The following is a 56,510-nucleotide window of genomic DNA, read 5'->3' as shown; positions in this document are numbered from 1 at the left end:
AAAATGGAGATAAGTCCTGTGTCACCAATGCACTGTGAAATTCACATGGGAGAATGTGTGTGGTACATTTGAAGGAGTGTGCTTACAAAGATTTCAACAAATGGTACTTACATTAGTTAACTATTTCTGTATCACCCAATTGCATATTACTGATATTAAGGATCAACTTTTTCTTTTTTTCTTTTGCAGTACTGGGATTTGAACTCAGAGCCTCCTGATTGCTAGGCTGTATAGTTAGCTATTTCTGTGTAACAAAGTGGCTTAGTGGAGTTGGCTCTGGCTCAGGGTCTCTTATGAAGCTGCTGTCAAACTGTCCACAGAGACTACAGTCATGCCAAAGTTTTTTTGGGGTTGGAGAATTGGCTTCCAAGCTCATTCACGTGATTGTTGGCAAGCTTTAGTTGCTAATTGGATGGAAGCTTCTTTCCTTGCCTTGTGGCTTCTTCATAGGCTATACACAGCATAGTGAAGTAAGTTAGTAATTACTTTCCCAGAGTGAAAGGTCCAGGAAAGAAGGGCCCCAAGACAGGAGCCAGATTCATTTATAACCCAATCTCAGAGGTGATGTTGTCGTGTGTGCTGTTGGTTGCACAGAGTACCCTAGTGTGATAGGAGAGGAAACTACAAAAGGGTTTCAATACCAGGAGGCAGGAACCTTTGGAGGTCATCTCCAAGGCTGCCTATTGCAATAATCATTTCTTTAATCTAGCTAGAATTCAGGTTCTTTGCCTCAACCCTAGAGCATCTCATTGAGAATTACTGCAGTAGACATCAAAAGCCAGATCATGTTCAATAATCTGAAGACAGAGGTGAATTATCCAGCTGACAACAGGGTGTCAGCAAATCAGGGAAACAAGGAGACTTGGGAAAATACTTTATGTTTGGCATTTAAAAATATCAAAATACTTGTTCTGGGTGCCAGTGGCTCACGCCTGTAATCCTAGTTACTCAGGAGACAGGTATCAAGAGGATCACGGTCTGAGGTCAGCCTGGACAAATAGTTGGTGAGACCCCATCTCCAGATAAGCAGAACAAAATGGACTGGAGTGTGCGACTCAAGTGATAGAGCACCCAGTTCTATATTTATCATGGGAATCTCAGAAATTTCTTGGCGGTAATGGGGTTTGAACTCAGGGACTTGCACTTGCAAGGTAGGTGCTCTACCACTTGAGCCACACCCCCAGCCCTTTTTTGCTTTAGGTATTTTTCTGAATACCTTGCTTTTATGCCTGGATCAGCTTAGACCACAATCCTCCTATTTATGCTTCCTGAACAGCTAGATGACAGGCAAGCACCACCATACCCAGCTTTTTTTACCGGCTGAGATGGGGTCTCTCAGAACTTTTTTATTGCTGGATCTAGCCTGGAACCTCGATCCTCCTGATCTCTACCTCCCAAGTAACTAGAATTACAGGACTGAGCCACAGCCAGCTTGAACTTCTATTTTTTTTTAAACAGACTTTACTTTTTATAGCACTTTTAGGTACTCAACAAAACTGAGTGAAAGATTCATTCTGTACCTTTTTATTCTTTAGTTACATATGTGATGGAAGGTGGGATCAGTGTTTTTTCATTGGTTAGGGCCTTGTCTGTAGCCCATACTTTGAGAGCTATTGTTCTTATCGCAAATTCTATGTACTGGACCAAACGTCTTTCTGTTTCCCCAACTTAGCACCTGCCCCACTTCTAGTTCCTTCTGCCTTTCTCTTCTTGCTATTGTTACTCTTCTGAGCCCCTCCTTTCAGTGGGATCAACAAGGCTAATGGGTAACCTGGCCACAAGCTATCTGTGAAGCTAAAAAAATTAGCAGTACATAAGACTATGTTAAAAGAAGTAAAGCACTCAAATAAAGAGAGGCATTGGGCTCTCACATTATGCTGGCTTCTCTTGTCCAGTTTACCTGAATGTCATCTTCACATTCCCTAGGGGCCAGTGGGTGAGGCTCATCCCAACAGTTTTCTAAGTACAGAGGTTGTGAGCACTTCCCCAGCTCACCCCAGGGGAGGTCAGACTAAGTAACTCAAGAACCAAAGATTTCTCCATGTATTCTGGACAAACCTGTCCAGGTCCTATTACCTCAAGACTCACTCTATTGTTCAGAGGCCCAGATGCATTTCTACTTTCTTATCCCACCTTTGAACACATTTCCTTCTACCTCTTAGTCTGATTTTGACTTTCTTTGTTTTGTCAAACTTTTTAGTTAAAATTCCTAAAGGCAATATTTGCATGTGGTTAAAAGAAAATTAGCAAGTAAAACTGCCTCCTTTGTATGCACATATGAATAATAAAACAATAAAAAAAAACTGTCTCCTTCCCCAAGGTATCTTGGATAACCTTTGAGAAATGTGCCATGAATTTACATATGTGTATACCTCTCTCTCTCTCTCTCTCTCTCTCTCTCTCTCTCACACACACACACACACACACACACACACACACACACACACACACCCTGGTACTGGTGTACTGGTAGGCACCTTGCTTTTTTAAGCTACCAAGATAACTTAGAATTCATTCCTCATCAATATATAATATAGATGTGTCAACTTAGAATAAAGTCTACCTAATCAAAAAACAAGAAAAGTACATTTGTTCGGGGCTTATTAGGATTGCAATCCTGGAAAACACAGATTCAAGCAATCTTGAAGGTGCTGAGGTTTTACAAAATGGTGACTGTATTTATGGCCTTAAACTACAAAGGGGTAGGTCAGGAATTATGATTAGTTCTGGCAAAAATTGAGCCATGTTTTTTTTTTTACCATTTACAAATCTTCCATATACATTCTCATTTCACCCTCACGACAAACCTGTAAGGTAGGCAGCACAGATATTCTCACTTAACAGATAAAGAAAGCGAATCTTAGCGTAGTTAACTGGTGTGCCCAAGGTTCTAGAGTTAATAACTAATTTGTATAAGTATCAGTCGTTGGCCTAAAATTTCAGCACCCAACCTCAATTCATTCTTGCCCTACCTACATCACAAGGATAATGAATGAAGGTAAAATGGGCTCAAGACTAGAAAAAATACTTTGAGGGAAAAAAAGCGCTATAAAATTATATCCATAAACTATAACTCTCCATGATACATAATTCATTCTCCCTCCTATCCTAGCTGTGCATGAACCTAGAATATTATATTATCTCCGTTCTGTGCTCAACTAAACAGTTAAATAAGATAGAGTAACAGTATGATCCTATTTAAAGTTACATAAATTACAATTTGGGTACCAACATTATTACCATTATTACACAAATTGAAAACCAACACAGAAAAGCTACTGTGTAACTAGGACCCATTACATCATACAGCAAAGAAAGGTAGCATTATCGGACAGGCATGATTGCATAGAAGGAAAATGTGATGTGTCAGAGTTAAAACTGGCACGCACAGTTACCTAAGGCAAAGTGGTAGCAAAGAAGAGTTATTTGTTCCTCAGTATATAAACAAGAGCAGAAGATTCATGGGAACCCATGCAAAAGCATCTTTTATGGGGGGGGATGTGGAACTGGGGTTTGAACTCAGAGCTTCACACTGTTCTGGTCACTTGGAGATGGAGGTTTCTTGAATTACCTGCCCAAGCTGGCCTCAAACCATGATTCTCCTGGTCTCAGCCTCCTAAGTAGCTAGGATTACAGGCACAGGCCACTGCAAAACCATTTTAAATCACACAGATCTCTGAGCTGCTGACGGAATATAAACACACTCTTCATTGAGAAGCATGATCGCACCTATGCTCTCTTATCCTGAACTAAACCAAGGAATAGCTCCATTCTAAAATTGCTGAGCTAAAATATAACCAGTACCATCATTCCTAATCAGGCTAATAAACAAAATGTCTTTTAAAGTAATGAATTGGGTGACTATTTAAGATTTTCTTCAGGATTTACTTTGGACTCTCCTGCTTTAAGACCAAAGAAAGTTATATTGAGTTTTTACTGGTGATTCTAAGTACATGGTGTTTATAACAGTTAAAGTGTGATAAGTGAATTTAACATATTAAAAGAGTTTTATAGCACCTGTTCAGAAAATATTATATACTATACAAACTATTCAAGTCATTTTTCAGTATCTTTTCAATTAAGAAGAATCCTATTCAGCAGGCTTCTCTTCCTAATGTAGTTCATACTGAGTACGCTTTGCTTTCAGTTTTTTATTTTCTTTTACAGTAGCTTCATATTTTTCTTTCATTTCTGCCAATTCTAGGCGAAGCAGCTCTATTTCTGGATTTTCCGGGGTAACAGCTCCTAAGTGATGCTTTAAAAAAAAAAAATCCAGAGCACTATTAAGTTTTTCTGGTTCTTCATATCAGGCTACCAAATCTTGGTCAGAGTGTCCAGCACCCCTGGCTTCTCCAAGTACCTCTGGAACTGCTTGCGCTTCGAGTTGGCAGCATTGCAATGGGCCGTAGTGACAGTGACAGCGGCGTCAGGAGACTGGGCTGAGCCATCTTGTAAGAAAAGGATTGGGTGTAATCTATTGTACAGAAGGTCAGTAGAGGTAAATAATGCTTCAGGAAACTGCAGATTTGGACCAGTCCAAGTGTTAGCTGGAATCTGGGAGTTTCTGAGATCTGATTAACAACAGCCTCCTGACTGTGTTAAGTGCTGTGAAACAATGCTGCTCCATTTGGATTGATTTTTTTTTCCTGGACAGATCTACCTTCCTTAGATGATTGCATAGTATTCCATTATCTGAATATGTCATTGTTTATTTGGTGGATTTTTTGGCTGTTCACTTTGTTTTTGCATAGTACACACAACAATGAACATTGATATGTCTCCACATACAAGGGAGAGCAAAACTCTTTGATAAATCTCTGGTAGTTAAGTCATTGATTATAGGCTACATCCATTTCTCTTTTTTTTTTTCTTTGCAGTACTGGGGCTTGAACTCAGGGCCTTCACATCAAGCCACTACACCAGCCCTTTTTGTGATGGGTTTTTTCCAGATAGGCTCTTGCAAACTATTTGCCCAGTCTGGCTTTGAACCGTGATCCTACTGATCTCTGCCTCCTGAGCAGCTAGGATTACAGGCATGATTCACCAGTGGCCGGCTTACATTTCTCATTCTGATATCAATCCAAAGATGAGGCACCACCATCCACTCACACGGTTCTTTCTCACACTTTTCATAACACTGAGTATTACTAGTTGTTTCTGATGTTTTAATTTTTGCCAATCTGAGAAAACATAATTCATTTATTTTAGGCTTATTAGATGAATGAGTGAGACTAAGCATCTTTTCATTCTTTCATGTTTATTAGTCATGTGCAAGCTGTTCTTCTGTGAGCTCCCTGTCCCTGTCTTTTGTGCTGGGGCTCAAATCCATGACCTTGCAAGTGCTTTACCACTAAGCTACATCCTCAGCCCTGTCCCTATCTTTTACTAGCTCAATTTGAGATTCTACATGAAGATCTGGAGGACTTACAGATGTCTGCTCTTTTCTCTCCACCGCCTGTCCTCTGTTCTGCTCAGTCCTCTACTGCCGCCTAGTGACAGGGATTGGATTTCCCACAGGCCCTCTAACTGCCTCCCCCTCCTTGGGCTAAACTTGTTACTATAATTATGTAAGAGATGCTCAAACTGCTTTTGCTGAAAAGCACTGACTCTTCCTCGGGTCCCATGGATTAACTGAAAACAGGAGAAGCTGGGCATCTCTGTCTCCATTTTGTATCTGCCTTTGCTCTAAGCCATTCTCTTTGTAGTTACTTTGCAATCACCTTGGATTCCATAAAGGACAGAACTGATAACATCTTTATGACAATGGACTGGAGCTGCCACCTTTCCAGTGAAGACAATTATCCAGAGCCAGAATAATCCTCTCAAACAGGAACAGATTACTCCCTCCAGATGATAACTTCCCAGAACTGGACCAGACCACCAGACCAGCAGACCGACCACCTGCCTGACCAGTATTATGAGACCAGCCCATAGTGAACAGGCTCATGACAGCGTGCACACAAGCACAGCAATTCCATTCAACGCATGAAGGAGGATCCAGAGCCACAAGTTCAGTTCATACATTTATTGAGGGAATTGTTACACAAGTAACGGCTCACTGAAGGGGGAAAGGGTCCTCAGTGTCACCGACCAAAAACAGGTTCTTGTGCAAGCAAGGAGGATGGCTTTCTCGTGAAAGTGAGGAAGGAAGATCATGGGCAGCATTCTCCCAGGAGGGCTTGGGTCCACAGTAAGGCTGTCAGATGGTCCCTTGATTGCTTGAGTGTGGAGGATGCAAAGAACTACCTGAAGTACCTCTGGGAGTCCAGCTGGTCAGCATTTATAGTATCAACCAGGAATATGCCCCCTGGGTGTGGTCTGTCCTGCGGCAGAATGGATTGGTTACATCCTTGGGTGTGTATGATTGTTCCCAGTTTGGATGGGTGCGTGCTCAGGCTCTTGCTTTGTGTGCCGGCACATCATGACGTTATCACATCTTGACATGAGTGAGTCCATCTTGTCCATGTTCATATCACAATCAGACCACAGCAGGGACTGGGACTGTTTAACTATGCATACCTTTGTCCCCTGCCCCTAGTTCTTTTGTCTGTTTAAACCTATAGCTCATGCCTGTACCCCAGAGATGGCTGAAGATGAGCTGAGTGCTTGCTCTGTCTCCTCCCAGGCAAACCTCCTTTCTCTGCCTTCACCATTCCCCTTTATTCGATGTTTAGGGATAGGTGGCCGAAACTGGCATGTGGAATCTCAAGAGTTTGGACCTTGGGTCAAAACTCCGGTTTCAACTATGTTCTTTGTTCCTTGGCTGCTGAGATTGACAAATCACATTGCACATCTTGTTAAACTTGAATATCAGATAAACTGTTGACTTTTTAGTTGAGTCATACTTAGAGTTAAAAATATTCATCATAGCCAGGTGTGATGGTGCATAACTGTAATCCCAGCACTTGGGATGCTATGGCAAGAGGGTTGAGTTTGAGGCCAGTCTGAGTGACATATCAAGAGACTCTCAAAAACCAAGGTCTGGGGGTGTACCTCAGTGGTAGAGCAATTGCTTACCTATGCACAAGGCCCTGGGTTAGATCCCTAACAATAGAAAAAGAGAAAGAGAGAGAGAGATCCATTGTTTGTCTGAAACCCAGGTTTAAGTAAGTGTCCTGTGTTGCCGACTGGTGTTGAGAGTTCTTGCCTTCATGAAAGAATAGGCTCCCAAGGCAGCAAGGAAAAGCTGCCCCTAGAGACGGGCAGGGAGCCTGGAAAATCGGTAGCTCCCTGTTGTTTACATAGAGGGGTTTTTCATTTGGTCCTTTTTGTTGGGGAGGGGAGTCAGGAGTCAGGGGTGAGTGGTCTTTTAACATATCTCTGCAGGAACATATACACAGTCCTGCGAAAGCCTCCTGGTTATCAACCTTGCGGCATTTTGAGGCATCCTTAGGGGGCCATGACTTATGAAACCACATGTCCCTTTACAGGATGTAGGCTCACAGTGCTCTCTTGGGGGATGGGGGCACTGGCTCATTTTTGTCTTCTAATCCCTCAGACCCAATACCTGCAACTCTTTTCCAAGGTTTGTCACTAAATTCCGGTTTTCACCCTCACCATCCCCAACCTTTATACTCAGCAAGTTCCAAGATAATGCATCCATCCCAATGATTTCCAAAATGGCAGCTTTAGGAGATACATGAATCACTGTGGTCAAGACCTTGGTCTGACTGGTGGAGTGGCTCAAGTTGTAGAATGCCTGACCAGCAAGCTCAAGGCCCTGAGTTCAAACTCTAGTACCAATAAGAAATTTAAAAGCTGGCACCGGTGGCTCATTCCTGTAATCCTAGCTACTCAGGAGGCCGAGGTCAGGAGGATCACAGTTTGAAGCCAGCCTAGACAAATAGTTTGTGAGACTCTACCTCAGAAGACCCAGACATTTCACAAAGGAAAACATACGTATGGCTAACAGATGAAAAACTGCTCATCACCACTACTCATCAGGAAAATTCAAATCAAAACCACAATGAGATACACCTTACCAAAGTAAGAATAGTTACTATCAAAAAGACAGAACAGGGACTTGTGGGTATAGCTCAGTGGTAGAGCACTTACCTAATGTGTGAGTGAGGCAGGCTAGAATTAGGGAAAGTTTGGGACTGACACCCCTCCCTGACAGCTTTAAGAACTCCATTGTAATTACAATAAGTTAGAAAGAATGGAAACTTCCTTCCCTCAAGGGTTGGGCACCTGAGAATTAACATAAGTGTATGTGCCAGTTCATCCAGCTCCTCCCTCTGGCTCAAAAGTCTAGGGAGCCAGGTAATGACACACCCAGCTCCTATTCCCCTCCCCACTCATTGATTATTGGATAGAAATCATCTGGTTCCTCCCTTCCCATAGGTTATGATAGGTTTTTATTATTATTATTATTCATTTATTCACATGTGCGTACATTGTTTGGGTCATTTCTCCCCCCTGCCCCTCTTATGATAGGTTTTTAAAGCACTGAAGAGGAGAAGCACGCTCTCTTGCCTTCCAGATTCCACCTTGGCCGTTCCATGCTCCCCTTTATATTTCCCTTCCCTAAATTTTAATAAACTCCATTTACACCCATGTGTCCTGTGATGGATTCTTCCTTGAAGGACCCAAAGAATTTGGAAGTCTTATGAAACAGAGCTAAATAACCTCTTGCAATTGCTTTAAGTGGGGTGGGGAGGAGGCTAACGGGGAGAGATGATGGAGCAATATAAATAATGTACAATATAAGTCTAATTAGAATTATCACTCCAAATCCCCCCTGTAGAATGAATATTTCCTAATAAAAAATTTATAAAAAAAAAAAAAAAGAATTTGGAAGTCTTCTAATCACAGACTTTACCAGCACCATTAAAATGAGGACCTGGGTTTGGTCCCTAACATTGCAAATGAAAGAATTTTTATATTCCCAACACAAAGGAGCAATAAATGTTTGAGTTGATGGATTTGGTCAGCGCATTGTATACATATACCAAATTAGCCACACTGTAACCCATAAATATGTGAGATTTTTTTTTGTGATACTGAGGCAGAACATATCAGGGAAACTGAGGCATGAGAAACAGCAGCCAGAAATTTACAAATAAGTATTTATACTAATGAAGAACTTGATTAAAAACATAGATACTGCTTTTTTCTGCTTTAAACCTTACACTCCCTCAAAAATTGCAAAATTTATTAAAAACAGAAAAAGGAGTTGGGTGCCAGTGGCTCACACCTGTAATCCTAGCTACTCAGGAGTCAGACATCAGGAGGATCTCAGTTCAAGCAAGCCTAGGCAAATAGTTCATAAGACCCTATCTCAAAAAACTCACAATAACGGGCTGGTGGAGTGGCTCAAGGTGTAGGCCCTGAGTTCAAGCTCCAGTACCGGAATAAAACAAAACAAAACAAAAAAACAGTGCCACAAAAAAAGAAAGGAAAAAGAGCAGCTCTCTCTCTCTCTCTGACCTTGTCCACTTGCCCCAAAATAATTAGTGTGCACTGAGAACTGAGCGAGTGTATCTTAAAGAAAGATACTTATCCTGGAAAAACACCTGGGCACAAAATAAAAGCCAAAAACCCTCTGGGCACAAAAAGTGTCCATAAAGAAAAGTACTTATCACAGGGATGGATACCTGTCCTGAAGGGAGCATCTGACAGGACCCAAGTTTTGTTTAAAGGGATGTTCAAACATCTATGTCATCATGACCCAAACTTAGTAATAATTGGGCCCAATTGATAAGACAGTGTAGCAGCAAAAGCAACGTATTATATTGGGTGTCAGAACAAAGGCAAGCAAGCACTTTTCCTAAGATAAATTCAAACAAACCCTCAACCCACTTTTTCACTTTAGAATACCCCTGATGTTAGAGCACTCATTGCACCTGTTATCAGATGTGCTGACACCACGTCCGGATTGTATACTATATTTCCATCTTTTCTTTCTTTGCCTTGCTTTGCTAATGAACTTCATCTCTACCGCAAAGTGTCCTAAAATTCTTTTTTTGTGCCAACATGAAGAACTCAATACACAAAAGCCAGGCAAAAGCCTCCTCCCTTCTGAAGACCTCCTCCTTTAGTGTCACCAGTTCTGGTAGCTGTCCTCGGGATTGAACCTGGGACTTTGCACATGAAAGGCAAGCACTCTACCACTTGAGCCGCACCTCCAGCCCATTATGCACATTTTAAAAATTCCCTTCCAATAGGGAATTACTCAAAGGGAATTCTTAGTTTCTGCTAGTATCATTCCAACACTTCCTAATTTACTCGTTTCTTTTTACTGTAGCTAGTCAGAATTTAATCATTTTATTGCATTTGTTTTTACAGTTAACTTCTATTTATGTCAAGTGACACTGAATTCTCAGATTTTTTAAAGATAGATTTAATCTTTAAAACCAAGAATTAAAAGAAAAATAAGTAACTATATAGTACTGATGCATGGATGACACGCGCAGGAAGTCCGTCCTTCAGTCCTTCAGTACAGATAAATGATAAACAGGAATGGCAAAATCCATAAAGTGGTTTCTGAAATGATTCAAGTTTGGGAAATACTACCCAGGGAATCAATACAGATCTGAACTATGCTGAAGCAGTCTGAAGTAATGCGCTATTTTCAAGGAGAATCTTCCTAACTCAAAAAGCCCTGGGAGCAGGAGGAAGAGGTCTGTAAACAGTGGTGGGGATGGGCAGATGAGAGATGTGGGAAAAGACAAGGGCATAACCAGAGCTGGTGGCTTTGTAAGAGGCACTCAAATTGCTTTTGCTGAAAAGCACTGACTCCTTCTTGGGCCCATGAATTAACTAATAGCAGGAGAAAAGCATGGCATCTGTCATCCATTTTTGTATCTGTCTTTGTCTAAGCCATTCTCTCTGCAGTCACTTTGCAATCATTTTGTATTCTAGGAAAGACAGATGATAACATCTTCAGTACAAGGGACAGAAAGTACCACCACAGTAAACCTTCCTTAGTTTGGACCACCTGACAGTTGACAATAAATCCAGAAAACAACTTCGGAACCTCTCCCAGAACCTTTAGACTGAGATAATGGTCAATCAGAACACACCTGTGACTGGAACTGTTTATGCATTTCTTTGTCCTCTGCCCCCAGTTCTTTTGTCTTCTAAAACCTATTGCTCATGTCTCTACCCCTAGGATGGCTGAAGATGAACTGAGTGCTTACTCTGCCTCTTCCCAAGGCATGTCCTTTCTCTACCTTCACCATGCCCCTTTATTTGGCGTTTAGGGGCAGGTGGCCAGACCTAACACATGAAATCTCAGGAGTTTGGGTCTTGGACCCAAAACTCCAGTTTCAGTTTCAGAACACAGTACCAGGAACAAAGAAGGAAGCACAGGCAGGTTTTGACACAGAAGGGACTGTAGATGTAGCTTAGTGATAGAACACTTGTGCAATGCCCTAAGTTCCAGCACCAGCAAAACACACACACACAGAGAAATGCACGGAGTTTTCAGTGGTTAAAACAGGAAACTTGCATCCCCAGAGGTGACTGAGCACAGGCACCAGTTGATCATGTCAAGGTGTCTCAGAGTTTAACCCCAAAAGTTGGTTTAAACCAACTTTTAACCAAAGTTGGTTAAAAGTTCCAAAGGTTCCTCTTTCCAGGCTGGAAAGATTTTTCCCTTAAAGTCAACTCAGGTATATAATTGAATTTCCATCAAGAGGTACTAAGTGGGCATAACTTTATGGTTTAGACTTTTTTTCTTTGCTTTTTCTTCCTTAAAAAAAATTGCATGACTTTATTATAGTCTGGTGATGATAAATGAAGCTTAAAAACTCCTTTCAGGGCTGGAGATGTAGCTCAGTAGTCAAGTATTCATCTAGCAAGTATGAGGCCCTGGAGTCTATTTCTGTTAGGAAAAACGCCGCTCACAAAGAAAGCTCATGAGGAAAAGTCTCACGTTCATACAGCAAAGTTTAATCGCAGGCCCAAACTGCTAGGCTGGCCAGGGAAAAGATGGCGCAGCAGCGATTCTGGGCCAGGCGTGGCTTTTATAGAAGTGGGAGGTTAAAGAAGTTAGCGCATGTGTGGTAGTCTCTGGTAGGGGTGGGGTTGTCTTAGAGTGTGGGAATTTCTGCTAAGGGTGGGGCTGGCCTTGGAAGTTTCTCAAGTGACATCTGAGGATAAAATGGCCACCGATTTATAAATGGCAACATTATCGTACTATCGATTTCCAGCACCACAAACACAAAAAAACCTTCTTTCATGTATATATATAGCACTTAGGTCTGCATGGCTTGGAGTGAGATTGCCAAAGCCTTGCTCCTTAGCTATGTGACTTTGAGCTAGTGGTTTAATCTCTCTGTGCCTTAATTTTCTTAACCTTAAAATGGAAATAATTCCAGACTCATAAATGACAAAAGGCACTAAAATGTAATGCCCTTAGAACCTTCTCCTAATTTTTTTTTTTTTTGTGGTAATGGGGTTTGAACTCAAGGCCTCACAGTTGTTGGGAAGGCACTGAATCACTTGAGCCACTCCACCAGCCAAGAACCTTCTGTTGTAAAATTTATACATAATGAGCACTCAAAAAATGTTTGCTCTCATTAAAAATAAAAGAGGAGGGGCTGGGTGTGATAGTACAGGCCTGTAGTGCTGAGGCAGGCTAGAACTAGGGAAAGTTCAGGACTCATTAGAAAATATATGACTTAATATTGCGTTTCAGATTGACCATTCTCTGGCTCAGGGACCACACCTATCTGGCCTGGGAACCTCCCATGCCCGTCCTCACTCACTGATTATTGGATGGGAATCACCTGGTTCCTCCCTTCCTCTAGGTTAAGGTAGATTTTAAAAGCACCTGGAGAAGAGACACATCTCTTGGCCTCCAGATTCCACCTGGGCCCCATGATGCTCCCCTTTGTATTTCCCTTCCCTAACTTTTAATAAACTCTATTTACACCCACGTGTCCTGCCATGGATTCTTCCTGGTGGGACACAAAGGATTTGGAAGTCTTCTGATCACAGACTCCACATGCCAACAATACAGACTATGCAGGAGATCCTAGGTAGGAGGTTTGCAACCCAAACTCAACCCAGGAAAAAATGTGAGACCTTATCTGAAAAATAACAAGCAATATCTGAAAAATAACAAGCAAAAAAAAGTGCCGGGTGTGTGGCTTAATTGGTAGAGTGCCTGACTAGCAAGTAGCAGGCCCAAGTTCAAACCCTAGTACTGCCAATAAATAAAAAGTAAAAATAAATTTTAAAAGGAGGCTATGAATGTAACTCAGTGATAGAGTGCTTGCCTAGCATGCATAAAGCCCTGGGTACAACTCCGAACACCAACATTAATTAATTTAATTAAAAAAAGAAGGAAATATACCCAACAGAAGCATTTACATATATTCACCATAACACATGTTCAAGAAGATTCATAGCAACACAGCTCATAATAGCTCCAGACTAGAAAGAACCCAAACGACCATCAATAGAGAAAAAATAAATTATGATAAATCCATGCAATGGATACTACACAACAATAAGAATGAATAGCTGGGTGCTGGTGGCTCGTGTCTATAACCCTAGCTATTCAAAGGCAGAGAATCAGAAGGATTGCAGTTTGAAGGCAGTGTAGGCAAAAAGTTTGTGAGACCTTATCTCAAAAATATCCAACACAAAACAGGGCTGGTAGAGTAGCTCAAGTGATTGAGTGCCTACCTAGCAAGTGTGAGGCCCTGAGTTCAAACTCCAGTACCACCCCCCCCACACACACACACACACAAAAGACTGAAAAAAAGGCTGGCAGCATGACTCACCTATCATGCATAAGGTCCTGAGTTCAAACCTCAGTCCTGCCAAAGGGAAAAAAAAAGAATTACAACCACAAATAAAAATATAAGTGAGCCTCACAAACATAATACTGAACAAAAGAAGTCACAAAAGACCTTGTACTGCGTGAGTCCATTTATATAAAATTTTTAAATGGGCAAAACTAATCCATGTTGTAAGAAATCAAGATAGTGGTTTCCCTTGGGGATGGGTAGTGACAAGAATGAGGTTTCCAAGGATACTTTCAATGTTCTTTTCTGATCTACCTACTGGAGTATACTGACTTTGAAAATTCATTGATCTGTTCACTTGTGATGTGTTCATCTTTCAGTAAGTTTGTTATACTCTAATTAAAAGACTACTTAAAAGTGGAAGGAAATAATACCCATATAAACTATGACAAAAAATAGCTACCCTTATTATTTTGAGATAGATCCATGTGGATAATTTTCTACACATATATCAGCATACAAATAGAACAGCTCATGATAAATGCTTTTTTATTATTACCTTTTCCACTTCTCAGTATACATTTCAAAATCTGTTTCATGTGCAACTTCACTTTAAGTGGCTATAGGGTACCCACTATATATGCATACCATAAATAATTTAATCAACTATCTACATCTGAACATTTAAGCTCTCTCTACTTTGTGGTACTGGGGCTTGAACTCAGGACCTACACCTTGAGCTACTCCACCAGCCCTTTTTCGTGAAGGGTTTTTTCAACATGGGGTCTTGTGGAACTATTTGCCTGGGCTGATTTTGAACTGCTATCCTCCTGATCTCTGCCTCCTGAGTAGCTAGGATTACATGCTTGAGCCACTGGTGCCCAGCTTCTCTCTACTTTTTGCCAGTATAAAGAGCACATGGCAACAAGAATGCTTAATTAATTTTGTACTATTTTTCCATTACCTTCTTTCTGTATTTTTGTGGGAAAGTTTTAAAATTTTACTCCTTCTTTCCTTTCACTCTGATCTTTGCTCTTTCACCATGCTAAATTATATATATATATATATACCTATAAAGAGGTAGTCTTTACTTCACAAAAACAGAATCAAATACCTTTCTCTAAAACCCAGTTTTAAGCCTTGTTAAGAATTTTGTATGTATTTTTGTATGTATTTTGAGGTACTGGGGTTTAAACTCAGGGCCTCATGCTTGTTAGACAGGTACTCTACCACTTGAGCCATTCCACCAACCCTAAAACCTGATTTTAAAAATGAAAATTTGGCCAACCCCACAGAAATCCCTCCAGAGCAATAGATGTAGAACTAATACTTTTTTTTTTCTTTTAGTGGGACTAGGGTTTGAACTCAGGAATTTGCATTTCCAAATGCGAGTGCTTGCAAAGCAGGCACTCTACCACTTGAGCTATACCTCCAGTCCAGAACTAAGACATTTTTAATCTGGAGCCTACAATCTACATTTTCAAAGTACCCATCACAATATTCCATGGAATGAGTGTACCATGGCTTTAGTCAGTCATTCTTGTATTAAGAACACTAGGTCTTAGCTATTACAAAATAATCTACAGTGAAACAGCTCCTTGTGAACAGCTTTCCCCAGCACCCCAGAAAGCAGATATCAAGTTCCAGAGGACAGATTCCAGCAAGTTCCATAGGTTCCTCTGTCACTCAGTGAGCCATAGTCAGGTCCTCTCCAAGGTCTGGATCTAAGCTGAACGAGCTTCCTCCTTGAATAAGCTATCTCAGTTATAGGAATAGTGGTTGCCTCCCATATTGTTTAGAATTCTCTTTACTTTGTTACTAGCCAAACCCTCCTTACTGTAATCCCCTGTTATAGTTCATACTTCTTCATGTTAAACTTCCTTCTTCCGATTTCTAAGTGGTTTCTCTCTCTTGATTAGACTCAGACAGATGCCACTGTTACCATCATTTTTCCTATCTTCCTACTGAGAACATTCAGGTTGTTTCCAGGTTTTAGGCAATACACATAAGCCTGCAGGAGATATCCTTGTACATTAATCTTGTGTACTGATAGTTTTGTCTGTGGGCTCCTCCCCCAAATTGGAATTGCTGCTTCATGAGAGAGTTCTTATGAATGAAAGGCCTCTCAGACCATCGTCTGCTAGACCCATTCTCCTCACTGCCTGCTTTTAACCAATGTCCCAATGCTTTGGCCTTCTACTTGACAGAGAAAATGCAGGTTGTCTCACTTCATAACCTCAGGTCCATTTCAAAGATCTTGGTTTTCATCCTTCTTCGTCCTTTTCTCTGAGGAAAAAGTGTCCCTCCCTCCTCCAAGCCTAAGTAGCCTCTATATTTCATCCATCTATTCTTTAAACTAACAGAGTTCTTTCTATGAGGGGGCCCGGGGCTAAGAGACAGTGACATGGAGATATGTGAGACATGGTCCCTGCACACACTGGGGCCTTTCCTCTCTTCTTGGGGTTTATTCCTTTTTATGGCCTTTTTCTCATCTCTTCAGCATTCTGACTCTTGTGCTTACTTTTCTGCCTGCACGTGTCCTCATTCTCCTCCAAAATCATCTCCCTGGATCTAACTTCTCTCGTACGAAACTGTCCTTGACATTTTTTTCTTTATTGCCAAATTTCCCAGAAGTGGCCTTGGCTCATTTCCTTGTTTTCTCTCATCTCATTTGCTCTTTTCCCCTTGTAATCCTTGACTCGAAACTACCCCAATTCATAATGAAGTAAGTCAATATGTTCCACTAGTTTCAGTTAAAACTGCTGTCTAGGAAGTTGAAGGAGTCAAGGTAAAAGATGCCAAGCAGACATACCGATTATTTCAAACTGAAATCTCTTGTGGAACTGTAACTGCAGGAAGAGCCATTTAGCCTGTCTTTTCCCTAGATGCAAGCCATAACAATTCTTTTTTTTTTTTAGGGTACTGGAATTTGAACTCAGGGCCTTCACCTTGAACCACTATGCCAGCCCTTTTTTGTGATGGGTTTTTTTTTTTTTTCTTTTGAGATAGGATCTTGCAGAACTATTTGCCTGGACTGGCTTCAAACCACAATCCTCCTGATCTCTGCCTCCTGAGTAGCTATGATTACAGGTGTGAGCCACTACAGCCCAGCTGGTCCAAGCACAAGAGGCCAGAACAATACTGAAAGTATGAGCATTGAAAGTATGAATACGTGCATGGGAGTGATATAAATGCCATACTCAGAAAAATTACCTCTCCCATGGAGTGAGGAGACTGTGATTTGAGGATTTCAACTGTATCTATAATGCTTTGGATCGTAAGCTGGGTAGTGACTACACAGGTAATTGTTATATTATTCCTCACACCTTTTGGCTTCTCTGAACTCCTTTAAACAAAAGGCATGACTATACCAACTGCAAAGGACAATTTTGATTAGTCATGAGCTGATTTACTTTCCTTTTTAAAGTCACAATAATGTAATAAAATATAATTGCAAGTGTTTATTAGATGCTTACTAGCCACAAGATACTGTTTGAGACTCTTTGCTTATATTAATCTTTATAATCATCTTTAATCTCATAATAATCCTAATAAGATAGTTATTTTATTATCCCTGTTTTATAGATGAAGGCTTAAAGAAGTTTTGTTATTTTCTAAAGAAATTAACATAAAAGAGGCTCTGAATTCATTTGCACCAGGCACAGCAGAAAGGAATAATATGGCATTAGGTGGAAATCAGGAAGATTAGGCTAAAATATTCTTTTTTGTTTGTTTTTGGCTTTTTGTTTTGTTTTGGTCCAAAATATTCTTGCTGTGCTGACTGCTGGTGGCACATGCCTGTAATCCTAGCTGCTCAGAGATCAGGAGGATCATGGTTTAAAACCAACCCCAGGCAAATAGTTTGTGAGACAGTATCTTGAAAAAAAAAAAACCCAAAAAAGGAGGGGGGGATGCTGGTGGAATGGTTCAAGCCATAAGAGTGCCTGCCTAGCAAGTGTGAGGCCCGGTGGTCAAACACCAGTGCTTCTTTTTCCTTTCCTGATTCCAATAAACTGGGGGGGAGGAAAAAGGGGGTGAAATGATAGCTAAAGTAAAATATTCAAAACTGAAGTTGAAGAATCTAGTAGGTAGAACAAAAAAATCAAATAAATGGAAAACAGGATACAAAAGATTAAATGTTAGAAAATAAGTCCAAAAGATCTGATATGAGTTATAAAAAGAAAATAGAAAAACAGAGAATTGTATTTTTAAAAAATGTTGAGGGCTGGAGATGTTAGCTCCATGTGGGAGGAGAGTAGAACACTGAACTGAAGGAAATAAGTTTTAAAAGTGATAGGGCCAGTGAAATGGCCAGCAAATGATGCACTTACACATCTTTGTGCTGTTTAAAACAGGTGATACTGGTTTTGTTATTTGAGAAAATACATATGCACACATTCCAACAGCAGCAGCAGGAGCAGGGACAGCAGTGGCAACAAAATAGGTCCCACACAGTGGTCTTAGAATGAATGGCACCAGACTTCTCAACATCAACACTGAAAGTTAGAAGACAGTGGAGCACAGGTGAGGTGGCTCCCATCCATAATCCCAGCTATTACAAAGGTACAGGCCTGACACATAACAGTTCAAGGTCAACCCACCCCCCACCCCCAGAAAGTTAAAACACTCAACAAATAAGCTGAGTATAGCAGCACACACCTTTGGTCCCAGCTAAACAGGAGGCTGTAGATAGGAGGATGGGGAGCTACAGCCAGCCCCAGGCAAAAATGCAAGACCCTATATAAAAAAAACCTAAAGCAAAAAGGGGTGTGGAAATAGTTCACATGACAGAGTCCCTGCCTAGCAAGTGTGAGTCCCTGAGTTCAAACTCCAGTCCTAACAAAACCCAAAAAACCCCAACCAAACAAAGACAGAGCAGGTGGAGTGGCTCAAGTGGTAGATCGATCACCTGCCTAGGTAGTATGAAAAGCTTGAGTTCAGAACTTGTACTGCCAAAAAGAGAGAGAGAGAGAGAGAGAGAGAGAGAGGCAACCTTAAAAATACTGGGTGCAGTGGTATACATGTGCAATCACAACACTCAGGAGGCTAAGGCAGGAAGATTAGAATTTGAGACCAGCTCGGACTACATGAGACCCTATCCTCCAAAAAAAAATAGAGTGAAAAGATTTTTCCTTCTTTGGAACAACTTACATTAAGATGAAGTTCAATATTTAACATGTGTGATTTTATTTCTTTTCAGATGTGCATACTTCCCCAAAGTCATCACCATAGGCAAGATAACATTTCCATTATCCACAAGAGTTTCTTTGTACCCTTGGTAATCTATTTTCTTCTACCTTACTTCCCCAGACAACCTGTGATTTGCTTTCTGTTCCTATTGATTAGTTTTGATTTTCTTTTTTTCTTTTTTTTTTTTTTGAGGTGCTGGGGTTTGAACTTAAGCCTATACCTTGAACCACTCCACCAGTCTTTTTTGTGATTTTGTTTTTTCGAGATAAGGTCTTACAAACTATTTGCCCAGGCTGGCTTCAAACCGTGATCCTCCTGATCTGTGCCTCCTGAGTATCGAGGATAACAGGTGTGAGCCACTGGTGCCCACCTAGTTTTGATTTTCTAGGAATTTTACACAAATGGAAATATATAATATGTAGTCTTATTATTATTTCCCATCTTACATCAATCAATGTGAAGATTTTGAGATTTATGCATGTTGTTGCAAGTACTGGCAACCTATTGTGTTTTTCTCGTTGGTTTTTTGAGACAGGAGATTGCTATACAGTCCAGGCTGCCCTTGAGTCTGAAACCCTCCTGCCTCAGCCTCTTCAGTACTGGGATTATAGGCATGTACTACCAAGCCTTGCCAACCTATTTCTTTTTGGGGGAGGTATTTATATTTCATTGTGAGGATATACCATAATTGTTTATGCATTTGTCTACTGGTGAGCATTTGGGTTGTTTCCAATTTGTAGCTATAATGAAGTAAAGTCACAATAAACACCTATGTAACAACTTTGCTGGACACATGTATTCATTTCCCTTAAGTAAATGCCTATCGGTAGCTAGATTGTGTACTGTATTTCTGAAAAGTTTAACTTCAAATTCTATACTTAAACTATTAATTAAGTGATGAAAGCAAATAGAAACATTTTCAGACATTTAAGAATTCAAAAACAGTTGGGCACCAATGGCTCACATCTGAAATCCCAGCTTACTTGGGAGGCTGAGATCCGGAGGATCGCAGTTTGAGGCCAGCTTGGCAGTTCCAGAGGACCCCCCCCCCATCTCCAAAGTAACCAGAGCAAAATGGACTGGAGGTGTGGTTCAAGTGATAGAGTGCCTGCTCTGCAAATGGGATGCCCTGAGTTCAAACCCCAATCCTACTCCAAACATTGAAAGGATGGAAGTTCCAGGCCAGCCTGGGCACAAAAACAAACAAACAAACAAATTTTGTGGGTTTGTGCATGGCAGAAAGCATAAAAATAAGAGGATCTCAACCCAGGCCAGCCGGACGAGAATCAAGACTATACCTCTGAAATAACCAGAGCAAAAAGGGCCGGAGTTGTGGCTCAAATGGTAGAATGCCTGAGTTCTAACCCAAGTATGCAAAACCAAACCAAAACCCTCAAAAACAGCTGTTGTAGAACCGCTTGAGGTCCTGGGTTGATCCCCAGCACTGGGAAGAGAAAGAGAAAGAAAGAAATGTTGGAAGCAAGGAAGGAAGGAAGGAAGGAGGGAGGGAGGGAAAGAGGGCAGGAGAGATCTCAAAATAATTTAACACCCATATATCCAATGTCAAAGCTATTATAAGATAGCACTCCAGAAAAAATGAAAAGACAGTGAGGCTACCATTGTTTTTGAGACAAGAACCAGGGGTTCAGGGGTTAACAATGGCATTATGATTTTCATGGACCTTGGATGCTTTTGTCTTGTGGGCCTCCACTTCCATGAAAAAAAAAAATTGGTTTTGTTTGTTTTGTTTTGTTTTGAGATGGTCTCACTATGTAGCACAGGCTGGTCTGAAACTGAAGATCCTCCTACCTTAGCTTCCCAAGTGCTTTATAGGTGTGCAGTACCCGGCTCAAAGTTCTTTTTCTTTTTGCGGAACAGGAGTTTGAACTCAGGGCCTACACCTTGAGCCACTCCACCAGCCCTTTTTTTCTGATGGTTTTTTTTTTTTTTTTTTTTTTTTTTTTTCTTTTTCTCTGATGGTTTTTTTCAAGATAGGGTCCTCGAACTTATTTGCCTAGGCTGACTTCTAACTGAGATCCTCCTGATCTCTGCTTCCTGAGTAGCTAGGATTACAGGATTACAGGATCATAGCTTCAAAATTCTTTTAAATTATATTTTATAACTGCATTGGTGGTAAAGACAAATATTAATATTATATTAATTTTAAATATTAAAACATCTTCTGAGCTGTGGGGTATAACGCAGTAACTCAGTGGTAGAGTATTTGCCCAGCATTCCAAAGGCCTCAGGATTCATTGCCAGCACCGGAGGAAAAAAAAATCTTCCTTAATCCAAAAGTTTATACAGTGTGTGTGTGTTTGTGGGGGAGTCATGTGGGAAGGGAAGGGGGAGTGAAGGAGATTAAGGTGAGGGTGTATGGTTGATAGACTTCATATACTTATATGACGTAGAACAAAAGAAACCTCTTGCAATTGCTTTAAGTGGTGTAGGGAGAGAGTTGAGGGGGAGAGACAATGGGGTGATCTAACTAATGTACAATATAAGCCTAATTGGAATTGTCACTATAAATCCCCCATACAATGAATATATCATAATAAAAATGTTTAAAATAAAATAAATAAATCACAACAGAGCATTATGAGCAAAAGTAAATAAATAAATATTGTGCAAACATTTACAGAAGCAAAAATGTATAAGTTTAGTACATGTAAAATAACAAAGTAATGCTCTCTTTTATCAAAATGCATTACATATAAACCTGGTCAATAGAACTTTTAGCATTTTTGCTGTTTGTAATCAGTAACCTTCAAGAAACCTGCCACTTGGGCAGTCCTCCTATTTAAAGTCTGACCTACAATTATATGTCTTAACTAAAGAGTGTTAATGTATATATGAGATGAGACACATCTATTTGGGATCATAGGCACTGTCTCCCAAAATTGTAAGAGATCAAAAGTTTTAACTTTTTTTTTAACAGTGATGTACACACCTATTATCTTACCTAGCCAAAAATTCTAAATTTTACTCAAAAGGGAAAAAAAGCTGAATTAATATATATCTGACATCTATGTAGCTGTGATGCTAATTTTTGCTGGCTACTTTGTAATGTATTCATACCCCCCAAATATATAAGCCTTCTAAAATACAAAGTTTAGGAAAAAAACTTTACCAAGCAGGTATATTATGTCCGTGTGTTCCTAATTATAACAAAGGACACTTAATGTTGCTGGTGTAATGCTGTCAATCATAATTATTTTCCTAATATGCTGTCTGCAATGAAAATAACTAGATGTTCTGACAGTTGTTAAACTGCTTTTCAGTATTTTGATGTCTGTTCTAAATTCTTGTCATTAGCAGTCTAGTCAAATCTGTGGAAATGATTCTAACAAGTACTTATTTGTCAGTCTTTTAAATATTTGCTCTTGTTGGCTTTTTGTATTTTTTTATGAAACTTTTAACTGTGTCTGTTGACATTCTGCAACATGTTTAAGATGTCAGGACATCATCTATAGAACAAAAAAATTAAAAATGAATGCAGCCTAAAGGTTATTTCTTCTAAACCTCTCAGTTTCTTATAATTTGGCCAAACGGGTCTTATTGGCACTGCCTCCTACATGACCTGCTTGTTGCTTCCGCTCCAATGTGGGATCAAAGTGAATATCCAGGAAAGAGCTATTCCTGCAACTAGAGACTTTCATTAACCAAATGGTGAATTAACAAAATCTTCAAAGGAGACTCTTCAGAGACAAACAGTTTGGAGACAATGTGACAGCTTTCACATCCAATGGTGTCACCTGTGCCAGACCCCCAAAAATTTACTAAAGCCAAGAGGTTTTAAAGAAGTGCTCTTATGCATAGCTATCATGCCCTTGCAGGCACTTTTGACAGAGAGCGAACTCATATTTTTGGCCAAGGCCTTCTATTTGAGTAAAGGAAAAAAAATGACTTTGTCTGCTGACTATAAATGTATCTTTTAGTAGTCACAAAGGTATTTTAAAATGGGTTCCCCTACACAGTTTATTTGACTAAATGTCTTCTGACTTAAAAAAATAATAATAAATAAATTAAAACATTTTCATGTTCCTTTAAGAAGGATGATGGGCCCTAAGCCCTTTGTCTATCAGGTCTGAAAGAAAATACATTGTTCCTGCCTGATTGATATAGGCCTGGCATGAGATGGTTTCCATGATTTAATCATGTCTAAGCAAGAGTGAGGTTATATTGATTAGATTTTGGCAATGGGGTATGGGGCTACCCTAGAACTGGGATTGGGCCCATCACACTCACATGGAATTTCTGCTATCCATTGAGAAAGAAAATAGTACTGATGCCAGAGAAATGAACCATGAACTGCAGATGTGACAATTTAGAGGGGGAAAAATAAAAAGGGAGAACAGCAAAGCATAATTACCAGGTGAAAAGGTGCTCCATAGTAATTGAAGGTATGCAAAATAAGACAATAAGGTATTTTCACACATCAAATTGGCAAAAATTTGTTTGATAATATCCAGATCTGAGGAAGTATAGAAAAAAGGGTGCTCCAATATATTGCTGATAGGAATCTAAATCAGTATGCTCTTTTTGGAGGGCAATTTGGTAGTAGCCCACCCCTATAATCCCAGCACTTAGGAGGCTGAGGCAAGAGGATTATGAGTTCAAGGCCAGTCTGGGGCTACATAGTGATACCCGGTGTCAAAACAACAAACAAAACAAAACAAAATTTAAATGTGTGTGCCTTCATCTCAGCAACCCAATTTCTAGGTATCTAACTGTCTAACACAGGGAAACATGATCACTGTTTGCAGAAAAAAGCCTGATAGTCAAAATTTGTAAGAAATCTTACAATTTATTAATAATAACACTGTGATTAAATAAACTATACTAAATACATACTATGGAATATGATTAAACAACTATAAATAGAGTAGGTCAATTTGTACTGACAGGAAAAGAGCTATAAGACATATTTTATTCTATTTTATTTCTTTTTGTGGTGCTAGAGATTGAACCCAGGACCTCACACATTCTAGGCAAGTGCTGTACTATGGAGCCCCTTACATATTTTAAACTGAAAAGAAAACCACAATAATTTTTACCAGTTATATGCTATCTCAGTCTGCTAGTACTGCCATAAGAAAACATCATAGACCCGGTGGATTACCAACAGAAGTTTACTTTTGTAGTTCTGGAGGCTGAAGTCTGTGATCAAGGGTGGCTGGTTTATTTTCTTTAGAGGCCTTCATTCTTAGCTTGCAAATGGCCACCTTCTCTCTGTGAGCACATGCAGCTCTTGTGTGACTTCTCACAATGAGGTGAGAGCCTCACCTCATTGACCTCACTTAACCTTTATCTCCTGAAGGGTAACCTCCACATTACACTGGAGGTTAGGGTAAATTTGGAGGGGTATAGAGGGAGCATAATTAAGTGTTTGACACTTAGTCTTGTATACTCCTTCCTTCCTTCCTTCCTTCCTTCCTTCCTTCCTTCCTTCCTTCCTTCCTTTTCTTCTTTTAATCCTCTTGCCTCAGCCTCTCAAGGGATTATAGACTTAAGCACTATGATCAATCCACATCTTATTTCCATAAACCAAGGACACAAAATTATATGTTTCAAATATACACACTCTAGATTTATATTGATATTAAAGTTGACTAAGGACTGAACACACCTGGACATAAATTACTTAAATAACAAAGTTCATAAGTTGTCTTTCAGGAAAAGCTTCCAGAATCCACTCAAGGACAGTTTGGAACTGTTTTTTTAAGAATGAACATAACAGAAGAAAGTCATGGCCATCTAGTCAATGACTTTTTGATGTCACAAGGTCAAAATCCCCATTACAGTACATAACACTTCTCCCAAAAGAAATCTGTGGGCCAGACATGATGGTGCACACCTGTAATCCCAGTTATTCAGGAGGTGTAGGTAGGAGGATCAAGGTCTGAGGCTAGCCCAGGGAAAACAGTGCAAAACCCTATCTGAAAAATAAACTAAAAGGAAAGGACTTGGGGTGTAGTTCAAGTGATAGAGTATAAACTTGAGGCCCTCAGTTCAAGAAAGAAAGAAAGAGAGAGAGCCAGGTGCCAGTGGCTCACACCTGTAATCCTAGCTACCCAGGAGGCAGAGATCAGGAGGATCAGGGTTTGAAACCAGTCAGGAAAAATACCCAACCCTATGTTGAAAAATACCCAACACAAAAAAGGGTGGCACAGTGGCTCAAGTGGTAGAGCACCTGCGTTCAAACCCTAGTACTGTCAAAACAACAAGCAAATAAGACAGAGAGAGAGAGAGAGAGAGAGAGAGAGAGAGAGAGAATGTGACTTGGCAAGAGACATGATAGCTATTTACACCTATGCTAAAACTAATCCCTAAAACTCCCCTTTCCTATAACTTCGCCTTCTATCTATTGTAGAAGACTGATCAGGGAGGCAGATTTGAGCTTTACCAAAGCTCCTGGCCTCCTTGCCAATTGACTAAACAATAAAGCTTTTTACTTTTTGCAAAAAAATTTGGTACCAGAGTATTGACGTCTATGCCCTTTGGGCAGCAGCCTTTTCTGCATAAACATATACAATCACTATATACATTATATGTATCCAGCATAAATAGATATGTAGTATATTTATTTATGTGCAATACATTTTATTGCACAGCAGGCATAAAACATCTCAGAGCTGGGCATTGTGGTATACACAATGTAGTCTCAGCTATCAGGAGACTGGTAGGAGGATCATTTGAACCCAGGAGTTGGAGACTGGCAACTACCTGACATCGTAGTTGGAGAAGGAGAGTAGATGAGGTTGATGAGGTCTTAAAATTTTTTACATCAAGCATTTTATTCATATACTGTGCCATACATATATTTAAAAGTGCAAAAAAAGTTATTTGCCTATGGAAACCTACTCCTTCCATAGCAAAACTAACACTAAAGCTGGACCTGTGGTTGGCAAAGACCCAGCTCATTCTTTTTTTTTTTTCTTTTTTGAGACAGTCTTACTATGTTACCCATACTGGCCTCCAACTCTTGATCCTTCAGCCTCAGCCTCCCAAGTACCTGGGACTACAGAAGCACTCATTCCATTATTTTCCATTCACACTACCTCTCTGTTTATATTTCTCCCAACAGTCTGTGTCATTCTCATTAATTGCATGTCTCTCACTTTTCTTAATCACCAAATGGCTTGAAATACACACTCACTTGTTTCTCCTCACACCTTATTAACCTGAGTCCTCACTTCAACCCCCACCACGTTGCTGAAGCTGCTTATAAAGGCCCCATATCAGGGTGAGGTTGCTTAACTGCCAGGGGAACTGAGTGCTGAGAAAGCTGAACACACAGAAAACTGCCCTGCTCTGTCCAAGCCTATGCCTGTCATTAATGACAATAAAAGCACCACTGCAGCAGCTCTGACGCTCCATGGAGTCTATTCCCAGCAGAGATGTCCTCCAAGACCCAGAGATGGCTGTCCTCCAAGACAGTTTGAGGATCAAAGAAATTTATGGGAGAGTCCGTTATAAAGTGGAGAGCACTATGAAACTGTTCCCTTTTTCAAAACCTTAAAAATTATATGCTTTCAAGCAGCAGTATATGCACAAGGAAAAACATTTAAATGACAGCAATGATGTGGTGAGAAAAACTCTCACCTTGAGCTTATTCTCTTCCTCCAAAGAAGCAACCATTTTCTATATCATCTTCTTGGCCACCATGGTTTTAGCTATAACCCTTATACACACAAGCATATGTGAGTGTATACGTATTCTAGATGAGATTGTGCACATTTAGAGTGGTATGACAGTAGACATGTACATACTCTAAATTCACTTTTTTGTTTTTGAGTCCAGGGCTCTACCTTTGAGCTACACCCCTAGCCCATTATATTCTCTTTTTTTTTTTTTAGCTTCAGTAGAACACATTGTGCTATAGTTTGCTTTTTTCCACCTAACAATGTATCTCAGAGATCATTCCGTATGCATACGTACAGATTCGTCTCATTGTAGAGGCCACAGAGTTTTCTACTCAGATTTTCCCTACTAATGGACATTCAGGTTAGTTTCAGTCTTTTGCTTTTTTTTTTGGAGGCAGGGGGACTGGAGTTTGAACTCAGGGTCTCATGCTTCCAAAGCAGGTGCTCTACCATTTAAGCCGTGCTTTTAGTCTTATTTGCTCTGTTTATTTTGGAGATGGGGCCTCCTGAACTATTTGCCTGTGCTGGCCTTGAACTGTGATCCTCCTGATTTCAGCCTCCCAAGTAGCTAAGTTACAAGCATGAGCCATGGGTACCCGCCTAATCTTCTGCCTTTTCTTTTTCTTCTTCTTTTTTTTTTTTTTTTTTTTTTTTGGAATTAGGGTATACTTGGTGTACAGAGGGGATTCATTGTGACAATTTCCAGTAGGCTTACATTTTACCTTGTTTAGTTGGCCCTCACCAGCTTTCCCCTGAACCTCCTCCCTGTCCCACTTAAAACAATTGCAAGAGGTTTAATTGTTCTATTTCATATATGAATTCTATCAACTATATTCCCTTATCTTCATCTCCCCCATTCATCTTCCCCTCTCCCACAAGTATTCCCCCACATACTGTACCTATTTAACAATCCTGGAAGGGGTAAGGGAGAGTAATGGAAGCGGTTCAACTGACCAAAGTAAAGTAGACTCACAGTGCAGATACATCTAGGAACCCTTTTGAACATGGACTTAGGAATTAATAGTGAAAGTCTTCTGCTTTTTCAAACCATGCTACAATTTATAACTCTGTTCAATTGTCTTTGCATACACATGTGAATATTTTGGTACAACATATATCTAGAAAAGGAATTTCTACATCACAGTAGTTGCATTTTACTCTTGGTTGATAGAGTATACCATAGAACACAGCCTGAAGCCAAGTGCTGGCTCAGCCACTTATTAGTGGGGAGAACCTAGACTAACCACTCTATCACAGTTTCTTCATTTATCATAGTACCTCTGTGTAGGTAATAGTACCTGCTTTGTAAGGTTGCTGCGAAAATTCAACTAGTTAACATGTAAAAACTGCTTAGAAGAGTGCCTGGTATGCAATAAACACATACACAACAATAGGCTTTATTATATCATTTTGCAAATTGCCTTTAAGTAAGTCATAGTAATTTATTTCCTTGACCCTTATCAACATTTTTTTTCAGACTTTTTTATTTTTTTGGTAGTACTAGGGTTTGAACTCAGGGCATGTGAGCCACTCTGCCAGCCCCTTTTTTGTGTTGGGCATTTTTAAGATAGCATCTCACAAACTATTGCCCAGGCAGGCTTTGAACCGAGATTCTCCTGATTGCTGCCTCCTGATTTGCTAGTATAACAGGTGTGAGCCACTAGCACCCAGCTATTTTCAGACCTTTTGAACTTTGTCATTGTGTGATGGGTGAAAAAGGTATCTCATGATATTAATTTTCTTCCTACCACTGACTCCCCCTTTCTTGCCTCCTTCCCTGGCTTTCAAGACCTTCTCAATATTCTTCACCTTTTTTCTGACCTTATTTCCTACCATTCTCCTACATACACCCACTACTTATTTTCAGAACCCTTTAATATGCAATTTCATCACTTCTAAATTTACCAGATGAAATACACAAGACCCAGTTAAATTTGAATTTCAGATGAACAATGATTATTTTTTATCTTTCAAATTTAACTGAGTATATTTCTATTTGCTAAGTTTGACAAACGTACTCCCTGTATTTTGCACCCCTAATGCAGTTAGCAATTTCTGTCTCACATCATTTTAGTTAAGTTCATAAAAGAATGAAAGTCTTGGGGCTGGGGAATATAGCCCAGTGGTAAAACACTTGCCTAGTATGTGCAAGGCCTTGGATTTGATCCCCAGCACCAGGGTGGGGAGGGGAGAGAATGACAGTCTTGATCAGGCAAGGGCTGGATCTTTTCTTTCTTTGCATTGTCTATCAGGCAGAGAACACATCATTTTCTCAGGAAATATTTGCTAAACTAAATGTAAGGGTCTTTTTTTAACAATAGGGGTACAAAAAATTGTTCCTTTTTCCTCATTCCTTACCTAACTTCCTTCTCCAGCAGTTGTTTTTGAGAAATTTAAGTAACTAGTTATTAGATACCTAATCCAAGCTCTGTTAAATTATAACTTCATGTATACAGATTTATAGCAGTTCAAATGGGTTAATTAAAATATAAAGAATGTATTGGTTAGCTTTTCATCACTGTGTACAAACACCTGAGAGAAATTAATTAAGGGAGAAAGGATTTATTTGGATCACAGTTTCAGAGAGTTCAATACACGATCACTAAGTCCCACGTGCTTAAGCAGAAAATCATGAAGACCTCAGCATGTGAAGAGGAGGTTTTCACCTCTTGGTGGACAGAAAGCAGACAGAAGGAATGAATGGGGCTAGGATCAAGATATTCCCCAAAATCTTTCCCTAGTGATTTACTTCCTTCAGCTAGGTCCTACCTCCGAAAGTTTCCATAACCTTCCAAAATAGCACCACCAGCTGAAGACCAAGCATTCAATACATAAGCCTGTGGGGGAACAGTTCATGTTTAAACCACATTTTACCCCAACCCCCAAAGGCTCATGGTCATCTCATAATGCAAACTGCATTTTGTCCATGTCCAAAAGTCCCCAAAATCTTAATAGTTTCAACACTGTTCAAAAACTCAAGTTCAAAGTCTCCTCTTAATACAAAATCTTAGCTGTGATCCCCTGTAAAATCTTTAAAAAGTTATATTCATATTTCCAAGATACAATGGCACAGAGTAAACATTCTCATTCCAAAAGTGAGAAAGTGGCGGAGACAGACAGGGGGAATGGAACCAAAGCAAGACTGAAAACCTAGCAGAACAAATGTTAAATCCTAAATCTCCATGTTTGGCATCAGGGTCATGTGGTGTTGTGATGTGAGCTCCCCTGGGCTTGGGCATTGCTATTTGTAACCCACATAGCCTCTCTCTTGGGCTGGGTTCATTCATTGTCTGCAGCTTTCCTCAGCACATGTTCCATGTTCCTAACATCTTCAACATCCTGGGGTCTGCATTACAGCTTAGGCGTCACCTCACAGCTTCTCACATTATCCTCTTAGGAGCTGCCTGTGACCTCTCAGGCCTTCCTTTGAAATCTGGGTGGAAGCCCCTATGATCCCATAACTCGTGCATTCTGTGTGCCTGCAAAACTACAAAACCAGTATCACATGGATGATTCCAAATTCTGCCTCCAGCTTGAGCAGCATAAGAATCCCGTTGGACCATGACTGCAGTGGTCTTAGGGGACTTTGAACTTTGGCTTTTGAACAGTGTTGGAACTATTAAGATTTTGGGGACTCTTAGAGATGAATGCAATTTGCATTATGAGATGACCATGAGCCTCTGAAGGCTGGGGTGAAATGCGCCTGCATTGTTGGATATGAGGAAACACTTCCCCGGGCAGCGCTATGTGAGCACAGTACCTCAGAGGCTCTCTCTTCCTAAAGGAAAGTGTTTCAAAGGAATTTATAATTTTACACCCAAGAGCCTTTAATGGATGAAGTCTGGCCGGTTCTTGAGATGTCGTCAATGCATCTTCCCATTGTTCCAGTGCAGAGTGTTTAACTTCTTTTGAATGGGGCTATCTCTTGAACTAACACATACTCTTTGTCTACAACTTTCAACACAGAACTTTTCTGACAATACTGAACATTTTCCAAATCCTTCTTCCCTGCTTTTGTGCTTCTAATTCTCACTGTGAATCTAGCTAAAAGTGGCCAGTACCATGCCACAGCCTGAATTTTATGCCTTCTTAAAACTTCCTCTGCTAAAGTGAGGGCATGGTTCAAATGATAGAACTCTTGCCTAGCAGGCTCAAGGCCCTGAGTTCAAACCCCACTACCATTTTTTAAAAAATCAATTATCACCAGGAGTGGTGCCACACATCCTGTAACACCAGCTACTCAAGAGGTGGAGATTGGCTGGATCACAGTTTGGGGCCAGCCTGGGGAAAAAGTTAGAGAGACCCTATCTCAACAAAAAAGCCACAAGTGGTGGTTCCCACCATGTGGGAGGTATAGGGAGGAGGATTGCAGTCTGAAGCCAGTCCCAAGAGAAAGAAGAACAAAACCCTGGGTAAAATTAATTAAAGTAAAAAAGGATTAGGGGTATACCCAAATGGTAGAATGCCTGACTAGTGTGAAGCCCTGAATTCAAACCACAGTACAGCCAATATTTTTTTTCCTGTGCCAAAGTAATTACTTCATTTCTTTTGAATTAGTCTCATTCAAAGTTTCAAGACAGATATAAAATGTACATAAATTATTTCCCAGAATCACCCATTAAGCTCTGCTTACAGCATTGTAGCTCTTCTCTAGCCCACATCCCTAAACGTTTTCAAATTCCTTCCATAAATGAGTTCCAAAGGCTAAAGAACCACACTGCCAGGTTTAGTCACAGCAAGTTCTGACTCCTGGTACCAATTTTCTGTACTAGTTAGACTTTTTTATTATTGTTGTACTGGGGGTACATTGTGACATTTACTGAAGTTCTTAATACTAGTTAGATTTTTGTCATAGCAAATATCTGACAGAAACAACTTAAGGGAAGGATTTTATTTTGGCCCAGAGTTTCAGAGTTGGTTGGCTCAGTGCATTTAGGGAGAAAAGGGACCAGAAAGAGTCAGGGATAGGACACCCCCAAGGATCCATTCCCAGTGACCTACTTTCTTCAGCTAATTTCCAGAATCTCCCAAGATAGTGCCACCAGCTTAGGACCAAGCATCCAACACATGACCCTGTGGAGGACATTTCATATTTAAACTCTAACAAAGAGGCAGTAAAGTTTGGTGTATCTTCTACATGTTTAGGGTTTGGCTTTCCCACTGACTAATTGTACCATATCAATCCAGTTCTTTCATCTCTTGCAACCTCAGTGTTTTAATCTATAAAACAGTAATAAGTAGTACTTTCAGATTGTATGGTTAAATCAGACAATCCGTGTCAAGTATTTAGCATAGTAAGGGTTCAGTTGATGCTAGCTATCAGGATACTAAAAATTAGGAACTTTTAATTTTTTAAGTCATTAATTTGGTCAAAAATGTTTATTGCAGCTTGTATGTGCATGAGCAGAGAACTGTATTGGTGATGTGAATAGTGACAGGTAAAAGAGACTTGTCTCCATTCTCATAAATCTTACCATCTAGCATGAGAGATAGCTGGGAGTCAGGAAAAATAACATGAATAAATATATAATTACAAACTGTGAAATGTTCTATGAATGAAAATACTGTAGGCAGAGTGGCTCAAGTGATGAGTGCCTGCCTAGCAAGCATGAAGCCCTGAGTTCCAACCCATGTACCACCAAAAAAAAAAAAAAAAAAAAAAAGGAAGAAAGAAAGAAAGAAAATACCGGGGACTGTAAGAATTTATAAAAGGGACACTGAACTAGTTCAGGGAGATCTTCTTTGAGAAAAGATACTTGTGGGCTGGAGTGTATGTAGTTCAGTGGTAGAGTACTCACCCAACACATGCAGGCCCTGGGTTCAATTCCCAGTACACCCCCCTCCATACAACACTTGACTTTAATAATTGAACACCTGCCACGTAACAGTATATTAGCTTGCTAGTGATACCATAGCGAAGTACCGAAGACTAAGTGGCTTAAATAATAGAAAGTAATTTTCTCAGAATTCTGGAGGCTCCAAGTCCAAGATCAAGGTATAGGCACCTTGAGTTCTTTTTTCTTCACTTGTAAATGGCAGTCTTCTTTGTCTTCCCATGGAATTTCCTTATACCTCACTATATCTATATTTCTTTTTCTTACAGGAACTCATATTGTATTAAGAGTCACACTAATGACCGTATTATTACTTACTTTCTTCTTTAAGATCTTAACTCCAAATACAGTCACACTTTGGGGTGGGGGTTATAATTTTAAGATATGAATTTTGGAAGTCACAACTCTGCCCAGTAAAGTCAGGAACTAATCTATACTCCTTATATGCATATTTTACAGTAACTTTATTCTTGCTATTTTATAGATGATAAAAACTGAGGTACAGAGGGTTAAGCAGTTGCCTACGTTCATATACAATATCTAGAAATCAACAGAGCTGGGACCTGAACCCAGATAACCACCCACCAAAGGCTTATGAAATAAAGAATGAGTTCAAATGGATTATAGGGAGCTTACAAGACAGAGGAGTATATGCAAAGGCACTGGAGTGGAAGACAGCTTGACACATTTAAGAAAATGAAAGAGTTGAGCAGAGCCAGGCACTCGTGGCTCATGCCTGTAATCCTAACTACTTAGGAAGCAGACATCAGGAGGATGGTGGTTCAAAGTCAGCCTGAGCAAACAGTTCTCGAGACCCTATCTCAAAAAAACTCATCACATAAAAGGACTGGTGGTCTAGGCCCTGAGTTCAAACCTCACTACCTTAAAAAAAAAAAAAGGATGAGCAGGTGATGCTAGAGAAGTGGATCATGGCAGTTCTTACATCCCACAGTGAGGGTAAGGGTTAGGATTTGGGTCTTTATCCTAAGAACAATGGGAAACAATTGTAGGATAATTCTACCTGCTGAACAGAGAACCCTCCAAGGGAAGTGTAGAGATCTTAGTTTCACTTTTTTACAGTCAAGGAATCTGCGATTTAACCTATTTTTCAATATATTATACCCTGGCTAAACCTCCCTGACATTCACAGAAAATTTTTTATTTATTTATTTTTATTATTATTATTCATATGTGCATACAAGGCTTGGGTCATTTCTCCCCCTGCCCCCACCCCCTCCCTTACCACCCACCAGAAAAATTTTTTTAATGGGACTAGAGTTTGAACTCAGGCTTTTGCACTTGCAAAGCAGGAGCTCTACTGCTTGAGCCACACCTCCAGTCTATTTTGCTCTGGTTATTTTGGATACGGGGTCTTGTGAATTATTTGCCTGGACTGGCCTTGAACCTCGATCTTCCTAGGATTACAGGACTGAGCCACCTCATATAGCTCATTCACAAATCTTAAAGGCAAAATGTGTATAGGGATGGACTGCAGCAGGTGTGAACTATTTAAAACAGGTGGATATGTATTTGAATGGGTAATGTAGCACAAGGGTGTTGTGTGCTATGCTGGGTTCTCCAGAGGCAATAGGAAAGTTCAGAATTTCAATTCTGCTCCAGGCCAAAGGTTTATTTTGGTCTATTAGCCAGCCTGAAGCAGAGAAATTCCAATTCAGCATTGTAACAATAAGGTCCAGAAGATTTGATGCATATTTTTAGTAGTTGTATTCCTCATATAATGCACATCCTATAAAATTCACCCCTTTTACCTTTACAATGATTTTTTGGTAAATATAGGGCATTAACTCTCACAATCCAATATAGGGGCATATCCATCACACCAAAAAGATTCCTAGAGCTCACGTGCAGTCAATTCCTGGCCTGTTCCCACCCAGAGACTCAGGTTTGCCTAATGATTTATGTGTTTTACTGAGTCGGAATGACTTTACAAACTCCAGATAACTCTCAAATGGAAGCCAGGACTAGGCTTTCAATGAATATGAATACGGGTATATATGTTCATCACTGTAGAAAAGTATGTCCAGACCGGTTTTGTATGGGAGGACTCCTTTTATTCATTCTCTGAACAAAAACACAGTTTGGGTGCCCAACATGGAACTTATAATCTAAACCAGGCAAAGCAGTAAGTGCCTTCCTCTAGAGTGCCTGCTTCTGTTTAGGACGTGAGCCCATCTCATGTACCAGCAGGTGACCAGCAATCTGCGTCCAAGAGGACCAGTCAATGCCTTGTGCGCCTGCGCAGCTCCGTGAGAGCCTAGAAACAGGTAACCAAACTCCCCGACTCTGCGGTTGGGAAGCCGCGGTTTTGGATGACACACTCAGAAAACCCAGGTCTGGCAGGTAACTCCCCCACCCCCTCGCTTCCCCTCCTAGAAGTCACAAGGAACGCGGAGATTAGCCCGCTGCAGGCCCCACCTGCGAAAGATGCACTATTTCCCTTAGCCCCACCCACACAGTCTACCAGACCGGGTTTCATTGGCTGGCAAGGAATTAGTCCCGCCCCTTTGAGTCGACGCCAACAGCCACGTATCACGTTTTACGTGTCTCCGGCCTGAAAGCGGAAGTACGCAAGACTTGGGAGCGCGGTGGCAACTCTGAGAGGATATAAATCGCCAAAGGGAAGTGGGGGGTTGGCAGACGGCATTGGAAGGCGCCGGAAGTTGTCGATTTGTGCAACGGTGGGGGAGGGGTAGCCAAGGTAGTTGACTTAGTGTAGCTGGGCGCCTGCGGAAGGCACGCTTTCGCTCCTTTCGGAGTGCCTGGTTCGGGCTCTCCTCCTCCGCCAAACATGGACTTCAGGGAAATTCTCCTGATAGCTTCCAAAGGACAAGGTGTCAACAATGTACCGGTAAGTAGCAGCCGGGGCGCCAGTGTAGGAGAGCCCGGTCTTCAAGTTCGGAATGTGTGGCTCGTGGAACTTCCAGGCAACTGCCTGTCGGCTCCGGGAGAGGAAAGACCTGAACGTCTTCTTTCTTTTTCTTGCGTTTATATTTGTAGGAATTTGGAGTAAAGAGGGGCTTGGGACGCGAGATGGGTGCCTTCTTGTGAGGGGTTTCGCCAGCCTACTTACCCCAGCAACACTGAGTTTGAGGTTCGGATGTTGGGGAAAAGCCGGCGAGAGATCTGAGCCTGGCCCCTAGTGAAATCTAGCGCTACCGGTGTGTGGCTTCGGCGTAAACTTCAGCCAAAGATTGAGGAGGAAGAATGCATGTAGGGAAGATCATGGGGTTTAGGAAATTTGCCTGATAGCCTTTTGGGCCTTTTGGCTGTTGTGTCGCCAGTCTTCGAGTCAAATGTTTAGTGATTCTTGTACAAGTTCTGTCATTCGCGGCCCCACCTACTAAACCCACGACGTGATCACCTAAGCCGAGATGTTCACCATTTGTGTTGGGAAGAGAACGAATCAATTCTAGTCACCCGAAGGGTGAGATGGTTAGCCCGGGGTTAGCTCAGTGTTTGCTAGCAAGCATGGGGCCCTGGGGTCACTCCCCAGTGCGGGGCGGGAGAGGACTTTGTGAGCTAATACCAGTTTCCGTTTGCTTGTGGCCTTCCAGATTTCAGTCTTTGTTTGAAATCTAGGTCCCATTTGCTCAGTAGATGTTTGCCAACTCATTGCTAATTCCTACAGCTGCATAGGGCTCAAAAGCTAACTGTTAAAGTGGCAGAGTGTGTGTGCTTTGTGGAATTGTAGCTGTTTTGCATAAACTAGTCATATCTGGATCCTCAGATGGTACCCGCAGCGCAGCTGTAAATCGATAAGTTGCATTGTGATACCTGTGGTTTTGAGCAGTGAGGTGTTGAACTCAAAACATCTCTCAAAATTATTTCAACTGGAATTTATTGAACTCTCATATGTACTCTGTATTTCCTAGATTTTTGTATATTGCAATATGTTTTTCTCTCCCGCCACTTTTCTTGTCGGATCTGGCCAGTTGTTTGCCCTTTTTGGATGCATTTATCTGACGTTAATAAAATAAACGAGTAAAACTAGTCTATATCAATTTATTTTATATATAAAATTGGGATTACTTTTAGATAGTTTATTTTATATATAAACGGATATACAGCCATCTCCTCTCCTAAGTACTCCTAATAATCGTTCCCCTAAGCCTCGAGTCTTAAGTTCTGCTATGGACTCACAACTTTGAAACCTTGAACAGAATTGCTTTATACATGTGTAAATTTTCCAGACACGTTATTATTGAGTCTAATAACCATTCATCTTTGCATAATTTGCTCTGAATTTCAGTAGAAGTCAAAGATAGATAATACTAGCTTCGAGGTCCAGGAATGTTCTTTGGAAGAATCAGAACCAAGCTAGTCATTTCTTATTTTAAAAGCTAGTAGTTGCCAAGAGAAAAGAGTGGAAATTTTCAAAACATGTATATTTCAGGATATGTATGTTACCTATCTACTGGATATTGCAATAACAAGAAGTGAAAAGGAAAATTAGTGAAGTAATTTGACAGCTATATATTTTATGAATCCCATCCTCTGAATGTTAGTAAACCTAGAACTTTCATTTAGTTTGAAGGATTAAGATCCTTTTCTTAGCCAGGCACTGGTGGCTCATGTCTGTAATTCTAGCTACTGAGGAGGCAGAGATCAGGAGAAGCCAGCGGGACAGAGACCCTATCTCGAAGGGAAAAAAAAACCACACACACACAAGAAAGGGCCGAGGAGTGGCTCAAGCCATAAGAGCATCTGCCTAGGAAGTGTGAGGCCCTGAGTTCAAACCCCAGTGCTACTCTACCCCCACCCCCCCAAAAAAATCCTTTTCTTTTTACATGGAATGAAAGTCACAAAAGAAACTATTGTAGTATAAAACAAGTTAAATAACAATTAAATTTAATCCATGATCTTGCTATTACTTGACTCATTTACTGTATTTACAAGAATATTAACACATACCTATGCGGCCATACCTCATATTTAGTATACATTAACAAAAGCCATATTCATTTCACATGTGCTATTTATTTATTCATTGAAGTGCTGGGGAGTGAGCCCGGAGCCGCTCACATGCTAGGCAAGTACTCTATCACAGATCTCTAATCCCAGCCCCTCATATTTCCAAAGGAAATAAAGCATAATTAATATGGTTGAGGTCTCGCTCTCTTTTTTTTTTTTTTTTTTTTGTGGTAGTACTGCGGTTTGAACTCAGAGCCTCAAGCTTGCCAGGCAGGTACTCTTAAAGCTTGAGCCACTCCACTAACCCCCCTATTTTCTTTTTAAAAATATAACTAACGTATTGTACAGTGTAACGTAATCACAAAATGAGTATCCTTAAAACTACCATTCAAAGCATTTCAAGAATACTCTCTTTTTTCTCTCCCTCTGCACTATCCATACAACCTGCTTGAGCCACAGAGGCTTTTCAGTAATTGACAGCAAAGCTACATCTTTTGTAGTGATTGGTTCTTTTTCGTCTTTTAGCCATCTTTTCTCCTCAACTTCATAGCTGACAGATTTTACATTTCAGAGTTCTTACTACAGAAAGCAAATGTAATAACTAGTGATGATGACTAGATTAAAATCCTAATACTGAAACACCTGTGCAGACACTTTGGCCTCTTTTGTAGAACTTTACGTTTAGAGGTATCTCTTGTATTTGGCTTGAGAGCTACATGTTGAATATCTCTTATTTAAAATGCTTGTGATCAGTACCAGTTTGGATTTCAGGGTTTTTTTTTCAAATTTTGCAATATGTGCATAAACATAATGAGATATGGGGATGAGAGCCATTTCTAAACACGACATTCATTTATGTTGTTTCCTATGTACCTATTCACAGTCTGAAGATAATTTTATAAAATATTTTTAGTATGTTTGTGTCTTGATTTTAACCCATCATATGAAGTCACATGTGAAGTTTTTCACTTGTGGTTTCATGTCCAAAAGTTTGGGATTTTGAAGCGTTCTAGATTTTCACATTAGGGATGCTGAACTTGTAGTAACATTTTTCTGATTGTTCTTTTCCTTTTTAAATAAAACAGTTGTCTTCATAATGTTTTAGTTAAAACAAAGGTAGGATTGCATCATACCTAGAAATATTAGGCACACTCTTATTTCCCAGTGGAAAACTGAATACAGAATAACAGCTGATCAAGGTGATGTAACTAGTCATTATCACTGGCTTTGTTTTATTTGAAGGAGAGAAGATATTTTTGGTAACCTTGCATTTGATTTTTCTCCCTGGGCTTCAATACCAAAAACAAAGTAGTTGTCTTATTTTGATAGAATAAAAGCTTAGAATATGGATTCTTTTTGTGGTTTTTTGTTTTGTTTTGGTGGTGTAGTGGGGCTTGAACTCAGGGCTTGGTGCTTACTAGGCAGGTGAGGATATGGATTCTTATAACTTTCATATAGCCATAATTTATGGCCTATACTACATGAGTCAAGTTACATGGTCCTTCTCACAGACTATGAAAATCTTCCCAGACAAGATTCTGAGCAGCCCTTTGGTACCGGATTTATAAGGATTTGAGGTCTGTAGTCCCTTGGGGATAAGAGCCATGGTTACTGAAAATGGAGTCCTGTGGTGGCAAATTCCAATGTCTTTAAGGGCTAAGTGGTTCTATATAGTCAAAAGAAACCTGTGATTTTGATGGTAGTGCTTCCTTTTGAAGAATAGTGTGGACAGACAGAAGTTTCTGCACAAAACATTTTCCTCTGGGTAATATTTGATCTATAAAGTGGATGGCTCTCCACTTAGATGATTTGTCCAATGCCTGAAGAAGCTTTGCATCTCTATCCTAGAGTGGTGCTTCCCAACCAGTGTTTAGAAAGAGGATCTTTTAGAAAATACTGACCACCTTATCCCCACAAAGATTCTGTTATTTCTCTTCTGCGTTGTTACTTAAAAAAATCTCTCTGATTAAGGATAATAGCAATAACATTTACTGTTACTCTGTACCAGGTACTGTCCTAAATACTGTATTGTTAATTAATTAAATCACAATAAGCATACCCAGGAGGTTATTTTACAGATTTACATATGAGGAAACTGAGGCACAAAGAGGTAAAGAAATTGCCCAAGGTCACAGCCAATAAGTGATAGGGCTAAGTTATTTGCAGAGTAGAGAATCTAATCCAGGTAGACTAACTTCAGAGTTCTTGTTCTTCATAATGACTTGGACGGAGTGAGGAAAGTACATTAAAGATGGGGTGGTGAGAAGGATTGTCACTTATATAGCTGAACTCATTCAACTCTTTGCCTCCAATTCCTGTGTAATATAGCTTTAGGTAATAACACTGTTGGCGTACCATTCTCAGTATATAGTGAAGTCCAATGGGAGAGAAATGGAAACACCAAACAGCATTCAGAAACTCGTGGATAGTTGGGTGCTGGTGGCTCACTAGCCTGTAATCCTAGCTACTCAGGGGGCAGAGATCAAGAGGATCTAGGATCTAGGTTTGAAGCCAGCTTGGGCAAATAGTTTGTGAGACCCACCTCAAAAATACCCAACACAAAGAAGGGCTGGCAAGTGTGAGGGTACCTGCCTAACAAGCATGAGCCCTTGAGTTCAAGCCCCAGTACCACAAAAAAAAAGAAACTAACTGATGGATAGAGAGATATGTTATAGTGAGAATACTTTTTTTTTGTGGTACTGGGGTTCTAATTAGTGAGAACACTTTTGAACCTGAGTCAGGAGACCTGAATTCTGATGGGGGCTCAGCTATAAACTGTATAAATGAGTGCCAGTAAATATCCAGTTGTCTTGTCTTTTTAGGCCATTTCTCTCTCTCTTTTTTTTTTTTTTTTTTTTTTTGGTGGGACTGGGCTTTGAACTCAGGTCTTCGTGTTGCAAAGCAAGCACTTTACTGTTTGAGCCATATCTCTGGTCCTAATGTTACTACATTTTATGATAAGATTTGTGTGTGTATGGTGCTGGGCATGGAATCCAGGACCTCGAGCATGCTAGTTAAGCACTCTATCACTGAGATATATCCCCAGCCCTAATCAGATATGTTTTATAAATCCAGTAAAAGTAAATTTACATTTAACCCCATGGCAATCATCAGTAGCACTTTTGGGGTGTTTTATTTTTACTCTCAGTCTCCCAGCTAAGTTAGCCTAATGTAAACAGTTTTCCTACATTTATTCCCTCATTCCCTAACTGATGTCTTGAGAAGATGTTTAAAATTGTGTGGTGTTGGGGCTGGAGCTGTGACTCTAGTGGTAGACTGCCTGCCTAGCAAGCATGAGGCCCTGAGTTCAAATCCCAGTACCACCAAGAAGAAAAATTATGTGTTTATTAAACTTAAGGATATTTTCTTTGACTATTTCTAATTCTAACCAACAATAATTTTAACTTATATAAGCTCATCAGGAAATTTATATTTTCCACAATGGTAACAGAATGTTACCTCCTGAGTAAAGAACAGCTTTCAAAGAGGGATTAACTATTGATTCTGTCATAGTTGGCTAAATATGTAATTTCAGGTCAAAAGCTCCTTATTTTCTTAATTTGATCTCTTAATCTGACCTTGACAGTGTAGTTTCAGTGCAAGGGACACATATTTTAAAGTGGCTTCATATTTTCTAGGTCTATTGGCTACAGAATTACAGGTGTTGGCAACCTCTGGTTCTGCATTTAAATGACATAAGCACCACTATTGTGAATCATTCATTGGGGTCCAACAGAATGACAGAGTTGGCTTGTAGTGTAATAGAATGGATATGCTTAGGATAAAAGAAACTCTTGTCTAGCTGCTTTTCATGAATCTCAAACAATGAAGCAGCCTGGTGCCTTGAATCAGAATCAGAATTAATGGGTGCATCTTGATGTGCTGCTGCTAGAGCTACATATGACCGACCATCTGACATAGGAGAAATGCCAGATAGTTCTCCTGTGCCATCGTCTTCATCATCATCATAATCATCATCATCTTTGATGATGGTACTAGGGTTTGAACCTAGGGCCTTGCACTTGTTAGGCAAGTACTTTACCTCTTGAGCTATACCTCTAGCCCTCTTGTGCCATCATTAAATAGAATGTAATATACTCTCAGCCTGAGACCTTTTTTTTTTTTTTTTAAATATCATTCCCCCTGAGGTTGGAGTGCTGTCTTACAAAATCTTCCATTATAACAAATCTTTTAATGCAAGGGTTGTGTTGCAACCCCCTCTTTGAAAGGTCTAGCCAGCTTAGTGTTAATTTCTGTGTCACATACCCTAGAGCAATTTAAATATACATCCACATAGGACTTGTACAAAAATGTTTATAGCAGCACTATTCATAATAGCCAAAAGGCAGAGACAATGTAGATGTCCAACTGATGAATAAATATGTTGTATATCTGTACAATGAAGTCATTCAGTCATTAAAGGAATGAGATATTCATTCATGTTACAACATGAACCTTGAAAACATTATTCTAAATCTAAGCAAAATACAAAAGGCTACTATATCAGTGTTCTCCACAGAAATAAAACCAATAGAATTTATTTTAGAGAGTTAATTATTGGTCCTGTTAAGTTTGTAGGGCAGGTTAGAAAATGAGACAGCAGTTGATAGAGTCTTTAGAATTCCTTCTCTGATAAACCTTAAAGACCTGCTGTGATTGGCTATGACCCATTCACATTATGGGGTAATCTGCTCTATAAAGTCAATTGATTATAGATGTTAATCACATCTATAAAACACCTTCATAGCAACATCTAGATTAGTGTCTGGTTAAATAACTGGGGGTTATAGTTTAGCCAAGGTAACATACAAACTTGTATTGTATGCTTTCATTAGTATGAAAGTCTAGAACAGGCAAATACAGAGAGACAGAACATTAGTTGTTGCCAGGGACCTCACTCAAAAAAAAAGGGGATTTCTTTTTGAGATGATGAAAATGTCCTGAAGTCAGTATGATGTTTGTACAACTCTGTGAATATACTAAAAATCATTTATGACATGTGAATTGCATCTCAAAGATGTTTTTAAAAGGGCTTAAAAGGTAGAGTGCTTTAAAGTGTAAGTCATTCTTTCCCCAGTACTGCAAAACAAGTATGGTGATCTCTTCACTCCATATTTCTAGGTTGTGACCTAAACTTTGAGAAAATGTTTTAATATTTCTAGGTAACTATGCTTTGAGTGCGTTTTCAAGTGTCAGAGGAAATGAACTATCAAGTATGAGTCAGTTTGTATAAGCAAGGTCAAACCTCATCACAGCAGTATTTATTGTCCTGACCCTATAGCTTGTTTTTTAAGTTGTTTCCTAGCAGATTCATAAAGTAGATATTTTATAGAGTTGTTAAATTCTTTCTGCACTATAGGGGAAAGGGAAAAAGTACTGTTAACAGTTGTTGGATGAAATGTGAGGCCAGTTTAAATATCCTTAAGATTTAGTGGTATTTAAAGTCTTGAAGGCGTGGCTTGAGTGGTAGAGCACTTGCCTATCAAGAATAAGGCCCTCAATTCAAGCCCAGTACTGCAAAAAATAAAGTTAAAAATTAGTGTTTTTTTTTTAAAGCAGAATTTGAAATGTGCATGTGAATTGATAAGAATTGATATTTTGGGGGGGGGGAAAAAGCCAGAAAAAGTGGTCTTTATAATTCTTTTCAGTAAATACCCCTTTCCTTGTTTTTCTGCCTTTCCTGTATTTTTGTTCCCTAAGTCAGTGTTTCTTAAAGGGCAGTACATATAGGCCTGGCCATACCATGGTTTTAGGTGATATACAGATATATTCTGTCATATTAGTAACATATTTTGATGTGAAATGGAAAACTATGGCTTTTCAAGCCAGGCATTTTATTGAGACACTGAGCTCTACCTCAGCAATATAACAGTAGGTCATGGCTGGCACTGGTGGCTCTCACCTGTCATCCTAGCTACTTAGGAAGCAGAGATCAGGGGGATTGAGGTTGGAAGCCAGCCTGGGCAAATAGTTCACGAAACCCTATCTCAAAAAAAAACCATCACAAAAAAAAGGACTGGTAGAGTGGCTCCAGGGGTAGGCCCCGACTTCAAGCCCTAGTACCACAAAATAAATAAAATAAAATAAATAAATAATCATGAAGGTTACTAAACACTGTATTAATAAACTATGTCTCATTGACACTTTTCCTTTTGAGTACCAATAATTATTCAAAAGCAACTTTTCTGGTAGTCATTCCAGTTTTTATCCCTTGGAGTCCCAGGTTAGGCCAAAAAATAACTACCTCAGAATTATGTTAGGTGGTACACAGTGCTATGTAACCTAGACAGCAAACTAGTCCTGTTAAATGAGTAATGACAATGCTTATGTTTAAAGCTTTGATTTGACAGGTGAATTTATGACAGGTTTGTGTGTGTGTGTGTGTGTGTGTGTGTGTTGAAGATGAAACCCAGGGGTTCTTTATCTAGGCAAGTGCTCTACCCCTGAGCTATATCCCCAACCCTATGAGCTATATATATGTAGTTGGGCAGGGAAAGGAAATCTTAAGTCTTGGCAACAAAAATCCAACATTGTTCTTCTAAAACTTCCTGATGGGATAAAGTGGAATTAATCTGGGAGCCTGTATATATGGGTCTTTGTATGTCTTAACTTGAATCAGGAATTGTACATGTAGGTAGGTGTAGGCCTGGCTGTACCATGATTTTAGGTGACATACAGCATTTCCTCAGTGAAATGCTTGTATTGTGGGTAAGGCTTAGGCTTGAATTTCTCTTTTTGTAAACTAGGACAACTTTATATATCTAGTTAGGTTAGCAATATTATTTCGAACTCTCAATTTTCCTTTTCTTCTCCCTTTTTCCCTTAAATATTGATCCTCTGTCCTCTATGGAAAAAAGTCTACAGTTAAATTTACAAAGATGTGGATTAATTAAGAGATCACATTGTGTCCTAGCCAGGTTGACTGGGTGAAAAAAAAAAAATTGAATACTGTCTTGGGGTTTCTCCATCAGGGATGTGTCAGTTCTCAGTATTGCTATCATGCAGGATTTTCAGGTTGGATTAGGGCCTGCCTCCTTGGCCAGCTGCTTTCTTGGTAGACTAATTTAGTTGGAACTTCAGCCTGTTTCAAGATACTTTGTTTTTGGCAGCCTTACAGTGAGCACAGATCCTTTGGCTTTCCTCCAAGAATTTCATACACTTGTGGGAATACATTTTTGGTTTATAAATTGCTCACTTTGTTCTCAGAGATTATTTCTTTTTCTACTAGCACAGTACCAGGTGCAATAGATAAGAATGGCATCTGCCTAACAAGACAAAGGAGTGAGGATGTTTTAAAATCTTATTTTCAGTGCTGGGAGCTTAGTGGTAAAGTACAACAAACTTATTTCCTAGCCTGTAAACTTAATGCGAAATGGTCCTAGAGATGACTTATCCCTGGTTTGAGGTATTAGGTCTGTGTTTATCATATTTCTCTAACAATAGGTATGAAATGGAAATATTTTTCCATATTTAATGAATGAGCTACATTTAAAGATTTCAGAGAATTGGGCCCCTCACTCTGTTTAGATTTCTTTCTCTCCTTTCCTCTCTCCTTTCTCCTTTCCTTTTGTTTTCTTTTTTGCAATGCAAGGGATTGAACCCAGGATCTCACACATTTTAGGCAAGTGTTCTACCACTGACCATGTTTGCAGTGCCCCTGATTTCTTTTTTTTTTGGTGGGACTGGGGTTTGAACTCAGGGCTTTGCATTTGCTAAGCAGGCGCTCTACTATTCAAGCCACACCTCCAGTCCATTTTGCTCTGGTTATTGTGGAAATAGGTTTTGTGAACTGTTTGCCTGGGCTGCCCTTGAACCGAGATTTCCAGTCTCATCCTCCCAAATAGTTAAGATTATAGGCATGAGCCACCAGCACCCTACTTACCTCCCCCAAACAAGATTTCTTTAAAATGCTTTTTAGCTATGATTTGCTCCTAGCCTTTGCCTATGATAAAATTAAAATTTCAGTCTTTCTGTGATCTATGTAAAATAACCTGTGCAGCTCTGAGTCCCTACCACAAAATCATCTAGTGTAGTGTAGTCAGAAGAAAACACAATTGTGAGGACTAGTTTTTTATGTCTATCTGAAAAGTTGGATTTTGAAGTGCTTAGTTCTGAGGAAAGCTCGTGGGGGGGGCGGTGTGTGTGGGTGTGAGTGTGTGTGTGTTTGCTGGGGATTTAACCTGGTCTGGTGCATGCCAGGCAAGCACTGTATCATTGAGTTACACTACCCACTCCCACTCCTTTGCTAGCCTCTAGCCCAATATATTTGTAAAGTTGGATTGCTTATAGCTTTTACTCTGTTTCTGTTTTTAGAAAAGGTATAGTTTGGCAGTGGGGCCTCCCAAGAAAGACCCAAAAGTTAAAGGTGTCCAATCAGCAGCTGTACAAGCTTTTCTTAGAAGGAAAGAAGAGGAGGTTAGACGAAAAGGTATGTGTCTATAGCCTTATTCTCAATTTTAAAGTCTTGCACCTTTGCATCTAGTTTGTACTGAACCAGTGGGTAATATAACAAGCCAGTAGATTTGGGATAGTGCATATATGTGCTTCTGGGTTAACTTTATGGCTTTATATATGTTCATATATTGGTCATTTGTTTTAATCTGCCTTAAATTAAAAGCTTTTGGAGCCCAGCATAGTGGCATATGCCTATAGTCCCAACTAGTGAGGAGACTGAGGCAGGAGGATTCCTTGAGCTCAGGACCTTGAGACCAGCCAGGTAACATAGTGAGACCCTGTCCTTAAAAACAACAAAAAGATGGGCACTGGTGGCTCAGAGCTGTAATCCTAGCTTGGAGGCTGAGATCAGGAAGACCAAAGTTCAAGGCCATCCTGGCTAAATAGTTGCAAGATCCCAATCTCCAAAATAACCAGAGCAAAATAAACTGGAGGTGTGGCTCAAGCAGTAGAGCATCTGCTTTGCAAGTGCAAAGCCCTGAGTTCAAACCGCAGTCCCACCAAAAAAACAGTAGCAAAAGCCTGCCTTATTAGAGTTAGTGACCATTTTAATTGGCCACTAAGAGATCCATTCTTTAACACTGATTTTGAAACTATTTCTACATGTTATATATATCTTAATAATAAGAGTTCCATCTGAAAATGTAGAACAGGAATTTTTTTTAACCAAAAAGCTTAAGAAGTTTTAATTTCATGCAAATTACAGTTCAATAAGTTTAAGTATTTATTGATTTATAATTATTAACAACTTCTAAGTGGGTACTAATGTTCCCTTAACTTAGTGTATTTATTTGGTATGAACCATTTTCTGTATTTAAAACTGAAAACCAAGCCTTCCACTTGCTTAATCATTGAGAAAAACTCATATATGACCCATTCATTATGTAAAGATGACTCAGTTGGTATTTGTTCAAATGACTTCCTAATTTGATTCTTAGATATCTTCAAACTGTAACTTGAACATTGTGCTTTGGCACCAACTGATTTCAGAAGAGCATACTGCTGTCTTGATACCTTGAAATAATATTCTCGTTTTGTTCCTTTTAGCTTTAGAAGAAAAAAGGAGGAAGGAAGAACTAGTGAAGAAGCGAATTGAACTCAAACATGACAAGAAAGCGAGAGCTATGGCCAAGAGGACTAAAGATAATTTCCATGGTTACAATGGGATTCCTATAGAGGAAAAGTCCAAGAAGAGGCAGGCAGTAGAAAGCCATACTAGCCAGGGAACAGACCGAGACTATGAGGTGGAAGAAGAGAATGAATTTTTTGAATACAATCAAGCAGAGTCAGAGCAGGAGTATGAAGAAGAGCAAGAACCTCCCAAAGCTGAAAGCAAACCAAAGGTCCCCCTTAAAAGTGCCCCACCACCCATGAACTTCACCGATTTACTGAGGCTGGCTGAGAAAAAGCAGTTTGAGCCAGTGGAGATCAAGGTAGTGAAGAAATCGGAAGAGCGGCCTATGACTGCAGAAGAACTTAGGGAGCGTGAATTCCTTGAACGAAAGCATAGGAAAAAGAAACCTGAGACAGATGCAAAACTACCTCCAACTGTGTCCAAAAAGGTACCCTCTCAGAAAGAAAGTGTGGGCACAAAACTTAGCAAAGGTTCTGGGGACAGGCATCCTTCAAAGGGAGTACCCTTTCCTCATGCTGAGAAGAAATCCAAACCCAGCCCAGGCAATGAGAAACACTCAGCTTTGTCTTCATCCAAATTCATGCCAGGAGAGAGGACCAAGGCAGGATCTAGCAATAGCTTCCAACCCTCAGTTCGTGAGGGTCATGACAGACCTGTTTTCAATGGGGCTAGAAAGCCCCACTCTAGCACCTATTCACTAAGTGTCCCAAAGACTTCTGTTAGTGGGACTCAGAAATCTGTTACTGAGCACAAAGCCAAAAAATCTCTTTCCCACCCTAGCCATTCCAAGCCTGGGTTGATGGTTACCCCACACAATAAGACTAAGAGTCCAGGTATCAGGCAGCCAGGCAGTAACTCAAGCTCAGCCCCTGGGCGGCCCAGCATGGGAACTACTCGGCCCACACATAGTTCTGGCCCTCTGCCCAGGCGCCAGAATGGCAGCTCCAGCTCAGGACCTGAGCGGTCGGTCAGTGGGACCAAGAAACTAGCCAGTGACACACATCCCTCTGGGAGGACAGTCTATGGTACAAGTGGCCCTGGACGACCTGCAAGCGGCTCAAATGGCCCTGGACAACCTGTCAGTGGCTCAGGTAGCTCTGGAAGACCTGTGGGCAGCTCTGGAGGCCCAGGGAGGCTTGTAAGCAGTCCACATGACCTTCGACGACCAGTGAGTGGTTTAGGCCCCCCTGGGCGGTCAGTCAATGGCCCCGGGCGATCTGTAAGTGGCTCAGTTCCAGCTGGACGAACTGTCAGTATTTCAGGTCCTGGAAGACCAGTTAGCAGTTTAGGACCTGGGCGAACAGTTAGTAGCCCAGGTCCCCCCACAAAGCCCAAGTGTACTGTTGTCTCAGAGACAATTTCTTCTAAGAATATTATTAGTCGGTCCAACAATGGACAGATGAATGGAATGAGGCCTCCTCTATCTGGCTACAGATCTGCCCAAGGTAAAATTGACCCTCATCCTAAAGAGTATATACTTTTCACTAGGAAATTGAAGAGTACTTTGTTTTTCATAGCCAGAGACCCTTCCTTGTTCCTATTAATATACTTTAGTATTGATAAAATCTTATTTTGTCTGCCCTGTGCCTGAGAATTCCTGTAATGATTGTGGTTTGAAAAAGTCTTTAGAAAAAGAGACTCTTACCTAGGGTTCACTTTGTTAACCCCCTGCAGTGTCTCCAAGTGTAATAAACTTAGCTTTGTGGTTTGTAAGATAAGGTAACTGTACATGCCTTATATGGTTTGGTGGAAAAATTAATCTTTATCATGAAGACTAAAGAGACCTGTGTTCAGCGATCAGCGTGTAATTGTAAACTTAAGCCTTCGGTGCCTTGTTCATTTAGCAAAAATTTGTTAAGCACCAGTTAAATACTGGGATTTTTTAGACTGTCCCTGTGCTTTTGTTCCATGTAATGGATAGTATCAAGATCCTAACCACTGGCGCTTTAGGAATGTATTGTCCCAAGGTACAGGATCTTTGGTGACAACTGCTTGCTTACTACAAGCTAATAGGTATATTAAAGCATGTTGTTTAAGCACTGGTTAGACACTGTGTAGAATATAAAAATAAACCAATGATAGAATTCCTGGCTTTAAGTTTACTAATTTAACTACATCATTGATTATCAACCAAGGGTGGTTCCCCCCTCCCCCACCCTGGGTATTGTCTGGAAACATTTTTGATTGTCATAACTGTGGACAGAAGATGTTACTGGCATTAGGATAGAGGCTAGGGATGCTACTAACACAAAATGCACAGGGCAGCCCTATAACACAGAATTTCTGGTTGTAAGTGTTGCAGTGCTGAGGTTGAGAAGTTCTGAACTAGGGAAGACAGGAAATGCATGTTAAAACTACTGTAGGAAAAGAGGAGAAGTGTCTGTAACTAAAGACTAGAAAGTAGTTGTTCCTAGATACTGGTACACTGACCAGTGCCTATTTTATCAGTCTTTTGGAAAAGTGGCAAAAATAATGAAGTGAGTTTTTCCATAGTTACTCAGTTTGATTAATTTTCTATAATTCTGGGACTCTTGTACTTTGGACTTAGTTTTTTTTTTCCTTGTTATGTTGCCCAGTTTGGCCTTGAACTCCTGGGCTCAAGTGATCCTCCTATCCCAGCTTCCCTAATAACTGGACACTAAATTTAAAATTTTTAAATGAAATGATTATGCTCAAAAATAGAAGTGTGCTACTTTGGATGTCTTGGCAAAATTAAAGTTAATGATCCTGTGGCAGTTGTAGCTTCTTTTCATTTTTGGAAATTTTACTGATCTCTTAAATCCCAGAAGTATGGGTACTACTAAACTAGAAAATGTAACAAGACATTTCTACTAAGCCCTAGACATTCTGTTTTTCTGAATACCATATACAGCAGGGATAAAGTAATGATGCCATCCTGACAACCAGCCTGCTTCTTCTAGTTTTTAAGGATACTGCCTTAATAATTTCTCAGAATCACAATTAACATAGAATTGTGCTGGAAACATGTTAAGATCTAATGTTCTTACAAGTAATTATTTCTGCTCATAGGTCCTCAAAGACTTCCCTTCCCTACTGGTTACAAAAGGCAGAGAGAATATGAAGATGATGATGATGATGATGATGAATATGACTCTGAAATGGATGATTTTATTGAAGATGAAGGGGAGCCTCAGGAAGAAATATCCAAACACATTCGGGAAATCTTTGGCTATGACCGAAAAAAGTAAGGCTAAAGAATATTTAGCTAAATAAACCTGGCAGTCTTCCTGCTTTGGCCTCTCGTGTTCGGGGGTTACAGGCATGTTCCACTTTGCCTGGCTTAATATATTTTTAATTTTGAATAATTCACAATATGGAGGAGAAATAAACAGTAGTAGTGGCATTGAATACAGTGCTTAATTAGAAGCTTTTGGGTGATAGTTGTTTTAAACAGATTGCTCTTTTGACACTTAATATTTTTAAATTAGTTCAGAATAGTTTGTGTAGTTATTTGCAGGAGGGCCAAAAAAATACCCCTTTTAAACTGTTGTCCTTATAAGAGATATATTTAAGGAGAGTGAAGCAGCTTCATATAATAGAAATAGATTGGCTTTGAAGTCAGAAAGCCATTCAGTTCTGATACCTGCTTTTCTTTTGTGCAAAAGATTTTGCTACATACAAATGTGGTCTCTGGGTTACAGTTTGGAACCAGCAGCATTGGTATACCTAAGAGCTTGTTTAAAATTCAGGCTTTCAGTCCCCACCTTAGTCCTGTTGAATCCAAACCTGTTTTATAAAGTCCTCAGGTGATTCATATATATGTACATTAAAGTGTAAGAAATGGTGATATAAAAAAAAAAGAAATGGTGATATAAAGGAAAGAATCAGAGTTTGAAATAAAGTTTCACCACTTAGTAGCTAGATAAACCTGAATGAATTTTTTTTCTGGTACTAGTGTTTGAACTCAAGGCTTCATGCTTGCTAGGCAGGCACCCTACACACGTTTAGCCCAAGTAAATTATTTTAAAAATGACCTTTTGAAAGGATTAGATGAGGTAGTATATATGTAAAACAAACAAGACCTATTGCAGTCCCTATACATGAGTAATTACTACCTCCTTAGAAGCTCCAGGATATGAGAAATTAGGCCATTTGAAAGGGTCAGTGGGCACTGGTGGCTCACAGCCATAATTATAGCTACTCAGGAGGCAGAGATCAGGAATCAGCCCTGGGTAAATAGTTCCTGAGACCCCCATCTCAAAAAAACCAATTACTAAAAAGGGCTGGTAGAGTGGCTCAAGTGGTAGAGAGCCTGCCTAGCAAGTGCGAGGCCCTGAGTTCAAACCTCAGTGCTCGAAAAGAAAAAAAAGAAGTCTTTATTTCAGAAACCCACTCTGCTCATTATCTTCCCCCCTCACTTGCTGCCAAGCAGTGAGGAGTAATCCTAAAAATGTGTTTGATTTAGTTTAAAGATATTGGGGGTTTTTTGGTGGTATTGGGGTTTGAACTCAGGGCCTCACGCTTGCTAGGCAGCACTCTACCATTTGAGCCACTCCTCACCAGTCCAAGATGTTGATGTTTTTAAGTGAGAAGGTATAGATCCTTTAGAAAATTGAATTTTTCTTTGTTTTCTTTTTACAACTTTTATTTTCTCTTACCAGATACAAAGATGAAAGTGATTATGCCTTACGTTACATGGAGAGTAGTTGGAAAGAACAGCAAAAAGAAGAAGCAAAGAGGTAAGCACAAAACTGAATAGATTTATGCAAAGATGTCCAAACATTTTCTGCTTTTTGCTACATTTGCAACATTGGTAACAGGAGCTTTGGTGCACAGAATTGTGGATTAAAATCCTGCCAATTAGCTGTGAGGGCCTTTGACACATTCTTTAGCCTTTCTAAATGTTTTCTCATTTGTGAAATAAGAATATACTGTTCCATTCACTGAGGTATTGTGAGGATCAAGATAATGTATATACAAGGTACTTACAGTTCCCCCCATGTAAAACATACTAATGTTAGAGGAGCCTCTTTCTCCTTGGCCTCCCATCCTGTAACTAGATAAAATGTCAAACTGAGTGTTGAGAAGGAATATGATATTATTAATGAATAAATGTTTCTTTTTTTACTTTTAAAAGATTTCTCTCTCTCTCTCTCTCTCTCTCTCTCTCTCTCTCTCTCTCTCTCTCTCTCTCTCTCTCAATAAAACACTGGGCCTAATGTGCAAATGTGCAAGTGCTCTTCCACTGAGCTACATCCCCAGCCCTGTTTTTAAAAGCTTTTGAGATAAATTTATATATTAATTTAATGAAAAATCTTTAGGTGTTTTTCATTGTGAACTCTCTTTCTTCTACAGGTTCTATGGTCCTGGTATATTGGGGGAAAAAAATCCCACTTTTTTTTGGGGGGGGGGAGGGGGGATGGGGGGAGAACGTGTCAGCACTGGGGTTTAGACTCAGCCTCATGCTTGCTAGGCAGGCACCCTTATTGCTTGAGCCACTCCACCAGCACATGTTAGTTTCTTTTTAATGGTGAAGCCACATCATCACAGTTCATGCGGGCTTCCAGTTGAAATTTCTTTTTTGCTTTTTTTTAAAGTGGTAATCTCATGTATACTAACAAATACTACTTAATTTCTTTTTTAACAGTTTAAGACTAGGTATGCAAGAGGACTTAGAGGAAATGAGACGTGAAGAAGAAGAAATGAAACGTCGAAAGGCCAAGAAACTGAAGAGATGTTAGCTGCTGCTTTGATTTATTTTTGTGAAATTCTGGGAACACTGCTGCAAGGATTTTCCTGCCTTCAGACTGAATAAGCCCCCCCTTATCATTTTAGATTTATATTTGGGTACTCAAGGAGAAGGAATTCATACTGTCATTTGCAGGCTGTCATTTGAGCATAAAGTATTTTCAGATACTTCAGGGTAAAATCCGTAATGCAGATGATATAATGCCTGCTGTGTGGTCTTAGAAGTTAACTGTTCAGATACCAGCCTTGATCCTGATGAGCTATGCACTCTAATATGGGGCCACTCACCAGTCATCCAATCTTTTTATTGTTCCTTTGCTACTTTAAAAGGTTTTTTAAAAACCAACTGCCTTTTGACTCCTTACAATTCTGTTGATGTGTGAGTAGGGCACTGCCTGGCTCCTAATCAAACTTACTGTCGTTATGAGGAACCTGGCCCTTCCATGAATGTTGCCAGCAATAAAAGTGACCTATCCTATGTTTGAATTGAGAACTCAAAAATGTAGAGTAGGCTTTATAATTATCACATGGATATCATCCTTGTGACTTTGAAGTACAAAATAGAATAAATTATATTGTATTCTGCATTACTTGTGGATTGGATGCTAAGCATTCTTATTTAAATTAAGCAATTAATAAAAAAATTTCAAAGTTAAAATACAAGTTATGCCAGTATAAGAATATTTTTTCCAAGTTTTCCTTTCATATTTATTGTTTCGTTGACTTTAGTGTAAAATAGATAAGGTCACTGTGCTGATTGAGTTTCTTTAAAAATTCATTTTTATATTGAAGAAAAAGTTATTCAAACACTAGATTTGAAACTATAATAGTTTAAAAAATAAGAACATGACATGTGATGCTCCCCTCCCTATTCTCCTTTCCCATCATAAAGATATTTTGGAATCCCAAGGTACCCCTGCACCTCTTGATATTAACTATTTTGCATTTCTAACTTAAATTCCTAGCAAATGGCAAAAAACCAAAAACTAAATTTGTGTGTATCAAGAGTACCACCTTCTCTTTTTGCCCATACTGCACTTTTATTTCAAACTATGCACTGTGAAGAGATTTTTTTTTTTCCCCAGATAGAAAAGGATGTTTCCTATGCTGGTGTTTTACTGGGCTATGGGAGTTACATTTTTATCCTTCCCTAAGTCAGACCTATTGACTTTATATCACTTAAGTCTCAAGTCCAGGCAGCTTTAGTCAGGCTGACCTAGGATACAGCTTAAAAGAAGCCAAATCTCAAAGGACAGTCAGCAAAAAAAATGAGTTATGATGCTAGAGAGCATTTGTCCTTGATTCTAAATGTGGAGGGTTGGAGGCAGTCAGAACTAACCTTGTAGGGCAATTCTACTAAGTGTTCTGGCTATCTTAAGCCATTAAACAGTGAGGAAAAGTAGGAAGTAGGAGGGGTTGATCTATAAAGAATCCTTACTCTTCAACAGGTCCAAATATTTTGTATATTTTTATCCAAGAACTTGGGTATTAGAGATTACCATTGTTAGCCTTCCATAATGGGACCATGTGACCCAGTCTTTAAGATTAATTTATTTTGAATTGAGTTTGCAAGTGCAAGGATTTAATTTTAAAGTTGAAACCATGAAAGATATCTTAATCACTAGGCATTGACTCCCTAACTCTTCACAAAGATCTTCTACACTGGCAATAGAAAATCCTACTGATTTCCTCTTACCTATCTCACATACCTTCAGTGAAATTGATTTAAGGGTAGTATGATATTCCATTTAATAAAATAGGTTAGGAACATTATTATCTTTGTCATCACTTATGTGCTTTTCCTCCCTTCAAATGGTTTTCTTAAGGTATATTTTTTGAGAATTATTGAATATTTTTTCAATATTCAGACTCTGAAATCTGTAGTTACAATCAAGTGCTTGTCATAGCCAAAAGATTTCTGGTGGTTTAAAGTTTACTAACTTTTAATGATATGGTATAGTTATTTGTACAGAAAGGAACCATTGTGCTAGATTCAAGTTCTAGAACATGGTAGGAAGAGTCAGGTTGAAATGTCTGTCACTTCTGAGTATGTGTCTTCTATACTAGATGCTAATTTGCATCAATATTATAAAAGTATACTTCTGTGGCTTATTTTTTTTTAAAAAGTTATCAGTCTTTTGAATTAATGTTGGCCTTGTTTCCAAATCCTGTCTTCCATTTTGTTGTTCTTTACTTCCTGACCACTCTTTAAAATGTTCACAAGCCTTTGAAGAAACTGGAATAGGCTGTTATTTTATCAAGGTTTACAAATTAAGTGCTTGATATTTAATGTTTTGATTTTCAAGATTTTCTTAATTCAGTATTTGAAGATGTGCCTTTTATTGGGTAATATTAATTCACGAATGTAGTAATGTTGTTCCACAATTGTAATGTTACATGATCATGGGTGTGGCATTCTCTAACACAAATTATGTGTAAGGAAAGTAGTTTTCATAAAACTCATGGCTCTGATTGCACAGTCCCACTTGCTTCTGATGTTGCTATATCAAAGCAAAGGGCACTTTCTTTTAAGGCTACTTTCAGAACTTGTCTTTGTATTTTCTCTAAACTATAAATGCAAGTATGTCCATTTGGAGGCCAGGGTACCACATGTCAGAGGCAGCCTTACATGTGTGCCATGAGAAATTCAAAGACTATTAACAAAAAAAGAAAGTCTATGGGAACTCAAAATTTCATTTTTAAATAATCCCCAAGATTTTCTCCAAGAAATAAATTGTTATTTTGTATTTTGTAACTTAAAAAAGCAGCTATTAGTACATTTCTGAGATATAGCAGAAGACCAAAACATTTTTGGAAAGAGAATAAATATATGAAAAGAGACTGGTTGTTTTATTTTCAGTGTGCTGATTAGACTATTTATTTTGTGAGTGGATGTGATGAAATAAATATTCAGGTGTTTAGTGTATGAATAAGAGTGGAATATAGATTTCTTTTGAGTTAGTAAATCCACCATGTCTTTTACATACTGGACAAATCAAGTTTAACGAAAACCTTTTACATAGCTTAGCTTGTTTTCTGGTGCTGTTGACCTGCAAGAGAATATACTTTTGCATATACAGGTGAATGTTTTGCAATTTATGTATACAAGAAATTGTAGGCATTAAAAATATTTTATTGATATTCTTACTGGTTTGCATTTATTGGTCAAAACTTTTGAGTTATTCTTTATCTCATCAACTTGAACGTATTTCCTGCCAGAAATATCTGTAGACTCATCAGACTTCAGAGGTTGGGTTTGTCTGCTGTACACACTCTTCCGCACATCCCTTATTTAGTCATGTCTGTTTAGCCCTTACCACTGATATCTTTCCTCCCAGTACCAGCTTAGAGTACCCTTGTGCTCTCAGACACCCAAATTAGGAGAACTGTAGGGTGGATTAGAGCAATAGAATCTAGCTTCGTGGCTTTAATTTTTGAGTTTATTCAACTTGGAGGGAAGAAGCAGAGCTGGGTATATAGTTCCTCTTGTCAAAATGAGCAGGTTCTGATCCCAAATAATAAGAACTTCAGATGCTGAAAAGATAACTCTGTAGGGTTATACCTTAGGCAAATGGGCACAGCCATGCAGCCAGAGAATGTAGGTATTTGACTGGAATGTGTTGAGTCTGTACAAGTAAATACAGGAGATGTTAGTATCCTAGATTCAGAGTTTACTAACAATTGTGTTTATGGGTTTTGAATTCTTCCCATAAGGGTATTCCATTCACGGCAGAGAGCCACTTACTAATAGTTTATTAGACATGGAAAAGGGTGCATTTCTCTTGAACAGTGTAACAGTCACCTCCAAGCTCCTGTTCTCTTTCTCTGTCTCTCTCTCTCTCTCTCTCTCTCTCGATGAGAATGAAATCCTCAAACCACCTTTAGAAGGCTTATTAAAAATCCTAGGGCT

At 39.6% G+C, this 56,510-nt stretch overlaps 1 protein-coding gene and 1 pseudogene across 2 annotated transcripts; one reads left to right on the top strand and one right to left on the bottom strand.

Annotated features, from left to right (window-relative positions):
• Positions 1 to 4,090: 4,090 nt before the first annotated feature.
• LOC109696899 (c-Myc-binding protein pseudogene) lies at positions 4,091 to 35,181 on the bottom strand (annotated as a pseudogene).
• On the top strand, positions 34,994 to 55,747 carry Spty2d1 (SPT2 chromatin protein domain containing 1). 2 transcript variants are annotated; one of them, XM_074042798.1, is made up of 7 exons: positions 34,994 to 35,239; positions 45,616 to 45,730; positions 46,804 to 48,153; positions 48,208 to 48,336; positions 49,922 to 50,096; positions 51,514 to 51,591; positions 52,500 to 55,747. In XM_074042798.1, exons 1-7 carry the CDS (start codon positions 35,180 to 35,182, stop codon positions 52,591 to 52,593), a joined length of 2,001 nt encoding a protein of 666 aa, XP_073898899.1. In that variant the 5' UTR covers positions 34,994 to 35,179; the 3' UTR covers positions 52,594 to 55,747. The 2 variants fall into 2 exon arrangements, with proteins under 2 accessions (XP_073898899.1, XP_020035780.1); XM_020180191.2 differs by having other exon boundaries at positions 34,995 to 35,239; positions 46,804 to 48,336.
• Positions 55,748 to 56,510: the final 763 nt, after the last annotated feature.

The sequence above is a fragment of the Castor canadensis genome, chromosome 1 (assembly GCF_047511655.1).
Source record: "Castor canadensis chromosome 1, mCasCan1.hap1v2, whole genome shotgun sequence".
Classification (NCBI taxonomy): Eukaryota; Metazoa; Chordata; class Mammalia; order Rodentia; family Castoridae; genus Castor; species Castor canadensis.
Note: the sequence above shows the minus strand (reverse complement) of the source record. Positions and strands in the feature narration are given on the sequence as shown.

Bases quoted from the DNA above. Each gene is read 5' to 3' on its own strand.
- Spty2d1 (XM_020180191.2), top strand. From the start codon at position 35,180: ATGGACTTCAGGGAAATTCTCCTGATAGCTTCCAAAGGACAAGGTGTC. The intron at 48,337-49,921 runs GTAAAATTGACC...TTCTGCTCATAG, and splicing joins TGGCTACAGATCTGCCCAAG to GTCCTCAAAGACTTCCCTTC. The intron at 50,097-51,513 runs GTAAGGCTAAAG...TTCTCTTACCAG, and splicing joins TTTGGCTATGACCGAAAAAA to ATACAAAGATGAAAGTGATT.